The 56,030-nt window shown below is 36.2% G+C and overlaps 3 protein-coding genes across 4 annotated transcripts; all 3 read left to right on the top strand.

The window, feature by feature from the left end:
- The first annotated feature begins 6,506 nt into the window (after positions 1 to 6,506).
- pik3r6b (phosphoinositide-3-kinase, regulatory subunit 6b) lies at positions 6,507 to 22,975 on the top strand. 2 transcript variants are annotated; one of them, XM_058415848.1, is made up of 20 exons: positions 6,507 to 6,730; positions 9,702 to 9,791; positions 11,079 to 11,183; positions 11,358 to 11,449; positions 12,721 to 12,789; positions 12,958 to 13,090; positions 13,314 to 13,383; positions 14,494 to 14,677; positions 14,817 to 14,961; positions 15,054 to 15,140; positions 15,224 to 15,632; positions 15,733 to 15,832; positions 17,212 to 17,331; positions 17,453 to 17,563; positions 18,515 to 18,629; positions 18,838 to 18,905; positions 19,064 to 19,154; positions 19,272 to 19,327; positions 20,792 to 20,895; positions 21,874 to 22,974. In XM_058415848.1, the coding sequence occupies exons 2-20, from the start codon at positions 9,779 to 9,781 to the stop codon at positions 22,019 to 22,021; spliced, it is 2,220 nt and encodes a 739-aa protein (XP_058271831.1). In that variant the 5' UTR covers positions 6,507 to 6,730; positions 9,702 to 9,778; the 3' UTR covers positions 22,022 to 22,974. The 2 variants fall into 2 exon arrangements, with proteins under 2 accessions (XP_058271831.1, XP_058271822.1); XM_058415839.1 differs by lacking the exon at positions 6,507 to 6,730 and adding an exon at positions 6,736 to 6,857 and having other exon boundaries at positions 21,874 to 22,975.
- A 729-nt stretch (positions 22,976 to 23,704) lies between these two features.
- On the top strand, positions 23,705 to 27,939 carry mfsd6l (major facilitator superfamily domain containing 6-like). Its single transcript, XM_058404691.1, has 2 exons — positions 23,705 to 23,857; positions 25,744 to 27,939. Exon 2 carries the CDS (start codon positions 25,782 to 25,784, stop codon positions 27,513 to 27,515), a length of 1,734 nt encoding a protein of 577 aa, XP_058260674.1. The 5' UTR covers positions 23,705 to 23,857; positions 25,744 to 25,781; the 3' UTR covers positions 27,516 to 27,939.
- A 4,961-nt stretch (positions 27,940 to 32,900) lies between these two features.
- Positions 32,901 to 51,797, top strand: zgc:171844 (uncharacterized protein LOC100151763 homolog). Its single transcript, XM_058405497.1, has 6 exons — positions 32,901 to 33,166; positions 39,828 to 39,951; positions 43,487 to 43,560; positions 45,162 to 45,276; positions 49,054 to 49,124; positions 50,551 to 51,797. Exons 1-6 carry the CDS (start codon positions 33,088 to 33,090, stop codon positions 50,667 to 50,669), a joined length of 582 nt encoding a protein of 193 aa, XP_058261480.1. The 5' UTR covers positions 32,901 to 33,087; the 3' UTR covers positions 50,670 to 51,797.
- The last annotated feature ends 4,233 nt before the right edge of the window (positions 51,798 to 56,030 follow it).

Raw genomic sequence — 56,030 nt, 5'->3', positions numbered from 1 at the left:
GTTGAATGTGACAGAATTTTTTCTTTCTTTCGTTGAAATGACTTGCACATGTGAGCATAAGCTTTCAGGGTTGATTATGTGCATGTGTGATTGAGTGTGTGAATGCATGTATGTGTGCATGACTTACATCTAAACTTTTGTCTGAATGAGTGTGGGAATATGTGTATGTGTGCATGGTGCAGTAGATTGGCATCTCATCCAGATGTATTCCCAGGACATTGCACATTGTGACATCATGTCCATAAAATGTGATCACATCTGAAATAGATTCATGTGAGAAAATCATGTCCACATAGAGAACAATGAGTATAAATAATGCAATTAATATATAAATAAATGAATGTGCAAAATGGGCGAAGTTAATTTAAGCATGTGTTTAAGGTGCAAGTTGATGTAAAGGTGTTTCTTGATTATAGATTATAGAAACACACACACACACACACGCACACACACACACACATATATATATATATATATATATATATATATATATATATATATATATATATATATATAATGTGTGTGTGTATATATATATATGTGTGTGTGTGTGTGTGTGTGTATACAGGTGTATATATATACTGTAGGTACGAAAAAACAACCTAAGTTTAGTCTCTTGTACCATTTTTTTTATCTTTCATGTTTTATTTATTCAAGGTTGTCCTCAAAGTCCAATTCTGTAAAACATGCAAGGTCTAAATGTACAAAATATATATACACCCCCAAGACCAGTAACTTTTTTCTTGGTGAAATATGATGAAAATTATAAATCAAATCAAGAGTTCCCTTTAAGTGTTACAAAATATTGTCAATAGTATTACTTTTTAGGAATAGAATTAATATCACTAAATTTCCAAGAACTAAATCTGAAAAGAAACATTATTTCTATGGCTTGTTTTGTCACTGTAATGGCCTCTGAATACATAAATGAATAGCATAATAAAAGTATGACGTCAACAAACTACAGTTTAATTTGAAAGTATTAAAAACAATAAATAAATACAACATTAGCTGAAGTGTTTTTCATTTTTATTGCCAGAACACTTGTTGAGCACCGACTGCCTCAATGATCCTGATCCTCATGTGGTGTAGACGCGCTCAGAGCTCCACACGGAAATGCAACAGCGACATCGTGTGGTGAGACACAGAACAGTCCAAAAGAAGACATGAATGTGTCCACCAACTCATTACACACCAGTTTGAAGCGGAAACATCACAGATCGGAAAAGAGCATGTCAAATAAATGACTAACTAGCACAAGCATGTAGCTGCACTGTTAAATTTAACAGAGGAAATGACCAAATAAAATGAGTAATCACTACCTAAACGTGGTCATATGTACATGCCTGAAATAACTCAGTAATTAAACACCCACTTACTAAATTTGCGTGTGAAAAGATTATTCAGTTACTCAGAGAAAATGAAAATCTCCTTGTCAGTGTGTACTCTCACCGAGGTATTTAACATATCTAAAACTCCTAATGACTGGTGGTGACTGGTGGTTTCGAGTGCACTGACTGGGACATGTTTAGGGAGGCTGCAACCAACGGTGACTCTATTGACTTGGAGGAGTACACGGCATCAGTGACCGGCTACATCGGGAAATGCATCAGTGATGTGGCCATCTCCAAGACCATCACAACACGCTCCAACCAGAAGCCGTGGATGACTGCGAAAGTGCTTGCTCTCCTGAAGTCGAGAGACTCTGCCTTCAGATCAGGGGACTGGGCGGCCTTAAAAATAGCAAGGGCCAAACTGTCCCGAGCCATCAGAGAGGCGAAGTGGTCGTGATGAATCGTGACCAATCGTGATAAAATGCTTCGAGAGGCTCGTCATGAGGCACATCAAGTCACAGCTACCACCCTCGCTGGACCCCTTGCAGTTTGCATATCGTCCTAACCGCTCCACGGACGACGCCATCACCACAACCCTCCATCTTGCCCTCACACACCTGGACTGTAAGGACTTCTACGTTTGAATGCTGTTCATAGATTTCACTTCAGCATTCAACACAATCATCCCTCAGTAGCTGATTGAGAAGCTGAGTCTGCTGGGCCTGAACACCTCTCTCTGCAACTGGATCCTGGATTTCCTGACTGGGAGACCTCAGTCAGTCCGGATCGGGAACAGCATCTCCAGCACCACCACACTGAGCACTGGAGCTCCTCAGGGCTGTGTGCTCAGTCCACTGCTGTTCACTCTGCTGACTCACGACTGTGCAGCAATGCACAGATCCAACCACATTGTCAAGTTCGCCGATGACACGACCGTGGTGGGTCTCATCAGTAAGAACGACGAGTCAGCATATAAAGAGGAGGTGCAACATCTAACAGCCTGGTGCAGAGCCAGCTGCATAACTGCCTGGTTTGGGAACTGCACCGTCTCGGATCGCAAGACCCTTCAGCGGATAGTGAGGACAGCTGAAAAGATCATTGGAGTCTCTCTCCCCTCTATCACGGACATTTACACCGCACGCTGCATCCGCAAAGCTAACAGCATTGTGGATGACCCCACACACCCCTCACACGCACTCTTCACCCTCCTGCCATCTGGAAAGAGGTACTGGAGCATTTGGGCCCTCACAACCAGACTGTGTAACAGTTTCTTTCCTCAAGCCATCAGGCTCCTCAACACCCAGGACTGAACTGTTCTACACTCTCTCTCACACACACACACTCTCACTCAGGACTGAACTGTATACAAATCTCTGTCTCTCTCACACATATACACACACACACTCTCTCTTGACTGTGTGGACGCACACACGCACACATAATTTATATTGTTCATTACTTACTGCACTACCTCTACCTGTCATCCGCTGCTATAGTTATATTTATGTTTATTTCTATTTGCACTACCTCAACCGCTGCTGTTGTATTTTTGCACAATATTTTTGCACAATATTTTTTTTACATCATTTCATTTTATCTTATTTTATTTCACTTACATTCCATTACACATGTTCTTTTCTTTCTTTTTCGGTGCTAAGTGTCCTGTGTTCTTTTGTGTTGTCTTTCTTGTATTTATTGTCTTTTGCGCTGTCTTGTCTATGCCCTGTTTGCACCTAGCTGCACACTGTGCACTTTACGTGGCTAAGACAAACTTCTGTCCTAGCTCTGTGGTGGGGTTTTTTTTGTGTTGAACTCTTTGTTGTTGTATGTTTCTGTAGCACCAGGTCCTGGAGAAACGTTGTTTCATTTCACTATGTACTGTGTCAGCTATATGTGGTTGAAATTACAATAAAGCTTCTTGAATCTTGAATTGAATCTTGAATCTTGACTCCTAATAATAATGGTGTGTCCAGTGTTGATATCTCCCAGCTTCAGGGTCCCAGGTTTGATCCAGGCATCCACGTGTGTGATGTTTGATATGTTTCTGTGTAAGTTTCCTCCTGGTTTTAAACATAACTTAGTGCACAGCCTGGATGGCACCATGCACGAACATTCACATACGCGTTCACACTTAATATTTTTTGGAGAGTTAGTGGGAAATTCTCCATAAAATACAATTCAGATAATCCATAAAATAAAATCTACTTTAAAAGTGAAAAATGAAATAAAAAAAATTGCTTTCCATTTTCCAAGTTATTAAACACAACCTGTCATGGTTCTGCTAAATCTGCACTTGACTACATCACCCATCAGTCCATGCAGGACACATTACCTTGACAGCTACACTTGTTCTGTGTTTCCCCTAATCTTGCTTGTATTTTTTCTGTTTTGGTTTGTAATCAACATTTTGTTGTTCTTTTGCACAGTAAAAAGTCTGCACTTGCACCTGCTGCCTCAATTGTGGGGAACCACAGTAATTACTGCTAAAAAATCCTCCCCCTGTAATTCAGAGGGCAGAAACTCAAAGGGTAGGTGGAAGTCCTCCTTTCCTCTTTTTCATTATGATTGGTGTTTACTTTTTTCCTCTGCTGATATGCAATGGAAATTTCTTACCCCTACACCCACCAAGAGCATTTATCAAGTTACTGGAATAGTTGTAAAAGATGTGTGGACAGAGGTTCCACTTTTACATCATGACCATGGTTTTGTGTGTGTGTATGTGTGTGTGTGTGTGTGTTTTTCCCCATAATGCATAAAAATGTATAATAATTGGGCTTATTGTTGGTCTGATTACTGGCCAACTTCCTTTCTGGACATGAAGTAGTAGGCTTTATTTAAATGCAATGCCTGAAACTCCAAAGTAGCTTTAAATGAGGAACCTCCTGAACAACAGGTGAACCACAAAAAATATGACATCATCACATCCTATGTGTCAGTTAGACACTTTCTGTTCTAGTCTTTCTATTTAAATAGCTAACATATGAAAAGAGGATGTCATATGAGAAGAGGATGCCATATATCATATATACATTGGTGTGTTTAACACCCAAATGAAACACACAACTGTTTTGTATTTCAAAGAATCTTCAGTCTATCACACTGTGACATTCATTTCTCAAACTTTTCTTTCTTGCGTCGTCTAGTTAACAGAGAACTACACTTTCAAGAGGATAGGAAGTTGAAGTTATCAGTACACATCAAGATAGCACTGATGAAGGGGAAGTCCACAACAAGCCATTCGAAACTGCACAAAACTCTGAAGGATATGATAAAAATATTAGGTTATTAGGTTAAATAGAAGCATTTTGTATTTAAATCTCCTAGTGTAAACCCTAGGTGGTAAACTTGAAGTCAGCAAATGTAATTTTTACAGTGGTGATAAGTTGACTTGATCAGCTTTTCAGGACATTGACATAATTTTTAATTAGGGTTAAATTGTAATGGGTATGTAATTAATACTTGATAATATCTAAAGAACACTGAAAGATTGCAGTCATTCCTTCCTATTAGTGGATTTATATGTGATTATGTGTAGCAGCTTTCATGTTTTTTAATGTATATATATATATATTATTTGAACACCAAAACATATGTATAGACAATATATGCATTGCACAAAACATAGTTATATAGGTTGCCATGGGAAAATAATAGAGTATATATCTGATTTATTTTATTTATGTATGAATGGGATAAACTTCATATTTCTGATTTGAAGAATTTTACAAATGATTATTCCAGCAATCCTTTAGAACAAATTATGCTAATCCTACCAGAATGAAAAATGCAAACATCATGCTCCTGGGCAGGTTTATTCTTTCCCATCCATATTGCAAATGCTATATTTTATGAATCTAATTTATTATTTTTAATCTTGCCGGTTGTGTTTTTCTATACAGTGTTTTTTTTCCCATACTCTGAAGACATTTGGATTTGAGGATATGAATATGAAACAATAGATCAGAACTTCAGCTTTCATTTCCTATATATATATATATATATATATATATATATATATATATATATATATATATATATATATATATATATATATATATATATGTATGTATAGATAGATAGATAGATAGATAGATAGATAGATAGATCTGCAAAATAACTTCGAACATGTTGCCTTTGGTCTCAGACAACCCCCCCCCTTCTTGGGTAAACAAAAGTATTGGAACAGATCGTCTTAAAGTTGTTGAAGTAAATAGCACTTGATATTTGTTTGCAGTTTCCTTGCTTGCACTAACTACATCACCCATTTACATCACCAAACTTCTGCATTCTTTCAGCTTATTTCAGTTGTTGTTTGTTTTAGTTTGTTTTGTTCTTCCTTCAGTCTCTTCTTCAGTCAGTTCAGGTCCGGTGAATGACTTGGCCAGTCAGTAGCACAGGGCCAGGCTTGGCCTCGTGCTTGCCAGTCTAAAATCTTCCACTGTTTTCCCTGATAATGTCCTTTGTTGTGTTGGCAGTGTGTCTGAGGTCATGGTCTTGCTGCATGGTAAAGTTTCTCCTAATTAGAATGTTTCTGCAAACTTCTCAATTCATTCCGCTGCTACCATCATGACTTATATTCCTCCTCATACTTTTAATGTCTGAATTATGTCTTCTTTTCAACTCATCTTCCCAAATTAGATGTTAAACAATATACAGTAATCTGATGCCAATTTTAATAATATCTCTGAGAGAAATGGATCCTAGGTCTCGTGACTGGGTCTGGCTTGAAAAAGTGGAAATGGTGATTAAAGGCATTGTAAAGTCTTTATCCACATCCTCAAACTATATAAGCAGAAGATATCCTCAGTTCAGCTAATATAGTTACCATTACTTACTCAACAGAACTGAAAAACCCCAGGTGTAACTTCCTCCTACCTGCGTTACTGAATAACCCAAAGTAGATTTACTACAGCTTTGACCATCAGCAATTTTCTAATTTGCCTGTCCTTAGAGTTTGAATTCTTCTTAATATTTCTACTTCTTATCTGGGCATGAGAATCAGCTCAGTGAAGCTTTGAGCTGGCAGAGTTGTCTCACAGTATTATAAAGACTTAAGTTAAGACTAAAAATATGTCATGTCAGACCATGTACACCCACACATTTAGAAGACAGGAAACCCAATCTTGCAAGTCTATAAGAGAATAGGAAGTGAGGACATGCGTGTATGGGTTTTGTTTCTGTGTGTATGGCCTTTGACAGCCATCAGCTACTTGTCCTCCTCCCCTTTTGGCCCCATCTCTAGCAATACTCACGCAAGCTTCTAACATGCTAATATTAAGAGGAAGAGAAACTTACTGACAATGGGGACAACGTAAAGTTGTGATTGCTGGCAGATGTACTGAGGAAGAGATCTAAAACCTGTTGGATTTGGATTAGACATTGCTGTTTCATTCACGGTATGTGACACTTCACTTCTCATTTCTTTCACCTCACGCTTGCACAACTTTTCACACTTTTTGAAACTTTAAAACGTTCAGCCTCGGCGTAGCAGCTTTTGTCAGATGAATGGCTCTGAATCGGAATGTAAATAAGTGAAGTATATACATTTGATCTGTTTCAGTATTTTTAAAAATGCTACTGCTAATTAGGTTATATTCGTATAGTCTGCTGGTGTAATATTTGATACAGCAGCATTGGTATTTTGGTGTACAGCTCTGTTTGTGTTATTTCCTGTCTGTGTTTTATTTGTTTTGTATTAATGATTGTGTGCCTTATATATATATATATATATATATATATATATATATATATATATATATATATATATATATATATTGCAGAGACAAAGACATGTCCTGTATTTCATAATCTCTGATCAGGAACTGTGTTTACTATTTGACTTTGAAATTGTAAGATAAAAAATGTTAAAAATTTGTTAAAATAAAAACAAAAATAAGTGGGAAGATAATGAATTACAAACCTCTTGCTGTATGTCTGGACGATACACTGTGCTGGAATTGGTCTGGACTGAATTCAAATGACATTTCTATTTGATTACAATTATTAGTGTCAATAATGACGTATCACACGGCAGTCCCAAATAGTCAAATATTAGCTTTTCAATATAAAGGAAGGCAATAGAATATTGTTACGGTGGCTATTTAATCAGTGTACAATGCATATATTGATCATTCTGGTTTTTTTTTTTATTTAGTTTAGAATTCTACCTACATAATAGAATTCTATGTTAGTTCTTGTCCATGCCTGTCCTGTCCATTAGATATAACTAAACATAAACACATTATTTGGATTAATAATACAAGTACACATACGGATAGTAGGCTAAATATTTTGTTTGTTTGTTTGTACCTTCTTTGTATATCTTGTAATGTCAATATGTCATTTAATTAATTTTATTGTTTACTATATGACATTACAAATGGGAACGATCTGATATAAATTTCTCACAAAAACGTTCTACTGTGTAAGTGGTGAAATGGCTATGATGTAGGTTTGCTAAAGAATGAGGTCACTCTTAGCTGTGAGGCTGTGGAAGCTTAAAGCTGTTAAATTTGGAAGACGACGTGAAGAGATGGACGCAGCAGTGCTCATTTCTTCATTAATTATTTTGTCTTTCGATGTTCACTAATGAATGCAATTGCTACCAGATATTTGAGAACCGCACAATTTCACAATGGAAGTGCGTCATAGCCGTGAGCACAACTGCCCCATTTAAACTAGCAGCAGCATTGTGACCCAGCATTTAAGGACAGTCTGTTAGCATGTGCAGTGAATTTTTATATTTTTCTGAAACGTACCAAACTCAGAAATAAGTAAACCTGATAAATTATTAATAGATTGTTATAACTATTTTTGTCAACATACTTTAATCACACAGTCCCACTAGATAAAAGATCGAAAGCTTTTCCGAGGGTTCCACGGGGCTTCTGGTTCAGAATAATACAGCTTTTATTCCACATATTGATCTTAATTCTTATAAGTTATGTTTCCAGTATATAATGGTTATTAAAAACCTCACAGTATAGACTACACCCCCATTTTTGTTTGAAGTAGGAACAGGAATACAGATATGAAGATTTGGAGCACTGAGTAATTTCAGAAACAGATACAGTGGCATTGTGTTAAACCCTTATAGCATGTTTAGTATGTACAGTATGTTATATAATTATACACTCAGTAATACAGTGCATGTATCTGTGGCATAGTGGGCAAATGAAACTGAGAAAATCTCTTTTTCTCCAAGCCGTTATCAATAAATATATCTATACTGCTTGACTAGATCAGAGACTAATTATAGATAGATAGATAGATAGATAGATAGATAGATAGATAGATAGATAGATAGATAGATAGATAGATATTTATAAGATAGATATTTTCTCAGTTTCCTTTGTCAAGTATATGTATAATAGGAACATGTGTACACCTGCACTTTTATGCAGTTATCCAAACAGCCAATCACGTGGCAGCAGCACAATGCATAAAATCATGCAGATAAAGATCAGATCTAGCGCTTCAGTTGTTGTTCTCATCATGCATCACCCTGGTGAAAGGGTGTGATCTCTGTGACTCCGATCATGGCATAGCTGTCTGTTGCCAGAAGGCTTGGTTTTAGTATGTCAAATTGAGAAACTGAGATTATTTGAGAATTTCAAATTGAGAAACTGCTGATCACCTGGGACTTTCACATACAACAATCTCTAGAGTTGACACCGAATGGTGTGTAAACCAAAACTGCCTTGTTGAAGTCAGAGAAAGATGGCCAGAATGGCTCATGCAGTTAAGGAAGTATATAGTAGCTTGTATAAGTAGTCTTGAGTAGAAAAGTCTCCCAGCATGCACATTAGGTGGCTGTGCTACAATAGAAGAAGGACATGTCAGGTTTCAGGCTATCAGGGATACAAACTTCCAGTTAATATTGATAACATTGTCATCTTAGTACATAGTTAAAGATATATGCAGCTATTGTGCATGGAATGAATACACTCCTTCCACTGTGAACATGACTAATAGTGATCTAGGAGAACCCCAGCTGCAAATCTGAACACATTAACACCTGCAACACTAACATCATGCTTTACTGGTAAAGAAACCACCTTATTAAAATGCTGTAAATGAACATATTTACACAATGTGTCACCATCTCCTAGTATTCGCAACACTCGCGAGTGTTTTCCGTGTCAAGTTACTTTTGGTTTCTCTTTTTGTGTTCTCATACCCTTTTCTTCAGCAGATGTGTAAACCCTTCCCTCTAGCATATATGGTGACTTTATTTTTGACTTTACCATTACTCAATTATAAATGTTTTCAATTATAAATGACACTCACTTCTTTATTGTGTTAAACAGTCCTGTAAGTGTGTATGAAACCGAAAGTCTCATATATATATATTTTTTCTGGTTGTAGGTTGGAAGCCTTTTGAGTTGCAGTATGACTCATTTCTTTCATGTTATGTGGAGCTACGTCTAAGTGTTAGAACTCTGATGGAGAAAACAGGTGCTTGCTCTTAATGATCTAGTGCAGAAAACTTAAAGTATGCTTATATATACTTATAAATGTATATCACAATAGTTATATTAATATTACTATATTACAATGGATATTAAAAAGTCTACACGCACTGTTGAAATGGCAAGTTTTTGTGATGAAGGCACGATAAATCAACTTTTTCTACCTTTAATGTGAAATTACAACATATAATGTAATAAGTTGAACGATCCAAAATATTTTAAGGTAAAATAGGAAAAAAAAAAAAAAAAAAAAGGTTACTATAACCTGGTTGCCTAAGTGTACACAGCCTTTTATAATTATTGTTTGGAATAAACCAATCGTATTCAGTCTCGTGTTCAAAAGTAATTATCATGTTTTCTTCATGTCTTCTTGGTTTCATTTGATTGCTGGAGACATGGTCCACAAAAAGAGCTTATAAAACATGCATGGTATTTCACTTGTTGAAAGGGATTCATCCCGGTTGAAAGAAAAAATTCCCAAAACATTAGAAAACACTGTAAAGGCCGTCAACAACAAATAGAGAAAAGGATACCCTCAAACATTTACAAAAGGGCAAAAAGACAAAAACTTCTCTAGGATACAGTGATATCAAAGGAGCTGTAGGAATATCTGACAAGCACTGATTACTCTCTGCAGGTCACAACAATCTGTTATATTCTACATATATCTGAGCTACCGGATATGGTGACTAGATAGAAGCATTTTCTCACAAAAACATCCGTGCTTGACATGATCGGTCTGGTGTGAAAAAATGAACAAAAGAACACCATACTCACAGTGCAGCATGGGCATCATGCTTTCGGGCTCTGGATGGTCAGAAAAACAGAATGGTCAAAAGAAGATAAGTGATTTTGAATGATTTAGCCACAGCGTGACCTGAATCTAACTAAAAATTTGTTAAGTGGGCTGTGCACAGAAAATGCCATTAAAATCTCATGGATGTTTTTGCAAAAATAGAGTGGGAAAATATTGCTAATTCAAGATGTACCATGCTTATAGACAATTATAATAAAATTAAATTAAAAAGTCCGTCAGCAAAGTACTAGTTTAGGGGAGTTAGATAACCATAAGTTTTTTCATTTGTCCTATTTTCCATTAAACATTTCTGATTAAGTTTCACTGGATTTTTATGCGCTGTAATTTCACATTTAGGTTGGAAACATTTCTGACATGATTTATCATAATTTCCTTTTGCTTCCATCACAAAACCACTGCCATTTTAACAAGGGTGTGTTATATGTGCTGAAAAGACTGTCCCAACTCACTGTGTAGCAGGTAAAGTGTCTTCAGATGTAGAGTCGAGCCTCTATCAGCGTGTTCATGCCATGCTCAGAGAACTGGACACACACGCTCAAGCTGTCTCAACTTGCAATAAAGGTACCTAAGTACTCTTTTAGTTTATTTCAAATTTCAAAATGTCATTTTTATTTAGACTAAGTGCAATAATCATTTGACTGATTATTGAAACAGAAACATCAGGCTTCATTGTTAGCACTGAATTCCAACATAAACACATTAAAACAATAATGTTTTCAACTGTTGCCTCTCAAGGGATGCTAAGATGGACACTGCATAAAAAAGTGGAGAATAATCCATCCATAAGCATCTCTTTACTGAGGGTTCTTATTAAGGAGCTTGAGAAGGTTGGTCTTTTCAATATGTTTTAATATATACAACATTAAATGATTTCATCACTTACTATTTACTTTCTTAGGGTACCACGGAGAGTCACTACTAATAACTAGCAAGGAACACTTATTACTCAAGACATAATGATTGGAGTAATACATTATTAATCAATAATTATTTATATTTCTTCTAAACACAGCTACTAGCTATCTATGTGTAGTAACTATTGATTACTTATTACTGATTATATCAATGTTATGTTGCCTTGTACCCACATGTGCAGTGACAATAAAGTTGAATCTAATCAAATCTAATCTAAATTCTGAGCTTTACCTTTGTTCCTGATGAAAGACACATTACAAATGGCAGACGTTACTGTTCTTCTCGAATGAGCGTTGGCGTGGGTCGGTGCTGTGATGTGAATCAGAAGTAAGACTGAGGTGTAACTTGCGGCTTAAAAAATTTCCAAATCAAATCGCAAAAACGAGCTGGTACAGTGTGGGAAGTTTTACACCAAAATATTGTTTTATCTGCCTTGCTCTCACTGTTGGTCAGCATTTTGTAGCAATTTTAGTCTTTTTAGTCTTTATGACATCTTTGCTTAGATAAAACGTTTTGCTTTTTTAGGTTACGTTTTAGACACTGAACTGAAATTGGACACATTACATCAGTGCAGCTCTTCAGTCAACTCTGTACATGGGATTTAATGTTAATGTAATCATTAATTAATAAATAGGCATCATAGGAAAAAACGGGAAATATTATTAGTAAAGACTGAGAATTTATTTATTTCTTTATTTGTTTGATACTGACATATAAAATATGTATAATTGTAAATTACTCCAATCAGTCTTCTCTCTCTTGCAGTACTGATGCAATATACAGTATTTAAAGTTCTGTTTTTGTGAACTACACTACTCTTTTATTATTATTGTTTATTTATTTATTTATTTATTTATTTATTTATTTATTCTTTCTTTCTTTCTTTCTTTCTTTCTTTCTTTCTTTCTTTCTTTCTTTCTTTCAGATGTGAAAGATGCAGTATTTAAAGTAAATTATAGTGAACTGCTCCATTTATTTATTTATTTATTTATTTATTTATTTATTTATTTATTTATTTGCTTTGTTTCTTTGTTATTTTAACAATGATGTTACAATGACTTTTACATTGGTCATGATTACATAAATCTTTGTTCTAATTGCATCAGGAAAACAAAGAGCACTGTATATTAATGTAAATTTACAGATAAAAGGAGACTAAGTGTATTAATGTATTTTTCCCCAGGCAGAGAGGACTGACTGCAAAATTCGTATTATTCCTTTGCTGCACACTCTGGCCTATGCAGTAATACAGGTCTGTTTTCTAGCTTTGGGCTTATCAAAATGTCATTTCCCAATTAACCACATTACAGTTTTATTTAGGTCGTATAAATCCTATTTTTTACAAGTTAACTCTCAACTTGTTCACAAGAAGAAATGTCAAATTCTTCTAAGCATTCAGTTTATCTGTTCTGTCCTGCAGTCTGCTTATATTCCAGACGAGTTGTGTGAAAGGATATATGCATGTCTGAAACGTCTGGTTACACTACCCGAGCCTTACTGCAGCGTGGGCCTTAACTATGCTAAACAGATGAGAATAGAACATAACATCCCAGGTAATCATTTCTGAAATTTGCTTATTGCCTAACTGCAGGTTTTTCTTTGTAATATTAGTGAAATATTCCTTCAAAACTGCTTCCTGCTTGTTAGTGACGCTGTTCGACTTCAGCTGAGCAGCCCTTCGATTCTTCTGTGTTTAAAGTGTTTTCATGAAATGTGTTCCCTTTTTCTTGAGAAAATAAATCGCAATCCAGATCACTGGTCTCTGATTGGTTGCAGGTGCTCTGTATCAAAGAAGAGTCATTGCTGAGCACAGCCTTAAAAATGATCATTATCCTCTTCATGAAAGGTAGCATTTAAACTACTTACTAACTTTATTGTTCTATCATTTTCTGTACCCTTAATTCCCCTAAATGTGAAAGATTGCCCATTCTATTTGAGGAAAAATACATATGAATAATAATAAAAATAATAACATCTATCTATCTATTCAGACGATATTCTGCTGCTTCTCAGCGGCTCATACGCCACAAATAAAGTAGTTTTGTTGATGGAAATTAAAGTTAGCAAACTCTTTTGGAGATGCATGGTTTATTCATCTAAGTAAAGTGTTTACTGGAAAGCACAAAAGAGCAATAAAAATCTGATGGTTTATCTGATGATTGATGATGCATAACAGAAGTGTGATTGCATAACACTGTAATCTCACAATAGATATTCATTGGTGATAAAAATCAAAGAGAATTGTTTTCCGTCCTCATTTTCGAGTTTGATCTGCTCCTGTGGTAGGCATTGTGAGCAGATATGCAAGAAGAAGCGAGCTTAACACTTTGCCACTTAAAATAAATGCTTCCTAACGTAACGTTATACATTTCATCCGACATAATCATCCAACATCTTGAACCTGATCAGCATTTTATGTTATATTTAAATCATTAAATGCTTCAGCTTTCTATCTCTCTGTCCCTTGATGTCACTAGCAACTAACCTTTCTGGGAAACAAGTTTGTGTCAAATGAATGGCTTCAAAACTTCAAATGTTATTAAATATTATATGGCCAGGATGATTTCTTAAATCTAATTGCTCCAGTGGTGTTTATTAATTTCCTACAACAGCAGCTCTAACAGTAGCTCCGCCTATGAGACAAATGACAGGTTTATATTAACCCTCTTATTCAAATACATTTTCGTTTCCATGGTAACAGATTATTCACAGGGACTTCTATGGAGGATGCTCCACATGAAGTCTAATAACAATTGGATTAAAAGCGTTCTTTTACTGAACAAAGCTTTCTGTAAAGAAAGTCTTATTTTTTCAAGAGAAAGTGAAGGAATGGTTATTTACACTGTAGGGGAAATAAATGATAGCTGCTTTAACCAACATTAAATGTAACTATAAATGAATAAAAAAAATACTTCTTCATTCCTTCCATATCCTTCTTTGCTTGTGTGCTATACAGAGTGTTTGTGTTTGCGGATCCAGCCATGTTTCCTGAGACAACGTTAAACGCATTGAGGGCCGATGTGGAGTGTGGGGCTTTAGACTGGGCCACACTGACCCCTCAGCGCCGGGTTCTACTGCACACACTACAAGCCGGACTGGGGAGAGAGTGCCACGGGAGACAACTCACACAAGCCCTGGAGGTCTGGATCTGTGTGTTTGTGTTGTGGGAACACAGCTGTCGGTTTTGATGAAACATTGTGCTGTGACGTTTGTTTTTCAAAGCACTTAAATGGGTTGAGGATACTGTATTTACTCACTTATTAAATATAATTGTTCCAGGATTTAGGTGAAGACATTGAAAAATACTTCCAGGATGTTGTGTCCATTGTAGAGGAGAGAATAGTGGATGGAGGTTCAGAATGTGACCTGTACAGTGAAAGATTACAGCAACTCTATGATGAAATCATTTGTTCTTCTAGCACAGGTAGAAACCGCTACTTTGCTATATGTAGCATTTCAGTACGTTTTTGGACATGGTCTTACATTCTAAGCATGTTGTGTTATTTTTCCCTTCAGAGCAGTCATGTCCTGCCAGTCTGGTTGGAACCCCACTGCCCAGTCCTGAGGTTAGCTTCCATGTCTGGACAAAAGAAGATGAGATATGTGAGCATTGAGATGTGTGACCTAACTTTATGGTGTTTCTGTTGGCTGAATTCTTTTCACACATGTAATATTCTAATAAACAGGGAACGAGGTGATAAACTTCACTCTAATGCTGGGCTCTACGAATCAGACATCTGCATTTCTTGAAGACGATCAAGACTCCAGACGTGCTTCTGTCATCTCTACTATATCGAGAGACAGTGGCATAGAGGGAGATTTGCCTTTAAATGAGTTCTCCTTTCTGATGGTTGAGCCCTCTGGTGGGCCGGAGGTCCAAGAGCAGCAAAAGAGTTTTTCCAGGAGACCATGTGTGAGGTGGCCAAAGGCTGCGAACAGAATGACTTTAATGATGGAGGCCATTAAGGAAAGTGGAGGAACAGGCGGAAGTGGAAGCTATATTGTTAAAGAGGAGAAGAACTTTACCGCTCGTGCTGTGGTCATGGGCGATGACAGCACTTTGGGAAGACTGGCCAAGGCTTACCACAATATACGGTATGAAGACTTGTAAATATCTACATCTGCTTTCTTCTTGATGGAAAACGTCCTCAATATTCAAAAGATTTACACTCGTCACTTTTGATCATGTGTGCAGAAAAAAGGAGATGCGGAATTTATTTCTGACAAAGAGAGTCAACTTGGAAATATACTATATTCCCGTCACTACCCAGTCCAACACAGCTTCTCCAGTTCAGGTGACTATTATTTATCTCCTCATGGAAAAAAATAGTTTACTTGTCTCCTAACACATTCATTAGTGGTGCATAACAGTTTATGAAGGATGATGTGAAATATTATTTTAATGTAATTTGATGTTGTCTTTTTATGTAAAAAAAAAAAACAAAAACAAAAAGAAAAAAAACAGAAGACTGGGAATTCCAGGATTGGGAAATTCCAAATTATTACCAAAACCTTTTGATTTGTATTAATTAACATTAAATTGAGACTTTTCTATGAAGTACTCATTTCTAAGGTATTAATAACTGAAATTTTTAAAACTTCAGGATTGGTTCATCACAGTGTTATAAATGCAACTTAATTTATTACTTTTGGATGAATACATGAACATAAATTGTTCCTCTTACATGGTACTCTAAAATATATAAGATATTGTTTATTTCCATGTTTCTGTTTGAAGCAGATGCAGTATGTACATACATACAGTGAATTATATAAAAATGTTTTTTTTAGGTAACAAAAAAAGTAAACCAAGATATGACATGTCATATCTTGATATATATAATATTAAAAATATAATCAAAACTACACCATAACCATGGTGAAGCATGATCGCAGCAGCATTATTATATGTGTCTGTTTCTGTTCAGCTGGAAATCATGGATAGCTCCAAATAGTAATCAGTTTTGGTAGAAAACCTGCAGGCCTATGATGAAAAAATTCCAGCATGTTAATAAGTGAAAGTACAAATCCAAGTCAACAAATGAATGGCTTCAGGCTTCAGATCTAAATCCTACTGAAAACCTGTGGAATGACTGTGAAGAGGGTTGTGTACAGGAAATCCCCTCACAACTTAATAGAGCACTTTTAAGGAAAATGTGCTAAGCTAGAAGCCTTTTACCCTGATTGCTGAATTATAAACAAATGGTGCTTTAACAAAGTATTATTTAAAGACTGCACACATTTTTGTGATCAGCTTATTCCTTTCTCTCTTCCCACTAAAACATTTCATTTTACTTATGCTGGCTGCTATATCACAATGATGTGGTTAAAAATCTGACATGATTTATCTTGGTCTCATTTTTTAGCAGAAAAAAACAGGAGTGTGTAGCATTTTTAGATTCACTAAATTCTAAAATGTAAGATAACGGATCCTCTAAAGGCTTCATTAAACTAATAAGCTAGGGCAGAGCTCAGGATTAAAATGAGAGATTGTAGATAATCCAGCCTTAAGAATAAATGAGTTATATACTGTATACGTACGTGTACATACACACACGTGTGTGTGTGTGTGTGTTTTAATGTTATGAAGGCCCAGTGCAGGTTCCCTTCATATGATTACGTAATGGCAAAATATGCCAGTTGGCAAATATAAACAGTTGAGGTTTCCTTTCAGGAAAATGCTACAGCAAATGTAGACAGGCTTACACTTGCAGCGTCCTTGGGCAGTGTGGATCCATGGTATGACTCCAACATAAACAGTCTGGGAGCCATGATGCTGAAACTAGCTGAAACGGTAACATTTTTCAGCTTGATTGCACATAATGTATTTGGTTCTGCTGCCCACTAATGTTATAGTAGACTTACAGTAAACTTTCTTTATATTGTACTGTATGTATGTGTGCTTTGGATTACAGCACACCAGTGTCGTCGGGTCTTCAGAGCCTAACTCCTTTCTTTTGGACATCATCTCATACTACACACGGACAGCACAGCAGCCTGTCCACATCCCCATCTACTCTGTGAAGGTCTGACTGCTCATTCAGGCATTTCACAAGCTGTAGTGCTTTCGTTAAATAAATTCCCAGTAGTAGTAGATGCATGCTCATGGGTACAGAGGGAAAAACAATTAGATATCTATTTCATTAAATGTGCCAAAGCTCTGTTATATATATATATATATATATATATATATATATATATATATATATATATATATATATATATATCTAACCATGCAGATTCAGGTCAAGAGCCTCACACAATGTTCACATCGAACATCAGAATGAGCAAAAAAATTTTACCGTCGGTGCTTGTCGGTGCCAGCTGGGCTAACAGTTATGGCTAGTGAGAATTTCAGAAACTGATGATCCTTTCAGACTATCACTCAAACCAGTCTTAAGGGTTTACAGAGAATTTTGAAATCCTTTGTTAATGACTGAAGTCAGATGAAAATGGTCACACTGGTTAGAAGACAGGAAGGATAGAGTCACTAAAAATAGGCTTCATAACCACTGTGAGCAGAAAGGTTTTTCAGAAGACACAACAAGCTGAACGTAGACACAGATGCCAGAGTACAAAAGCAGAAGACTACACTACTTGCAAGAAAGTGAAAGAAAAGGACAAAATTGACAAATTGTTAACCTGAAGCGCTTGACCTGTATCTGCATGATAATATGCACTGCACTGCTGCCACATGACTGGCTGTTTGGATAATTGCAAGAATGTGCAGGGGTTTAGGTATAATATAGCTTTCTAATAAAAGAACAGTAAGTGTATATCAAGTGGTGTCTGTTTCTCCACATTTTATTTCCTTTAAACCACTTATGTTTTCAGATTTAGCATTTACGTTTACTAAGTATGTTTTCCATATTAGGAAAATGTCTCAATGTCAATAACCAGCTATCTAATCAACTGAATATGTATACAGACCATCAACACATGTATCTGAAAGGTCATTTCACTCTTCCTGTATCTAGCTTTCCTTCTCTGGATTGGAATCTAAAGTTGTGGAGGATTTGTTTGTGTGTCAGCTTGACATGGACTTTCCTGGGTTCAAGCCAGTGAGACTTACTTTTAAAGACACAATCCGGGGTGAGCATACAGTACAGCCTTAAACAAAAAGATTTATAAAAATAAAAAAAGAAAAAAGAAAAAAAAATTGTTTTATTTGAATAACACTAATGATTAATCTGTTTTTTTATTTGTTTTTATTTGTTTGTTTGTTTTTATTTGTTTTTATCTGTTTATTTATTTGTTTATTTATTTATTTATTATTATTATTATTATTATTTTTTTACAGGATCAGTACGGTATAAGAAAACCATGCAGGAAGAGTGTGGTGTAGTTGTTGCTGTCAACTATAGGAAGGTGTAGATTTTTTCATTGCTACTTTAAAAATACTCTAGTATTAGTAATACTAAAGCTGACCATTTTTTAGCTTAACTGCCACGTAAAGGAATTAACATGTGAGTGAATTCTGGAGGCGTGTGCTGACATGGATGCTTTTCTGCTACTTAACCTTTCAGGCCTCCATAAGCAATCGAGAAGTGGACAAACGAATGCCTTTAACAATATCTGGCGTGTCGATCCGTGCAGCTCCGCCCAGTGGAACCAAAAGTAGGTCATTTAAGAAAAACATTGAGAGTATTTTGTCCCCGTGGTAACCATTTGTTTGGTCTGTACAATTTTCATCACTATTTATGTATAAGCATAGCATTTTTTTCTTCTTCACAGGTCTTGAAAGTCTCAGTGTCTATTTTCGTGATCCAAATCCTACCAGACCTCCAGTGGTAAGAATAAGGAGTGTTTTATATGAATATGGGATTATACATAATTTCTTCAGGTTAAACCTTTCTGGATTAACACCCCTTTATTATTCCTGGAGCAATATTGCTGCAACTCAGTTACTGTTATCAGTGTGTGTCTTCTTCTTTTGCAAACCCCAGAGACACACCAGATGATAGTGTTGCCTGGCTCAAGGTTTTTCAGTGTCAATGACATTCATGTGATGAGCTGGAGCAAGATAGCTTTGTTTTGTCTTAATGTTGGTTGTTGGATGTTGTGCACACATTAGATACATTAGACAAAATTCAAACGAAACATTTTATATTTTAGCTACAGAATTCTTTACCTCCATAGGAAAAAAAGTTAAATTAAAAACTGAAAACATTTAGCTAAATAAGCAAGGCTAGCTTTCCTATCTGGCAGTACTACATACAAGCTTTCTTATCTGGCAAGGACTCTGCATAAAAAAGCACCCCAAGGGCCATTTAAAACTTGCAAAATGCTGATTTTTTAATACATTCTGTAGCCATGATTAAAAATGATGCAAAAGTTTGTTTTTCAGCATTTAAAAGAAAGTAAAGTTATTTAATTAGATATTTTGCTGATTTTTGTTGACTTTGTGTTTCTTTCTTTCTTTGAATTTCTTTGAATACTATTTTCTTTGAATACACACACACACACACACACACACACTATGCCGCAAGTACACTTCCATTTAGAGACCCTACTTGTGGTCAAAGATGCATGTAGTAGACTAGTGAATGATAGAAAATAGAATCCAGATGCAGGAATATGTTAAAAAATAATGATAAAAATTCTTTCATTTAGTAATTTCTTCTGATCTACTAATTCGATTGGACAAGCAAGATTGCTGATATGTAGTATAACAGCAGTGGTATATTTCACTCTTTGTTTCATGCTGCCTGTCTGTTTCTGCTTCATAAATGTTCAATTCTAGCTACAGATTCAGTGTCGGGATACTTACATGCAACAATCTATCCAGGTTCTTTCTGTTGTTGGTGTAAAAGTAAACAAAATATTTGGCCATATTGTGTCTATATTGTCAGTTTAAGAGCTGTGTTAAAGCGATATCACACTTGCAGTCATGTACTGAATATCAGCATGGCTGTGTAGTGCGGCTATTCAGTACAACAGCAGTCTAGCTAATGCCGTAATGCTTAATTATATCAGCCTTTATTTGTTGGAGCTGGTCCTAAAGTTGAAATCCTTATACTTGTTTGCAGCTAATTATGGTTGATATGTAAATATTGACAAGAAATAAATTAGTTTGCAGAATTTTTATCAACTGAGCTGCACAAAAGTTGTCCTGTCTACAAATGGACTGGTGCATCTGTAGAGAAAATGGCAGCAAATTGTTAAAATGAAGTTTGTTCCAACTTGTCCAGTTTGTTCTACTTTATGAAATCACATCTGTAATATGACATTACTCATGGTGTATTTTCTAATAGCCTACCCTTAGAGTGACCAACATTTGCATCAGAGCTCTGGAGCAGAAGACATTTACTGTACGTCTGGACAAGGACTCGTGTAGGACCTTCAAAAATGTCCAGAGGTAAATAAAGATGGTTCCAACTTGTATCAAAGATGTAATAAATCTAGATGCTGCATTAGCTGCTGTTGATTACTATCCTGCATCAGTGATGCTTACTTAATACAGCAACACCCTACCACATTAGGAGGGGTAAGAATCCCCTGTAAGCCAATTGAAATGTAAGGAGGGATGCAGCTCGACTCTGATATCAGCTGGAAAAAATCAGCTGTAATTTGCTTTATCAATTTTACAAAAATAGCTTTTTAGTGACATTCTACATATTGCATTACACTGCTATAGATAACATTAAAATCTACTAACACCCATTAAAGCAACTATAAGAGATTAATCATAATAGCAATAATAAATCATACCAAGAAATACAGGATTTATTCAGCAGTAATTACATGACTACATAATGTAAATTCCTGAACTATAACCATTATATAGAAATACACAGATCAATCAAAACCACTGACACATGAAATGAATAACATTTATTATTTCATTATAGTGACACATGGGATATATTAGGCAGCAAACGAACAGTCAGTTGTCAAAGTTGATGCATTAGATGCCGGGAAAAAAGGCAGGTGTAAAGATCTGAGCAACTTTAACAAGGGCCAAATTTTGAGGGCTGGATGACTGGATCAGAGCTTCTCTAAAACAGCAGATGCGCATATGGAGCTAGCTGTAGCTCATCTGGTCTGATCACAGAGAAGAGCTAGCACAAATTGCTAAAAGAGTTAGTGCTGGCTCTGATTGCAGTGTATGGGGCTATGTAGCAACCACTTCATGCACTCATGGATTTCATGTTTTCATGATTTCTTTTCAAGTCAGTGGTGACATCTGGAAAGTTGTCAATCTTAGCTTAAAGCAGCATCTACGTTTCTTATATTTGTGTATTGTCTATATCAGAACCGTGATGTAGTATTTTTAATCATGTAATTATTTGTTTAATTTAATTTAATTAATTTAATTATTATCTCTGTGATGTAGCATAGAGGTGTCTCCGTGCACAGACCCAGGATACTCTCTTCAAAAGAGCAAGTCGAAACACAGCCTGACGGAGGATGACTCGGGACTGAGCAAATTTCTGAGCAAGACTTTCTCTTTACCCATCAACACCTTCTCTGGAGCTGTTTAGTGACAATGCAACAATTGTGCACACTCTCATGACTGATCGTTAACTCTACAGATTAAAATCACACTCCTATGCATTTGTCTGTGTCCATGCATGTGGCATCTCACCTTAACATTACACATCAACAGTTTATCGTTATTGCTATTTTGTGTCTATTGCGAATACCTCTGTATGTTGTCAGAGAGCTCATTTACATAAAATATTTCCTTTTCATAACCAAAGATGAAAAAGAAATACACACCTACATCTCACTGTCAGTGTGTGAAGTATAATGTTTTACACTTAAAAGTTCAAGAATGTTGCTCCTGTTGTCAATAAAACACTCCAGTAGTGGAGAGATCTAAAGATATCTGCACCATATTATGCTATTACAAGCACAGTGTTCAGTAAAAGAATGTTTTATTATGCATGTCAGCATTATGTATAATGCAGTTACCAGAAGTGCAAAGAGTAGCACTGTGCAAACTAACTAAGGATATAGATTATAGGTTAGGGTATCTTCTATTTAGGGATCTATATATACACATACAAGATATACACTGTGAACTTACAGTTATACTGAGATAATATATAATATAATGCCAGGATTATGGTAAATTTAGAGCCTGTTGCTGTAACAGTGGGCACAGTGTGGAAGAATTCATCCCAAATGGGAAAGCAGGCCATTGCAGTGCAACATTTATACACAGATACACACACCCTTAAATATACTAACATCTGGGGGAATAGACTGTTGGATGAAACTGAAGAACCCAGAGAAAACCCAGGCAAACATGTGTGGTAGCTTAATCATTAGGATGTTGGACTCCTGTTCAGAAGGTTGTGCGTTTGAATCCCAGGTTCTTAATCCTCAGTTGTATAAAATGTAAGGTGCTCTGAATAAGAGCAAATGCTGTGAATGATATCAAATTGGTGGAAAATGCTATATGGTTCTAATATATTAAATTAAATTACTATTGTACACAAATTAAATAATGTGTTTAAGTTTTTTATGTCCATAAAATTGTGTTGAAGTGTCAGTGTACATGGAATCCAGATCCAAACTTTTCAGCCCACGACCCTCCCAAAAAAACGGTGCCAGTGACTTGCGATCCTCGGAGGTGGTTAAAATACACGAACATTGCGTGCAACGGCACGAATGCACCAATAGTCCTATCTAAACACGAGCATAATGACAATACAAAAGAACACAACAGTCTAACAACCATATAATTTTAGAGTAAGGCTGATCTGACTGCTTATGGATGTCCTCTTTATGCACACGTCAGTCTCTTTCCGTACCTGGGTTCAATGGCCTTTCTGATGGTAGTCCTGCGCTTTTCTCCGCTGGCCTCTCCACTTGGCCTTCCCTGTGTTGTCTTTGGTCGATATTAACCAATTAATTATCTGTTGTAATCACCTCAGGGGTCACGATCGAACGGAAAGAAAATCTGATGGCTTTTTTATTTTTTTTAATGTTTTTTTTGAATGTAACTACTATTTTTTATCTTTTGTTAGTGATGGATAAAATATGCTATTTTTGATAGTTTAAAAGTTTGTTCTGGAAATCATCTCGCGACCCCTCCTCAATGGGGCCCCTACTTTGGGAACCACTGTTTTAGATGATTCTCCTTTCTGCCATGTTGAGCTGTGATATTAAAGATGGCAGACAGGGGGCGCTAATGAGTAAAAACGCCCAGAAAGGTAAGCAGTTCTCCCCGGATACATTACCGTCTCTCACTCGCTCCCAGACGGATTGAGATTTAACTTTCATACAGAACGGATAGAGGATATTTTTCTACTATTTTCCACTCAGAAACAGCATGACTCCACTGCGCTGTTAGAAAACAGTCGGTTAAGGTAAATAATTGCTTTTTATTTTGTTAATGTTTTTCAGCATGACGTGTACAAACACTGAAACAGGTGTACAGGTAACAACGCCACACACTAATGCGGATTTTTCCTACTTTTGAATCAGTCTAGATAAAGTTCCGGTTTTGTAAGAGGTTGTGTATAATGAACATTTTCCCATATTTTCGCTTTGGCCACTTCGTGGTCAAACTTATTCACCAAGTAATCGCACGCCAGCATGGTCACACCATTGTAAAAGCAGTGTTTGTTATTTAAAACAGTTGAACCGGTGTGTAAACACAGTTCCTGAAACAGTTCCGTAAACTGAACTCAAGTACTTTTCTTCCAGATGGTGTGAACTCAATACTCTCCTTTTGGAAGTAGTAATATTGTAAAGATCTCAAAATATCCTTTATATATATTTATATATATATATATATATATATATATATATATATATATATATATATATATATATATATATATATGTGTATATATATATAAATATATAAATATAAATATATGTATATGTATATATATGTATATATATATATATATATATATATATATATATGTGTATATATATATATATATATATATATATATATATATATATATATATATATATATATATATATTTATATATATAATGTGTGTGTGTATGTGTGTGTGTCTGCATAGTGAAGATGTAAATATAACTAGATCAAAATTTAAAAAAGTAAAACACCAAATCACGTACAGTACTATATTAACCAATACTCATACACATCATATTTTATTTCTAAATTACACCATATTGGATTATTTGTTGTCATTTATAATTAGTTATAATTATTTAGATTACATTTTACAATTCTTTGGGGCTGTAAGTAGACATGAATGCATGCTTTACCAGTCCAAAGTCCAGACGCTCCTGCTTCTTAACTCTTATGGCTTCCATAATTAAAAAAAAAAAAAAAAAAAAAATATATATATATATTTATATATATATATATATATATATATATATATATATAAATATATTTTTTATAATTTTTTAATATTAACACGTAGTTATGCAAAGACCAAGAAAAGTGTTGAATCCTGAACAGTGTTCCTGACAGAGAAGCTCTTTGCATTTTCTTTTCCAGCTTCATTTACGAGAGTCTTTTTCCCTCAAAGATTCTCCTAAGTTTTCAGTGAAAGCAAATTGCCTATAAAAGCCTATAAACTGTTTTATTCATAAATGCATTTTATCTATAGGCACTATTAACTTTTTTAAAAAAAAAAAAAAAAGAGTAGTCATTAGTCTTTACCACTGTGTGTTCAAGGGCATTAAATATTTTATTTAATCCAGCTTGTTCAGTGTTTTTGATTAGTGGTGTACAAAAAACAGTTTTGTTCACAGGGCATTCTGACCCTAAATTAAAGATTGTGTGTGCTTGGGTAAGGTCTGGGTAAAGCGATCCGTATAACAATGCAAATACCAAACGTATTTTAGCTGCAGGTTATTGTCTCTAAACCTACACTACACAACAATTAAACTATTTTGGTATGAAACTAAGCAATGGCATGGAATGTTAAACCTGCACACAAATACACATGCACATTAGCAGACAGATGAAGACTGATGTGTTTACTCAGCTCTAACTTAGACTGCTTAGTCTACGGCTCTGTTTCATCATTTGCTAATGAAGTGTAGGACTGTAAATGTAATTTTAAAAATTTTATAAATAAATGAATAAATACGTTATGGGCAATGCAGATATCAAGGGTCAGAAATCCTTGAATGTGTGACTTGCTTTAATTTTTTATGTAACTGATTCTTTCTTTCTTCTAGTCTTTCGGTCTTTCTTTCTTGTTTGTTTAGTTACTCACCCGCTTACTTACTCATTTCTTTATTGATTCATCCACAGAGTTCTTATGACTGTTTGCTGTAACAGAGGGAGCAGCCATGAAGAGGAGCAAGCAGTGGGATGTCAGAGGAGCCGTAGGCTTTGCAGCTCTTTTCCATTTCCTTTATGCCTCTGCCATAGGCTGCCTTTTGCCCTTCCTCACCCTTTACTTACGGCACCTCGGCCTCACTGCCATCATGACGGGCACCATCATGGCTGTCAAACACCTAGTTGCTCTGGTGTGGAGGCCTCTCTCTTGCATCCTGGCCAGGCGCCATAACAAACGCCGCACGGTCATAATAGGATCTCTCATTTTTTCAGCAGCAGTTGCGTTAATACTTTTGCTCTTCCCACCCACAGGAAAGAGCACAGAGAACAGAAGTTGTAATATTAGTCAGCTGAATACAGTACATGAGCTTAGCTCAACTACTCTGAAACCCAGGACAACTCTACAAAAATTCTCGGGATCTGTTGCGTACTCAACAGAACATAAGATGAGACCTGCCCAAGAGCACAATAACACTGAACATATATCTGCAATGCCAGTCAACATCTCAGCATTATATTACACCCAGAGTACCACTGAGGCTACCACAAGCAGCCAAAGTGACAGGCAAGAATCTTCAGAAATTCAGATGCCTTCACCAGGTAAGAAGAGCAGATCTTTAAGGAAGCGTGAACAAAAGCAGCAGGAGATTAACATGATTCAGTATGAGTTCCTTGGGAGCTTGAAAGTCATGGACACACAGCATCAGATGTTTTTCTTGATCATGATCATCATAATCCTCTGGGAGTTTCTGGCTGCTCCTTTGACATGGGCAGCTGATGATGGGCTGCATGAGTACCTTGATTTTGTCGATGCCACAGAACGTCACCGGGCCATTAAACCATGGACACTGTTAGGGATTGCTGGTGGTATGGGATGCTCTGGTATTCTAGTCAGCTTCCTTTACTGTTTAATTGGAACAGTGTTGCATTTTTACACATACGGCCTGTTAATGGTTCTCGCCATGCCTCTTGCTGCTTTGTTACCTCTTTACAGACACAAACGTGAACATGTTCCTGGGGCTGGTTTGAAGGCATTACACCTAGTGCGAGGAGACTCGCAGGCACTGCTCTGTGCAATTACTGCTGTTCTTACTGGCATAGCAGGATCTGTTGTTTCTGACTTCCTCCTATGGCAGATGCAAGATCTCAATGCTACAGAGCTTCAAATGGGTATCACTTTAGCTTTTGTGCCTCTTTGCCAGGCTGCCTTTGCTCCACTGAACGGATGTTTAACTCGTCTTCTGAAATTCCATGGCCGACTACTGCCTCTTGGTATCCTGGGCCTGTCTCTGCAATGCCTTTCCTATTCTTTCTTACAGATTCCATGGACTATACTTCCTTCTCAGGTGCTGGCTGGAATCAGCATTGGTGCCCTCTGGTGGTCGTTAGAGGCTCAAGCTGCAGACATAGCCTCTCCTGGGACCGAGTTGGCAGTGAAGCGAGTGTTTGAAGCCCTTTATCTAGATCTTGGTGCTGGACTAGGCAGTGTAGCAGCTGGGTTTGTGGTACAGAAGTTTGGGATCAAAGTCCTCTTCCAGGGTACAGCAGCGATGCTCGGACTGTGGTGCATTACTTTAGCTGTGCTGCAGTGGAGAATCCCTCGCCAACGCAGGATTAATTACTCACGCCTCCTGGCGGCTGATGCCAGTGAGATGAGCGAGTCCGAGTCTGAGCAGGACAATGACTGGTTAGAGAAAGCCATTGAAGAGGACAAGGGGAACAATAATTGGAGGAGACTGAATTAATAAGATAAACATTTATCCACAGAAAATACGATGCCAGAAAACCTGAGTGACTGTCGGAATGAAGGACATTATAATATGAAGGACTCGGAGCAAGTCAGTTTGTTGAAATGTAATAATTCCAGATAGTCTTAAACAGCTTTAAGAACCGCAGAACGTCGTTCAGTCACGGTTCCTTTGCTTCTTTTGCTCAACCTGTCAGCTGAATGCTGTAAGAAATGCAGTTTGTCTGGAAAGTATGCTGTCCATGTGCTTATAAAGAAATGTAAGGCTTACCTAACCGTTTATTGTTTATTGTCTCTTAAAGCTCAAAAACTCTTAGATCCATATTACATTTAAAAAGCAATGAAATGAAGTATATGTTGTTCTTGTTATCTTAAAATAATTCTATAATCAAAATATATAATTATACCACTCTGCTGTTGAATTCTGTCTGGTCTCTGCTGTTTTTGTTTTAAATTAATTCACTCATTTAATGTTTTTTTTTTTTGTAATTATTTAATTTAATGCACTTCTGTAGTAATAATATACACAGTTTTTCTTGATAGAGAAAAAAAATTAGAGGCTGGTAAGGAAACAACTGTTTATAACTGTTAGAATCTAAAGTGCCAAGACATGCAGAACAATCCACAAAATAAAATGTTGCTATAAATGTATACAATTATGATGTCATCTGTCAAAATTAGATCAGGAAATTGCTGTACTATAAGAGGAATAAATAATTTGGGGACATGCTGTTATAGGAAAATAATGAGCATGGGTTGGTATGATGCTTTGAGTAAACCTTTGTGTTTTCTTTGATACTTGACTGAGTTTAGTCACAGAATATAGACAATTTAATAGTTTCCTTACTGAGATTTTTTATTAGTGGACTTTTACCTGGTTTGTTCTCCTTTTTTTCCCCTCTTCTCTATACGCCTCCACAGGAATTGTTGCAGCTCTACATTTGCTTTCACAGTACAAACACTGCTCCTTACAGAGCAAACAGAAACTATAGTATAACATCATTGTATCTTCTCTTATTTACAGAAGTGGTATTGCCATAAAGCACCCTTTGTCTGAGTTGGTAATAGTTTACTTAAGATACTCAGCAGAGTTTAGTAACTCATTTGCACTATTCTATTTTAACGTTATTGCCAATAAAGTAATAGTGAGTGTTAAGTGTGGTAGTATACTATATGTTGCCCTAATATCTGCAAGCTTTTTAAAATCTGGTTAGCCAGCAAATGTGAAACAGGATAAAACATGCATTTAAAGAATTTGTTCCAATTTCAATCAGAAGCCTTATCCTGGGGGACTTGGTGTTTAGCATGTTTGCATCACACCTCCAGGGTTGGGGTTTAATTCCTGCCTTCACCCTATGTGCATGGAGTTGTTTCTCCCTGTGCTTCAGGGGTTTCCTCTGGGGACTCTGGTTTTCTCCCCAAAACTCTGTGTAGGATAAGTGCTACAGAAAATGGATGGCTGTTAATTTATTTAGGGAAAATATATTTGACAAATGTGGCCTATATGGCTAAAGGTTTGTGACCTTTTTGATCTTAGTCCTCCTTTGCTGTCATAATAACCTTCACTTTTCTAAGAAGGCTTCCCACTAGATTTTCTAGCATGGCTGTGGGATTTGTGCTCATTCAGCCACAAGAGCATTACTGAGATCAGACACTGATATTAGGCAAGGAGGCTTGGCTCAAGAAAATAAGAGTAGGCCACTAAATTTCTTCCATATCAAACCTTTTGTCTTCATGGTGTTTGCATTGGAGCTCGCATTGTGTTATGCTGGAACAGGTTTGAGCCTCGTAGTTCCAGTGAAGGGATATTATAATGCTACACAATACAAAGACATTCTGTACATTTGTGTGTTTCTGTCTTCATGGCATCATGGTGTCCACAAACTTTTGGCCATAGAGTTTCTGCTGTGTGTGTAAACACTCTTCCCTGATTTGATGTAACAACACAGGGGCATCACATTTTGAAAGATAGTATGTGATTACAAACTATGTATTTCAGTTTAAAATCTTGATCAAATCACAAACCATGAAACCGTTGTGTGGGGAAAAAAATAGTCAGCTAGCAAGGTTTTAGACATCTTTGGGCAAACTGACTGTTTATACCACTGCATTTGTTAAACATTGGTAAAAGTAGACATGACACCATATATTACTGGCACACACAATTTTGTGCAAAATGTTTTTCTCATATTTTTTGGCTGTTTTCCAGAATGTAGCTTTTAACAGGTTGTCTCGACCCACCACACAATTGTATTCTGAAATGATTTAACAATGTTTTTCTCAGAAATCAGAAATTCAGTATAATTTAAAGGATTATCTAGCATTCACTGTTTTCATCTATCACTTTAACTATTTCTCCACACTACTTTTAGCAGTTTTATCTGAACAAACCTAGCTTTCACCCAGGGCTTATCCTAAACAACTATGCTACATTGGTTCTAAAATTGACACAGAAGCACAAATTGACATGGAGAATTTTTGTTTCTCACTTCCAGTGGTTTAAAAACATGTTTTCTTATTGCTATATACTTACAAAATGACATAAAATTAGCACAGCAAAAACAAGTGATCCATATATTCTTCAATCTTAATATATTCAAACCCATCATTGTTAGTCTTATCAGTGAGCAGCACATCTGTTTCAAGCCATTTGGATAGATTATATCCCTCATTTCCAGCTTCTTCATCTTATCTTTTGCAATGCATGCTGTTCTGGCACACAGGTTAGGGGTTCTACACCCAGGAAATGGTAAATCGATGATAATACATGTTATACCAGAGCAGGCCTGCGTCTTCCTGTTGATCTTTGGCAGCAATGTTGGAGCAGACTGGCACTGCCACTTTAGTTAAAGATAAGAGCACTATCAGCAGGCAGAGACACTGTAATAATATTTGCTCACAGGGTACTGAAGCATGGCAAACATCCATGAGCCATATTTACACATTCTGTGCTTTCCCAAGTACTAAATTGCCATTCTAGTATACTAACTTACTTTCAATGAACTTTATTACATTATATTTCCAGGTAACAAATCATATCCATGAAGAGTGATGTGTATATGTAATTGGTGAGGCCATGCTGATATAGTGAATAAACATTATAACAAGTCATTTATTCTTCCAGTTTCTGTAGTGACAAGGAAGGAAATATGTGATTTCAAGAAAAGCTTGGACAGACATTCAAGAAATCAATTTAGTACCCAGCTGCAGACTTATGATAAAATTGACATTATAATTAGCCTTTTTATAGACTAATGTTGCTGGCAATCTCTGCATTATGCTGTCACCTCTGCAATGCCTTGAAACAAGTCATTGTTTGGGAAAAAAAAATCACTGTTTCTTTGCTTTCTATGCTCAGCTATTTGTATTATTCTCAGTGGACATGAGGACAGATGACTAACAGAAACCCAGAAAGAGGATAAAGAATGTATTTATTTTACATTTGGACACAGTGCAATCCATTATTTCCACACTGATGTGTGCTTCATTTCTTTCATATCTTGGCCACTCTTCATTCTTGACCCAAAGAAGAAGAAGAATACAGATGGTCTGCTTTATCGAAGCATATCTTGAGGCCAAATGCTGCTAGGTGTGTGTATTTATTCCTTCATTTCTGGTTAGAAATGAACAGAAGAAATTTGACTTGGTTGCTTGCATTAAACTTGCATGATTAAACTTGGATGATTCACAGCACAAGCCAGACTAAGACAGACAGCTGTTCTTAAATCTTGATTCCATTTAAGCTGCCCATGTGCCCTTGACCTGCTCACTGAGGCACTGATATCTGTGTTGGAAATGGGCTATAAATATACAGCTTTGTTTTTAGTTTCACACTGAGTTTTCAGTCAGACTGTGATTTGATAGACCATCTCTAGATACAACATTAGACAAAAATATTTTAATTTGAACACTCTCTGATTAGGAAACACTGCCATAGGGTTCAACCTAATGACATTCTGTGACTCCCTGATTGGAACAAGCCCAATAACTCTTACTCTATTTGAGAAGAGAATGCATAGAGAGAAGTATACAGTAGCACTGGAGGGGGTCACATTGCCTAATTTAGTGTGTTAAGTGTATGCCATGCTCTAACACACCTGATAACAATGTACAATGCTGAGCCAGTTCTAAAATCAATCTGATATACATTTACCTAACACCAGTTAGGGTTTAGAATGACTCGAAAACATTTACAGTTGGATGAGTGCAAATGTTTGTTTCTCACTTGGTTCCTAGGCACCAAAAGAAAAAAAATACCAAAAATAACAAAACTACGTTTTTTTTTACTTCATCTAAATATTATAGCAAGTTTGCAGGCTCAAAAGATTTAATCTCTGAATTTAGTTGTATGCCAAACACTAATGATTTAAATCAGTTAAAACAGTTGTTTGAGAATTTGTTAATGCACAAAATGTCCAAACAAGTATGCAAATAGCCAACAAGATCCAAAAAAGCACATATTTTCACTGTTAAATTTAGTTACTTTTGAACTATATAGTGCTTTCAAATTACATTTGTAATCCAGTGCAATTTACTTCATTTTATACACCTAAGCAATTGAAGGTTAAGAGCTTTGATCCAAGGCCATGGCAGCTTGTTGGACCTGGGATTTGAACCCCATCAGTAGTCCAGCACCTTAACCACTTAGCTACTGTATTTTCTTTTCAGCCATGCATGCTATCACAAAGCAGTATTAACAGAAACCCACATGTAGCTTTATATTATATGTATATCCTTATAAGGCCCTGTGAAAGACTAGCGACCTGTCCAGGGTGTACCCCTGCCTTTCGCCCAATGTGTGCTGGGATAGGCTCCAGCAGATCCCTGTGACCCTAATTAGGAATAAAGCAGGTATAGAAAATGGATGGATGGATAGATATCCTTATGAGCAAATCAGAGGTGATAATGTCAGAGAAAAGCTTCTTAACATAATCCATACTCAAACTGGAACCCATCATCTTCTTGATGACACCAAATAGTGCGATTATAGAGCATTACTCTTCCACAGTTGTATACTGTAAAGTGAGTATTGTGCTGAAAAGATGCTCAGTATGAGCATCACAGTCTTTATGATTACAGCAGCAGGTTCTATACAGTATCCAGGTCAGATTATACTGAAACTTGGACAAAGACTGTTTCTTGGAGGTGATATATTAACTTTCACAGCAACACAAAGGGAGGTGGGGGTGTTTCACGTAATATTATACCATCATAGAAACATCTTCAAAACTCGTAAATGAAACGGTTTCATGGTTTTAAACTTATGCTCAGCTGTATAACAATTCAGCCGGTGGTCTCTGTTTGCTCACAAGGTGGCGTTTTTCAGTATTTGGAGTCCATTCAGGAGTTGTATTTTACGCACGCTCTCTCTCTCTCACTCCCTCTGTAAGGCACACACACACACACACACACATGCCCACTCACATTCATGCAAGCGAGTGTGAAGCGCGTATCACAGTCATCATTTAATGACTTAACGCTGATTTCTGTCCACGTTTCGGTTTTAATGAGAAACATTTGGACACAGAACGCTGGTGAATTCGTGCTTTAAGCGGAAGCGCTCTGGTAGAATGCAGAAAGAGCGCAGATGTGGGAAGCTGTACGGCTCTGTGGAGCGAGCGGAGCCGCGTGAGGACGCGCGCAGAACAGGTGAGCAACTACAACTGTGTATTGTGATGTGCGTGTGGAGGATAACTGATGACATCCCAGTATAAACTGTACAGGGCACTGTGGTCAGTTACAGCCTAATGTTAAAGTCGTAGTCAGTTGATTGCAATCTGAATGCAAATAGGCTTTATACACTGTGTAAAAAGTATAGTGGAAAATTTTGTCCTTGTTGCTGTAGCCTAAATTATTATTATTATTATTATTATTATTATTATTATTATTATTATTATTATATCAAACCAAGCCATTAAAACATTTACACATTTTGTATTCTATATAGTTTAGGATTTTAGGGTCCATTGGGGCTAGTGGTTAAGCTTCAGTGCTCTCACCACAACAGCCAGGGTTTGATTCCTGGGCAAATGAACCACAATGCATCCCAGGTCCGGCTCCAAGCCCAGATAAATTGGAGAGGGTTTCATCAGAAAGTGTTTATATAAGAGACAGTAAGAGATCATAAGTGCAATGATAAAGAAAAATGCAGAGGAGATGGGAAAAAATAGTTTGGAAGTCAGTAAATCTTTGACATTGCTTGTGTATTTTTTTTTTCTTATCATATAGATCCATAGTAGAAACACACTGTAATCAATGCTCATCCTTTTCCCTAAGCCATGAAAATCAAAAGCTGACCACAAATATTTCATATTTAATCTGACTCATTTTGTAAATATGAAAATAGCTTGTAGTGTCATGGTTTCAAATTTTCATTTTATTTACTCTCTCAGACATCATGGCTCTTTTTTTTTAAAAAAAGGAAAGCTAACAAAAAGAAACAAAGGAAATGTTTAAAGATGAAATAAGGTAATATTATTCTGCCTGTGTCAGATTCATGTCTCATTAGAACATGCATGAAACTAGTCAAAAGTGGTCAGAGGTTACAATATGACCGAACGTATAACCACTTTACACTGATTTATTGCCATAAACTAATCAGTAATGCTAAAGCATTAAAAGGTAACTGTTGTCACCATTTGGTCATGTTAGTTGCTTTTCCAGTGCTGTATAAGAAAAGAATTTTATGTCACTGGATCTTCCCAAATTTCAAACTTCACTTCACACTTCATTAGGGTTTCAATAAAAATGAGATTAAATAAGGCTGAAGAAATATTTATTACATTTCTTTTAGGTGTTGCTAATTTGAGCAGAAGACATTTAGTAAGTTCATGTTCTGAGTGATCACTGGAATCAGCAATTAGCTTAACAGTTATTTCTAATACACACAATGTCCAAATGTGTCCTCACACCTTAGACTTCAGTACCGGTCAACCTTTTTATGAATATGAGCGAAGACAGAGACTATAAATTAAATTTTATAACATTGAACCATTTGCAACTGTATGTAAGCCAATTTGCTGTAGTGTTAATCTGCAAATGGCTCAAATCAAATGTTTTACTGACGTCATTATTGTACATATACACAGATCAGCCATAACATTAAAACCACCTGTCTAATGTAGTGTAGGTTCCTCTTGTGCTTTCTGAAGGTGTGCTGTGGTATCGGGCATGAAGGTATTAGCTGAAGATTGTTTTTACAGAAAAGTTCTGTAAGTGAAAGTGTGTGTAAAATATATATTGATCAATCCCCAGTGCAACATTAGCTCGCATTTGCAGATACTCAAGAATTTCTATGATAAATGATTTGGAGTTAACGTTAAGGTTAGGGTCAGGTGTGGGGTGAGGAGTCAGAGCTTTCCTGATGTCATTTGGGTCGACTGACAGAATTCCAAGGGAAATAGTCAACAATTTAAAAGTGGGGTCAGTGCATTTAAATTAGCACAGTTTTTGATATTTGTTTTTCTTCCATGCAAACAGCTGGCAATAAAATATCTGCTCAGAGATAAAATGTCAGGGTTCCCTTTAGGCTCTCTGAACAGGCATCAGAACCACCACATGCCTTGGAAAACCAACCTCGAGCTAAACAGAACAAGAAGATGTGTCTAGTTCTCTGTCAGTCAGGGTTCCTGTAAATTCAGTAGTGTTTAGGTGTTCCAGCTAACAGCAGGTGCTTTGATGAGCTGGATTTAGGGGGCACACTGATGGAAAGGGTTGTTAATAATAAACACATAAAAACACAGGTGCAATTAAAGGACACAAACAAGCGCAAATAAACCCCACAGTGAGTAATGAACGGTGAAATTTGAAGGGAACAGGCTGGTCTCAGATGCCAGATTCCTCATGTCCTGTTGTGGTTGGTTAACAAGGCAGCATGCAAGCATGAAGCAGTTTGTTTTCTTTGATAGGCTCGGCGCAACAGGACGTGTGCGCTTTAACTGTAAATTATCTCTGAAAGCTGGAGGTGGTGAGCAAAAGGGCACAAACAAGGCACAAAATGTCAGCTGAGAATTCACAAGTGCAAAATAAACAGGCTTTGATGACTATTATGAAGAAGAAAACATAACCTTAAAATCAGGTTACATGTTAAGGTGGGATATTCACTCTTTGTGTTAACTTTTCGGGAGAACCTTCATGACAACTGCATCAGTTTATCCTCTTTTTTTACATTCTCTTCATCACATTTTGTGCCACAATCCTTTAGTAAGTTATGAGAAAGGATGGACCAGAGTAAATAAAATGGATCATCACAGTCCACACTGTTTGCAAATTGTCTAAACATTGTCCTCTACTCTTCCTACTGCATACTGTATATATTTTAATCCTAATTTTAGTCTTTTGGAATTTATCCATGAACAAACCTTCCTATTTCAAAAGACACCATGCTGGCTTTAGCCTTTTTGTACAGGAAGTCTCACTAAATACAATAATAAATACTTAAAATTGCTGATGTGTAAGTTAAAGAACAATCAAGATCTTTCCCGTGTTTAGACACTCTTAAGACCAGAGAGGTCGTGCTTTTCAGCGTGGGTGTGCGTGTTTGAAGTGAATGCTACTCTGATGAACAGCCCGCTGTGCAAGTGTCTCTCAGGTACTATGACTCAGACTGCATCGACTCTGCAGCTGGTTATCTGTACACACACGTGTCTGTGTGTGTGTTTGTGTGTGAGGAAGACTTCAGCTTGTTTGGTGTTCATGTTATATGCATCTCATTTAAGTGTATAGCTAGAAACTTTTCCTCTTTTGTGCTTGTTTACCACATATGCTTCTTATGAAATCAAATTAATTAAGAGATTATGGTATTTCACCCCAGACTGTGAGTGAATGTCAGAAAAAGGGCATACTGTAACCAAGGGAACAGCTTCTAAGTGTAAGACCAGATGTAATACACTGTTCAGATAAGGATAAAAACCAAGCCTAGACGGTTTTTTTTTTCTTGCAGTTCTAAGTGTTATTCACACATTTCATCAGGCTGCTATTTCTAAGGGTGTTTATTCACTCTATAACACTTTAGCAAATCATGGACTATTTTTACTCCACAAGTCATACTCCTCTGTAATAGAGAGGGACATTATAACTGACAGAGGTGATGACTTGAGGCGAAGTGGCGTGTGGAGTGAGCAGCATGGAGGATGTTTTACTCTGATAAGCAGAAAGACAGTAAGAAATCAGCTTGAGGTACACAAGAGCAATGAGGCCATGGAAAATTAGACACACACACACTTAGTATATATAACACACTTAGTATATATAACACACTCATGGAATTATGAATAATTGTTGTGTTCATAATTTTTCCACAGTCATTGCTATAAATAAAAAAAACTTAAATACACAGAGAGAGATAAGGTAAAGTGAGAGAGGAAGAGAGAGAGAGAGAGAGAGAGAGAGCAGCTTTGTCATGCAGTAGGTGTAGGAGGATTTGAAGGTCTCCAGGAGAGAAGAGGCAAAAAGCAAAGAGATTGCTGCATATCTGACTATATGACTTATTACTTTCTTTTTCCTCATCTTCTTTAGAGATCAGAAAAGTATTGGAACCTCAAGACAATTCTTTTGTTTTTGTTATACTCTGGAGGCATCAGGGTTGAGATCAAAAAATGACTAAAAGACAAGAGAACATTTTCAAATATTTACATCTAGATGACTTAAACAACTTAGAAAATGGCACCATTTGTTTGAACCCATCCATTTTTAAAGTGATCAAGAATATATTGGAAAATGTTGCCCAGGTGTGTATTGTGATATTGATTGTTTAAACAATTAATAGCTCTCAATGTCTACTCTTGGAGACTGCATGTGCTAGTATGTTTCATTTAAACATGAAGACATTGATGGAACAAATGAAAGCCATTTTGAAGCTGAGGAAAGAGGGAACGTTGATCAGAACCAATGCAAACGTATTGTGCATAGCCAGTACAATAATTTGGAATGTGCTGAAAAAGAAAACTACCACTGGTGTGCTAACAACCGCACACTGAACAACTCAGCCAAAGAAAATAACGGCAGTTGATTACAGAAACATTGTGAGAGCTGTGAAGAACAAGCCCAAAAAGACAATCAGTGACATAACCTTGCATTAAACAGTGCATCAATCTTTATTGATGATGTAACTCAAAATAGTTGCAGCAAAATGAATTCAGAAGTATTTTCTCTGACAATTTACAGAGAAATGCATCCAATCCTTGGCGGAAAGTCATCATGCAGGAAGCCAGTGACCCACAACACACTGTCAACACAGCAAACGACTTTGTCAGGGAGAAAAGTGTAAGGTTTTAGACTGGCCAAGTACATCACTAAGCCTTAACTCAACTGAGCAGCATTTTACCTCCTGAAGGGAAAAACCACCCAAAACAAACAAGAATTGAAAGTAGTTGTGGTACAGGCCTGGAAATGCATTATATCAGAAGAACAGTTGGATGAAGGCTTTGGCTCACCAGCTTGATCCAGTAATGGCAAGCAAAGGATATGCAACCAAATATTGAGTGCTCTTACCACAGTATGTAATGTTATGATGATCTGTTCCAGTACTTTTGCTCAACAAAAGACTGGGTGGTCTGACACCAAAGGCACCATGTTCAAGTTGTTTAACACATTTAGATATAAATATTAAGAAATGAAAGCTGAAATTCTGTATATGCAGGAAACTAGAAAAAAAGAAAGTAGACAAAAGTGCAACAGTTTTTTTTTTTTACCAGTTTGTTCATGTTGTCCTGGGGACTAAAAAGATTTGTAGCAAAAATGTAATATGAAACCAATTACAAAAGAGGAATCACACCTGTTTTAATGATGTGTCCTCTTGCTTCCCACCACAGCTCGAAAGATCTGTATGCTGTTAGCTACTCATTAACGGCTTGAATCACACATAAATAAGCATGCATACAACACACACACACACACCACATGGGTCTGTATCATAGATCAATGCGGAGTCTAGTGCTTGATGTCTTTTCCTCCCTCAACTCTGGGTACAATTATTGAGTGATAGCGTATGCTAGAACCAGTGCTAATTTCCTGCTTGTTTCCGTGGAGATGGATTAAGGAGAAATGTCAGTCTGTTGGTGGAATGTCCCTGGTCTACGCCATAGGACTCATTCATAGAGCACACAGAACTAGCAACTGCAAATCGTGATTTATTGACTGGGATTTCTTTGTAGTCTTTTGTTCTATAGCAGCCAAAAAGCACATTGGCCATCAAAGCTTTACCTTTTAACTTCATTAAATGGTGTCAGTTAGCTTCTGTTTTAGAGAATTGTCAATCAAGTAGGTTTTTAGACCTGGCTTGTGCACACATTCTCTTTAATTGCTGATACATTTCTGCTGCTCTTTATCGTAGTGAAGATAGTGTAGTGTAGATACCTACATGCCACCAGGGTATACCAGTTTACACCCTTGCAGAAGAGGCAAGATTAGATGTTCTCCCTGCATGCTCTCCATGTCCTTCAGGGGTTTCCTCAGGGTTCTCCAGTTTCCTCCCCAGTCAAAAGACAAGTGTTGTAGGCTGATTGGCATCTTTAAATTGTCTGTGGTGGGTGAATGTGTGTGATTCTTGCTTTGCGATGGCCTGGCATCCTGTCCAGGGTGTACCCCAGCTTGTGTGCAGGGTCGCCTTTGATAGTCTCTAGGTTTCTCTGTGACCTTGTGTAGGATAAGCAGCACAGAAATGGATGGATGGATGTTTTAAATTTACTTGATCTGTTCAGTAAACCTCATAAACAGACTGAATTTAACCAACTTTTTGAGGATCTAATAATTCATAGTTGACAGTGTATTACAAAGTGGATTGATTTGATTTGAGAGTCTGATTAACCGAGCAACCTGTCAAATCCTTCTCACACTCGTCACTGCATCAGACTAATTCTGAATTCTGTATTAATGTACAAGGTTCTAAATAAATAGATAAAAAACCCTTATACTATAAGCCATTATTCTTTCCATAGAATGCCATAGCCAGTACTTGCCATAGCAACCTGCTCACTGTTCACAGGCTACATTGTGTGGTGGAAAAATTGTTTTACAGCAATCATAAATGAATATCGGATTAGATTTTATATTATTTACATTCTTTTTGTTGACGTTTCGTAAAAGCAATTAGCCAGAGCACTCTGACTCATGATAAAATCACTGTAACACATGCACAATCCTGTCATGGCTTATTGTATTGTTGTGTTGTATTGTAAGTTTAATACTACTAAGAAATATTAATTAGTTTATGAAGAATTGTTGTATAAAACAATATCATTATTGTATGGTTTTCTTCTACTGTGAGGCACTTTTGCTTCCTTTCTTATTTCTCATCAATTCTCTCTCCCAGATGAAGACGGCATTGTGTCCATGGCGGACTCCACCATTACTGTGGATGACATCGAGGGCGAGCTGTTTAAAATCGAGAGGATACGAGATGTGCTGGTGCGGAGAGAGTCTGAGCTGAGATACATGTGAGTTCATTTTTATTCCTCTCCACAAGCAAATCCACCAAATACTTGACTGAGAGGCTGATTTGATACTGCCTCTAGTTAAAGCATTTTCTTAAATATAGTCGATGTTGTATTTCGGTTGTGTACTCAGAAGGCTCTTTGGTGACGATATGCTGCTGAATTTGGAAAAATCCACTAGTCTCCATCTATACCTCCCAGCGTGTACGCATTCACAGAGATGAGTCATATCTGACTTTTGAAAATGACGGGTGCTTCGAGGAGCACAGAGAGAGAGAGAGAGAGAGAGAGAGAGAGGGGAGGGGTGGCAGAGAGGGGAAGAACATTATCTATTGAGACAAGGTGCAGAGCCACTTGAGTACATTTAGCAGCTCCGTTATCTAGCAAGGTAACACTGTTAGTTTACCTCCATTTGCGTAAACAAACCTCTCATCCTGTGCACGTCACATCAAAGTTACATCATATTTTACATGCACTGAATTACATGATTTAGTTTCTCTGTGTCTGGAGTAGAATGTTGGATTGAAGTAAACACGCTAAATAATTAACTTAAACAGAGTAACCACTATGATGTACGTTTAAGATGGTTGAATGTAAGAATTATTCAGGCCTAGTTTTATCCCTGTTTATCAGTGACAAAGAGCTAGTGCAAGGACTGGAGCATCAGGTGGTGGACACATGCTGATAATTATACAGCTGAAAACCTGTAATTCCACTTGTGCTATTTGGGTATTTGCATATGTGGTATACACACACACACACACACCACACACACACACAATATATATATATAATATATATATATAATATATATATAAATTTCCCATTTGGATGAATAAAGTATCTATCTATCTATCTATCTATCTATCTATCTATCTATCTATCTATCTATCTATCTATCTATCTATCTATGGAGAGCTGTAACATACTAAATTCTAAAGTACTAAATTAACTTTTCTTGGAAATGTAATTAAGTATGCAAATATATTTAATTTCAATCATACTCAAGCAAAATACAAATATGCCAAAATATTTTTCCACCCCTGGAGTAGGATTAAAGGTACAGTCCTGTGGACAGCTCATTCATCAAGGAATTTAAAAATGGATGAAACCATATGTCACATGTAATTAACCACTGGAGTGAGAAAGCTGTTGCTTCCATCTGTGTCAACACTTGTCTGTACATTGCGAATACACAACTTGAACAAGTCAAATCAAGGCAAGTGAAGTGTTTTTATTGTCATTCCTCTAGAGAGCTGATATACAGCCCATATATTTACTCAAGATGTGCTTGATTCCAGGTTGAAAGGGTGACACTATCATATTATATTGTTCAATATACATGATATTGTTGCCATGGACACCACTGGTTTCATTCTAGCAGGCAACATTTTCTTGATGGCATGTGCACCTGAGGTCTGTCAAATTCACAAGACAGCTTAAGGACAGATGTCTTCTAACATTTCTTATTCGGTTTGATTCCAAGACACATGTCTTCCTTGAAAGAAGCAACGATCACAGCTAAAAAATTTATATTCCCATGTTTTGCTTCCTCCCTGTCCCTGAAATACTAAAACGTTCCCTGATTATTCTCACCTGTCAGTGATTTAGCCATCATTAGTAATAATTTCTGTTCATCTTTAGACTAAATTTTGTCTTTGGTGTAAGACTATGTCTGTTTGTTCTTTGAAACTTTTCGTTGTTGTTGTTGTTGTTGCTGGTTTCATGTTCTTGCATTTCATGAATCTTCCATCTCAACAAGAAAATGCAGAGAGGAAAAATGTTTCATTTGCCCAGTTCAGCAAACCTCCCATGAGATCGTCTTCTTTTCTAACCCATGTCTGCTTTTTTTTTAGCAGCATTTCTTTCTGTAGCACCCTTGAGATGTCTTGCCCCTTTCATGAGATATGATATATTTCTAATGAAGCTTCAGACTAAAATGGCTATGGTCCAGTGAAATATTAAATATTAAATTTAGTAGTCCAGTTTCTTACAGATTCTGAAGCAGCACTTGCATCATATATGCATGTGTGTGTGTGTGTGTGTTTGTGTGTGTGTGTGTGTGTGTGAAATACACATAACATTATAAACCTAAACAGTGATAATTATCTGAAATCATGTCCTTAACAATAGCCCACAGTTTTTCTGTTCATTTATTTATTTATTTCTACCCCAGATAACATCAGTTTATGTGAAATTTGGCAGAAGCATAAAAGTGAAAGTGTATGGAGGATCTTATTTTAAGTATTTTTAGCAAGAGTCAATATATCTGATTCTCATTACCAACTGACCATCCTGGCTAAAAATAGGAATACAGTGTTTTGTTGATGCTGTTGATGTTGGACACTGCCAAGGAAATCTAAACTATATACAATTACAAATTGTGTGTATGTGTGTATGTCTGTTTTGCGTGTGTGTGCATGTTTTGTGTCTGTCTCATCCCTGACCCCCGAACTCAAACGACAGGCTGAATATTAGAGCTGATATGAGAGCGGAAAGATGCTCAGACTTGCATTGAGTCATCATCAAAATGAGGCCACAGAAGGTTAGAGTAATTTTCACAAATAAACCACGAGCCTCTGATCAGATCAGCTCATAGAATAATCTCTAACACCCATAATACCTGTCATTTACACCAAAGCTATTGAAATGAAAAGTTTTCTGCTGTTTTCTTGTTTGTTTCTGATAGAATGGACCACAGTTGGACTAGAGTTGAGCAAAACAAGGCACATAATGGAAGATAAGATAGTAAAAATTAAGGCATTTTTGGAAGGCTAATATAATGAGTGGCACAGTGGGGCAGTAAGGGGTGGTTATAGCCGTATGGAGATGTGGTAAAGCTTAGTGGTGAAGGTGTTGGACTGCTGATTAGAAGGTTGTCAGTTTGAATCCTAGGTCCACCATGCTGCCACTGCTGGGCCCCTGAACAAGGCCCTTAATCCCTCATTGCTCACTTGTAGAAAAATATAGAAATGTAAGTTGCTCTGGAAAAGGGTGTCTGCCAAATGCTGTAAATGTAGAGTAGTTGCCTTACAATATCAGCGTAGCTGGGTTTGGTATTAAGCTTGGGTTACTGTCTGTGTAGAGATTTGCATGTTCTCCCTTTGTCCATATTAGTTCTCTTCAGGTTCTCTGGTTTCCTCCCACCTCCCAAACACACAGTAGGTGGACTGGCTTCTCTAAATATGTGTGAATGAGTGTGTGGTGCTCTGTGATGCATCAGATTTCTGTCCAGGCTGTATTCCTGCCTCCTGTTCCAGGAACAGGATAAAGCTGAATTTAATGAAATTTTATTTAACGTGTGTTAAAATAAGTATTTCTAAACAAAGTGAATTCAGTTCAATTTATTCAATCGAATCTGAATGAAGGACATTTATATGATGTGTATATTTCTTTTTTGTTTTTTAACTGCTTTTATGCCTTAATGATCTGTGTAACAACTCTGTATAACAGAAATTGAAAGAGATTTTAATTCGGTATGATTTCTAACAGTAAGTCTCCCAATTTATCTTGTGTGCTTTGTATCATGTTTCCCCAGGATGGATGATATTCAGCTATGTAAAGAGATCACAAGGCTTAAAAAAGAGCTACAGAAATTGGTATCGATCCCAGGTAGGCCCACAAAAAGAAACAATATCATTACATTAATGTGAGCGTTCTGTAGCTGCTGTTTTTCGCTGCTGTGATTAGGTGTTGCAACTCACAGAGATTTGTTCAGTTGTTTTACTATAACTACATAATAATCTCTGGAATATATTTTTAAAAAATTGAGAATTTATATACAATAATGTATTACTCATTATTGTTGCGAAATAAATTTGTCTCTTTCTGTAATGTCTAACCAGGTAAAGACTCTTCTAGAGAACAATTCTTGATCCTCATTCTAAACAAAACATCTAAATTTATTACTTTGTCATCTTATGCTAGTGCATGTGAACGTCCCTCTTCACTTCATAGCACAGGTTTGTAGTGTGGTTCAAGTCTGTAGGCTGGGAAGATCGTCGCAAAACATTTCTTTTCTTGTCCTGCAGCCATTTCCATGTTTATTTGAATGACCATCTGGTATTGTTATCTTGTATCTTACTGAATGATTTCACTACAGCCAAGTCTCAAGCTGAGGCAATCAGGTTTTGGGTTAAAATATCCTGTTTTTACCTTTTCATGTATCTTATCAAGAGCACTTCAGTAGACAAAGTGGCTTAAAACATCCCTGGAGCATCAGTGGATACTGTGAGCATTAGGCGCTTCAGTATTTGTGGTGTTCATGACCTCAGTATCTCGTTTGACTGCAAAACACCATTCAAATTTAATTCCAGTAAAATCAAGACACTGCATTTTGCAGGTTTCTCTCCAGAAGCTTCTTCATGCAATCCTTTCAAACAGCTTGTTGTTATGTAAGCTGTGTCAAACAGTTGAATCTTGACAACCACAGAAGTTTACTTATTAGTTCTTCAAATTCCTGGCAAGTTTCCAGATTGTTCCAGACATGTGAAATGTTTTATTTATGGACCTTAATTTTATTTCAATTTTTCCATATGACTTCTACAAGTCAACTACAATTTATTTGATTTGCACCAGTCTGAGCTGCAACTGTTCAGATGAAGGTTCAAATCCAGATGTATTTCAGATTTAGGCTTCAAATAAAAATTAAAATTCTGAATCGAAAGGTTCCAAACTGCAAGAAATAAACAAAAACAAAAAACTCTAGCCAATTTCTGTTATTCCACTAAGAGGCAAAATAGAGCAATAAACTCAGCTACAGACGAAATATGCTAATTACAGGCAAAGCCTTCATTAGCAAGCTAAAAAAATTGACATATAATCCTAATTAAGTTGTTTTTCATAATCCATAGTGCTAAAAATATTCAAAGATTAATTACTTACACAAAACTGTAGGGTAAAACTATATTTTCTGGTAGTGAAGTGATGTCAGTTTATCTGTTTTGTAGATATTATATATGTTTAAAAAATATATTTAAAAAATCATTAAATAGACCATCTGAATTCCATGACCAATAGATTCAGAAATATTTGAGCATATTCCTGTATGGAAACATTTATTTAATGTCATTACAATCATTACAAACAGGCTCCTCAATACTACTACTAATAAAAAATCCAAATAGTTGAGGTTAGGAATGTGAAAATAGCTTTGGTAATTGCAAAATCCAAAAATATTCAAAGTTTATTTATGGTAATTTATGGTTTCCTAGATAAAGACAAGTCCAGTGAAGACCGGCAACGTGAGGAGGAGCTGTTGCAGCAAATCCATAAGCTGGTAGAGACTCGAGACTTTCTGGTGGATGATGTGGAGTTTGAGAGACTGAGGTTGGTGTTTTTTGTATCAGCACAAAGAAACTGTTGAGGCTGAGCCAGTGCCTGACTTTAAGCTTAAGACTAATTGGACAGCAACTTGCTTGCAGTGGCACAGAGGGCACAGATGTGCCCTCTGTGCCACAGCAAGCAAGTTGCTGTCCAATCAGTCTTAATAACACACTCATTTACTTTTAGTTCCCACTCACATGCACATTCCTTTCTCATATCTTCACTTCGAAGGCTGACAGCTTTACTATGACTCCGGGTCACGTCATGATTAGTATCATTATATATACAGATGAAAAAGGATGAAGGAGCGGTACATGAGGTGAGGCAGATTAGGAGAAACAGAATGAAAAGAATAGAGGTTTGCTGCGAACCATCAGTAAGAACAAATGAATGATATTTTATTATATATTATATTATGAGCAACTGACTACCAAAATGCCTGACTGTTTTATGGTCAGCAAAAAGCCCCATGATATAATGAAACATTATATAATATTTTCAGTCCACTAATCTGATTGGTTGACTGGCGTTCCAAGGGTGCTTATATTTAGTATAACCTCACTGGGTCAGTTCACTGTTGTATCACTCCTCTTCTCTGTGTTCATTAAATAAAAAGCCACTTCATGACTCCTCATCAGACAAAGGGAAGCCAATTTTACTGTAAATCTCTTTAACAGTAATGTACATATCAGTGTAAGCTAGATAACTGAATGGCTATAAAGTGAATGTAGCTTCTTTGGTATCTATTTACACTAACGGAGCATAAATAAATAAAACATGGCCTTAATGTGTGCCAGTAATTGATAATAAATTCTTGTTTATAGAAATACCTTGTTAGAATTAATCACTTTCTAGTGCATTATTTGCCTGTTCAGAAGTCATGCTTTGATGAAAAATACACTATTTCTACAGACATTTGAGTTATCAAGGTTTGGATTAAACAGAAGTTAATAATAAATACATAAGTATATAAAAATAGCTAGTTGGGATTTCATGGTTCTTTTGAGAGACCCCAAATCCCACTTTAATAGCCATGGACATTTTCCGATAAGGTTTGAACCTGCAACATATTTTTGCTCAAAAGTCAAATCTATAGACCATGTAGACTTATGTGTTATAATATAGCCAACACAGCTAATAAGAGCAGCATCTGACAATTTCATTTATAGCTTCTGTGAACTGAATGCTGAAGAAAAGAAAAAGAACAGTATGAGGTCATTTCCAGTATGAAGAGTTTGATTATTTTTGAAATGTCAAAGATTTATATCATAAAGAAGAAATAAAAATGCAGCAGACTGACTGAAAGTGAGCCTCCAGGAAAAAAGAGCAACAGCTCAAGGTGAGTTAAAATTAGCAATGTCAGTTCAGCAAATCTTTGTTTAAACCATGACTGGAAATTGACGGTCAAGGAATTTATGCATCTGGAGAATTTATGCATTACCCACAAATTAAACTTCTACTGGAATTCTTGGTAATGTTTCCATATGTCTTAAACAAATTGAAAGAAATAACCAGGACAAAGGGAACTTATGACCAGATGTCAGTTGGCTATATTAACAAAGCAAATGATTTTGCTTTCCAGCAATTAATATTCCACTTAACTGATTTACAGTTTCTGCTTTATATATATATATATATATATATATATATATATATATATATATATATATATATATATATATATATATATATATATACACACTGAATATATACAGTGCAGCAGTGCATAGTATGGTAAGTTTACTGCAGGTGTCAAGGCCAGCATCGTTCAAACACAAGAGAAATCCAAGAACAGGACTAGCCAAGATTGTGTTTTAATGGGGTTAAGGCCAAATAAAAAATATGTCCAAATGAAAGTGAGACCAAAAACCATCAACTCCTTTTCAAGGTCAAGCTTTTCCTTTGACTAGTTGGCCGCATGTGTGTATTGCACTAGTAATTAGCCAATGTTTTCTAGAAGAAGGAATTGCTTCTTGTCAAACTTTGTGCAAAGAAAAACAACACAAACTTCATTTTTTGCAAAATCTCAGTTGAGTCCATGACTATATTTAGCAAGAACAAAGCCCAAGACCGAGACAAGTCCAAGTACAAATGCCAGTTACTCTGAAACAAATCCAAGTCAATACAGAAAACTCCTTGAGTCCTACATCCCTATTAATGTTATAACCGGTTTTCTCTATCTCATCTGATGAATAATATTTGTCTTAAACTTCTTATTATAATTCGTTAATAATATAATAATTATAATTGTTACTCACCCAGCAGAGATATGTGTTGGAACAATTATATCCAATCATACAAAGGAAATGTTTTATCTAAAACTGTAGACATGTTTCCTATCAGAAAATAGTTTTCCATTTTTTTTTAAACGTTCTGCATAACCTGGTATAATAAGCACCTGATGCTGAGGTTTTGTTGAAGGGAAGGCCCTTAAGGATAAGTTACAAAGAACAAATAATCTACATCCTGACCAGTAACAGTTAATAATAAGGTAATTAGGTAATAATGTAATCATGGCTAAAAATTCTGCCTAAATCTATCATTAACTTGATGTAACTATAAGGGCTCAAAAGGTATAAAAATGAAGCACCTACACAGTGGAGCTCACTCATGGAAAGACTGATATGCAGTTCTATTTGTGATTGCTGAGGATATGTTTCAGATCTGTAATCATGTCATGTCTGTTCTGCATAGCAAGTGTGTTAAATATAGTAAACACAAAACAACAGGCTTGGCTTTAGACAGCTCTTTTGTTCAAACTAGACAAAATTTGCATGTTTTGTTCGAAACATGTGAAAAGGATGTTGGAGAAAATAATCCACCTTGTTTGTGTTCATTACACCTGCAACTGTATTTCACACGAGTCCTTCTCCGTCACTGCTGAGGAAGTGTTATGGATGTGTTGGAGTAGTTTATTCTTCTCTGCCATTTTTTTCTCACATTTTCTTCCATCAGTCACCAGTTAGCTTTTGCATATCATACGTCATCTACCAACCGAGGAGGGTGAAGACTAATACTTGCTGCCATCAAGTGTGTGACACCAACTGCTGTATCTTTTCAAACAGCTGCTCCTGCTGCATCACAGGGCAATGTAACACATTTAGAGGAAAGCTCTATCTATCTTGTTCCAAATATCTGGGCTCACAGATGCCTACGATTGGGTAGTGTCATTATGATTGACAGAGGAGAGAATAATGCCATCACATTTCACACAGAGAGCACTGCCTATGTTGCTCTCTAGGATCACTGATGTCTTGAGATCTCCCCAAAAGCAGTGCCCAGCTGACCAGCTAACACAGTGTGACATGTGATGGTAGGCTTCTCTATATCCATCCCCTGATGTTCACAGTACTAGCTGTCAAAAATTTTACACTGCAAAACAGAAGTTATTTAATTCTTTTTTCTTTTGAAATTCAAAACCCACAAATTAAAATGGAAAGCAAATTTGCACTTTTTCTCCTGTCAGTAAAAGCCAGTGAGTGGCATGACTGTCAGTGAGTAAAGTGCTGGGTGGCACAAAGGAGCTGATAGATATGTCACAGTTTTTCAATCATTTAAACCTCTCCTGTCAGCTGGAAGGGCAGCACTAATTGCCTGGCTTTGGACTCGAGTGTAATTTACATATGTGGATATATGCAGGAGATAATGGTGTCTGCAGCATCCAAATGATTTGTATTTGTTTACCTCCTCCTTCTGCCCGCTTGTTAAGTCGTGCACATTTGTGCATTTATTATCAAGACAGCTTGCTTTATTCATACACACAATTCTGCCTCCGCACAGGGAGCAAGAAGAGGACAAAGAGATGGCCGAGTTCCTACGGGCAAAATTTCCTGTGAGCGCTACTAAGAAAAGTATGTATATGAGTGTAATGAAAATGATTCGTGCTCACAATGCAGTACTGAAAACATGTATTTTAATGTTGTTAAGCCTAAACTACTTAAGCAGCATTTATTAAACAAAGGACTTCAAAACACTTTGAACCTTATTTAACATTTAATATCACAGAAATGGCACATTTCTCCATTTAAACTAGCTTATAAGGAGATATTAAAATATTAAGTGTCATTGTTTAAAGCAAGGCACTGAAACTAGATTAAATAATACTATTTATACAAATAGGTGGCAAAACGCCTCTTAATTTTAGTCTTTAGAGTGGAACGGTACTGAAAAGATTCCAACTGATATTTCCTCCTAATGATGGTGGTACAGAACGCTATCTAACACTGTGGTCCAAAATCTCCCATAGCGTTCAATTAGGTTGAAATCTGGTGACAGTGAGAGCCAAAGCATATGATTTACATCACTTTCATCATCATCAAACCATTTAATGAGCTCTCATGCCCTGTTGATGGGGGTATTGTCATCCAGGAAGAGAGCAATCCCAGCAGCATAGAAATGTTTCTAGATCCAAATTGATCAGTCAGAATAACTTTGGGGTGATTTGCAGTGATATTTCCTTCCTGTCTTTAATTTCTTACCTTGTTTATAACCTTGTTTATTACAGTAGATACATGCCACGTGCTTATTAATATTATTTTTTTGAAAGAGACTTTAAAGCTAGACCTTTATTGTGGCACATTTTGTTTATGGGGTCACTAATGTGCTGATCAGAGAAGGCTGAGCCAAACTTACATCAGATTCTGTTAATAAATACATTTTCTCAGACAAAACTGTGGTTTAGACAATGCTTTGCCTTTTACTCATTTAAGATGAAGGCTTTTTGAGGAATGAAGGCATGCATGTGAATCAAAAAAATGTGAAAAGAAATATGAACTTATATTTCCATTCACATGTCAATATAATAGACTTCTTATGAACTTACCATGTAGCAGTATAATCACAATATTTCTCGTTTATACTCTTTTTTTCCACACAAGTTTAGCCTATGTGTTAATTAACACATTAACTAACAATCGTGTAATAACATGTACTCAAGGTGGTCATTAATCACGCATAAATTAATAAGACCCACACTGTAGTTAAGGTTGGCTCTTTGTCATTAGTTGACTCATTCATTAGTTCATATTTAGTTCAATTATATTATATTTACTGATTAGTTATTAAAGTCATCATTAGTTCATGTTTAAGTAAGTTTTGATTCAGGTATTTTTGCATGAGCTATTATTGTAATGTGTTATGAAAGCTTCTTTTAAAGGAAAATTGGAATTAAGGTTTTTATCCCAAACACAAAGAAAAATCTTTATTCACTGTTCTTTTACCGAGCATACAATACTTTCTCTCTCTCTCTCTCTCTCTCTCTCTCTCTCTCTCTCTCAGGTTCCACTCAGAAAAGAAGAATGACCTCTAGGGCCCAGCAGGTCTCCTCTCCAAAAGTGACCAAGGCTGGTCTTACCCTGCTTAAAGAATGCTGCGGTTTTACTTGCTCTGTCATGTAGTAAGAGTAATTGAGTATGAGAGTGACTACAAGAATGAGAAAAGAAGTGTTATTAAAAAGCCCAGTAAAAGTATGGAAAGAAAAGATCATATATGTAGGCAAAAGGCTTTTTTTTCCCACAAAGGTATATTTTATGAGGTACTGAGGACTTGTCTCATTACTGATGTGCAAATTGTGGAAATTATTTTTGAAATCAACAATGAGATAAAGATTATGCAAGTGAACTGATTGTAATTATGCAGTAGTGTGTGTCTGTCTTTCAGCTGTTAAGAAGTGTAAGAAGGTAAATTTAAACCCTTCGGTAATCAGTAGTTTAAATGAACAGTATTTACTCTTGTCTGTCTTTGTGAAAATGAAGAAAAAAAGGCAGCTATATGAGTTGCATCAGCTATTAACTTCACTATATTACTTTTGTCAGTGTGAGCCTGGTGTCCTTGCGATGTTCTGCCACTGAATACAGCTATATTTAACCTTAGCTTCAACCACTGACATGTCCATGTGCTTGAGAAACAGAGAGAGAGAGAGAGAGAGAGAGAAGATGGGGGGTGTAAGGATGAGTAACAAGAAAGAGATTATATTACAAACTAGCCAAGCAGAATCAAAAAGAATGGATGCATGAACTAGACATTGCTGAGATCTAAGCAGAATCAAGAAACACGGTTAAAAGGGACTTGAACATATTTGTGTGCTATAATGTGCTACGTGACTGAAGTTCAATTTGATCTGAAGCGTCACTATGCTAAAAACTGGAGGTAAAGTATTAAATTTGCTGAAAAAACTAATTATTAGTTAGTTAATAAACTATGAGTTATTTGACTCAAGAAGGCTGAAGAATGTATATTTTGAATAAAATATTCTGTACAGGCATAAGAAAATGCTGAATTAAATATATTAAAACCCTTGCTTATGTATTTCTACCTATTTTCGTCACTTTTTTTAAGTGTATCGTTCTCAATTTCGGCTGCAACATCTTTAACTTTGTTAAATACTGAATATAAAGAGAGAGCTAGTGTTTGGTTTGTCTCAAGAGAAGATTTGCCTGGCTTTACCTCAGCGAATTGTAAAGTTTGATGTTTTTGGTGGTCATGTGTCACTAAATGAAATTTTTCAGTAAAGAAAATGAACATTCCTTTTAGTGTCCTGTAGTTTTGTACCATAACTAGTGCCATAAGTTATAGGCTCTCTTTTGAATTCATCTCAGGCTGTCCAGCAGTTTGTGGAGTTTCTCTGCGATTGTTGCATCCAAAAATGTTTGATTTTGCTGCAGCTTTTTTTTTATTATTATCCCATTATTATTAAAATTTTTTGGTGGAAAACTACTTGAATTGGTGAAATTGCAAGCACAGAATTCTTCTTTCAAGCTAATACCAGTGAAGACGTAAACGTAATTACTTTCTACAATAGCTGTACTCTTGTTTGACCCATGGAAATCTGTGTTCATTCTGAATAATGTTAAGGGCTTAAGTTTGTTTGATTTTATTTTTATTTCTGTGATCACAAAACCACGAAATCCTGGAGCGACTGATAATGTCCACAGAACGACGAGGCCTTGACAATAATTAAGGTAATAAAAAAGGAATAAAACATGACAGTGTAGGAAAAAAACTATGAGGTGCTCCTCTTATACTATAGCCATCAAATGCGTTTTCTGACATCGTAATTTTTCTTGATGAGTTTATAGTTATTTTTAAAGTTTTATTTTCATCACGTTATAACAGCTATAAACAGTCATTCCCTCAGCAGCCTTGCTCTTTTTGTTTGTAATAAAACAAAAATGTGACTTGTCATGTCAGGACAAAGCGCAAAGTACTCTGTCTTGAAGACTTTATAATGTCTACATATTAGACCATATTAGAACAAACACATTAATAATCAATTTTCTTTACTGTGATTTAGTTTCTACTGGCAGCGCTCTGCTGTTATAGAAAATGAAAGAAATAGAAAATTAAAGTCAGAAGCAAGAATTCAAACATTATGATGTAATTAGTCACATTTAATGCAATGTAGTGTAATAATGCCTAATTTGTTATAAATAATAGAAAGATTACTACATTAAATCATTCAATCTCAATGAAATCAAGCTAAAACAATAGTTGATTGGCATCACATATTGTGAATGAACAGCATACGTCCTGTTCCCGAAGAAAAGATGAAGTACACAGCAACTGATAGAGCATGGCCTCATGAACTGCTGTGGATGAACGGGTAAACCTGCTGTTTCTTGGACCTTTCCACGTTCTGCTCTGAGCCACTGCACTGCGTAGCAGGATGACTCATACACCGAGTGCGGAGGTTCATTGAGATGCATGAAGGAAAGTCTGCAATGTCTTAAAAAGGTAAATGTTGGTTAAATTCCATTTAATTATTTGTTGTTGTTTGAAAGTTTTACCCTGTGTAACATCTTATTTATGAAAATGTAAAAAAAAACAACCCACTCAATGAAATATATATATATATATATATATATATATATATATATATATATATATATATTTGAAATATATATATTTAATTTCACATAAGTTCCATTATTTCTTGGTATGTACAAAAAATAAAAGAAAATAAAAAGAAAGAAAAAAAATAATCCAGATTGCTTGAAGGTTTTGTTGTTGTTGTTGTTTGTCCTATCTGATAAAAAATTAAATATTCTATATAGAAACCTGCAAAAGATTTTCCTATCAGTGAACTGCTTTAGGAAGATAGATTCCATAACTATCCATTCATTCATTCATTCATTCATTCATTCATTCATTCTATGGTGCTGATCCCAGTGGAAGCTTAATGGTTAGGTCTCTGAGTTACTGATCAGAATGTCAGGTTCAAGCCCTATAGCACCACCTTGAGCAAGGCCCTGAACTCTCGCTGCTCCAGGGGCACTGTATCATGGCTTTCTACTGTGCTCTGACCCCAGCTTCTTAACAAGCTGGGATATGCATTTATCATTTTAATAGCTGTTTTAATTTGGTTAGGATCGCTGTGGATGAGCTAATTTATGAGTTGCTCAGGTTACACAACTTCAGTTGACTGTATATGACTGTAGAAAGGACATTATTCATAATCACACTCACCGGTGTTTGTGGTAATTTACAAAATGAGGATGAATATGGGTTTTCTTTTCGAGTCTGGTTCCTTTCAAGGTTCCTTTCAAGGGAGTTTTTCCTTGCCACAGTCACCTAAGGCTTGCTTATTACTGAATACTACAAATACATTTTAATTTAAGTCTAATATTAATCTTAAACATTTTGTCTAATATTAAACTTGAACCTTATGTTCTATATTTCTTATGTTCTATATAGCTGCTTTGAGACAATGTCCATTGTTAAAAGCACTATAGAAATAAAACTGAATTGAATTGATATAGATCCCAGGAACACTGAGCACCTTAAATACACACTTTCACCCCAAAGAAAAATTTAACATAGCCAAATCACCTACCAGCATATTTTTGGGATGAAGGTTAACATCTTAACACTGTGAAATGTAATAATATAATATAATAATCATCTCTGTTGACATTGCAACTACCATGCATTAAGAATTTAAGAGCATCTTATTTTCAGTTACTTTGTGTAGACCGTATGTCTCATAACCCTAGAATTACAGATTATGTATGTCCACGATATTAATGACCATACAGTAAAATCATTTAGTAATGTCAAATTTCTTCTGTAAAGAGTTACAATAAATTGCACATACTTTTATGTGTTCATTTGCAATGCCATAGATAATCAGACTCATGGACTGTAGTAACATGGAATTATCAGCACGCATTTTCTCAATTGATTAAACAGCATCTTCTTCAAATATGACTACGCCCCAAGAAATTTATTTGACCTAAAATGTGTAATGAATCTTTTACAGATTGTGTCGTTATTTTGCAAAATAGAGGCAACATAAAGTCACATTGCAGATAAACAGCTTATCTGTATGGTTGGTTGAGGATCTAACAGCTGAGGGATTTGTGCAGGCAATCTAGAAAGTGTCCATGGAGACATGGACCAAGGACACGCATGGTGGACTGCCTGACACGTGTCATGCTTTTGAGTACGTTCCCTAGCAACGTGTCACACAAAGATGACTTCAGATGTAAGACTAAGTCAGAAAGATAGTAAGAAAACACTTGTTCCAGTGAGTGAGCACTCGTTTTTTCAATGCTTAGGTGAAAGCTGCTTGTATAAGTAGCTTTGTGTATTTGTGCAAAAATGTGGGATGGCTAAACACTTCGTACTATTACAGGTCACGTCATCTAAACAAACGTATTCAGTGCAAGGACAAGTTGTCTTGTGATTTGTATGTAGATTGATTGCCTATAGAGGCTTGCCTATAGATACTATCAACCTTTCACATTTACGACATTGAAACCCCTTTTCATTGGTGTTCAGTTCCACCAGCGGAATAGAAATATGAGCTATCAGAGGCATTTGCAGTCAGTATAAATAATTTACTTATTTTATCACTGCAGATCTGACATAAAATTAGTGAGTACACTGTTTGCTTTCAGAATATGTTTTTACCTTTTAGGTTTTAACCTTTTTGTGGTAGAATATAACATTCATATTTTAGATTTTTTATTACCAAGCACTTGGGGTATCTCAGAGTGCAGAAATAGGTATGGTAGCACCATTTATTTCAAAGATTTGTACTCAAAAATACCTTGTTTTGTTTTTTACAACTTTTCTATGAATATATTGCCCTTAGTAGGCTAAAAGAATACTGAAATACTTATGAAAAACTACAAATTCTAAAATCCTAAAATTCTACAATTTGATCAAATTGAAATCTGGTAAAAAAAAAAAAAAAAATAGTTAACTTGCACCAGATTGTACACTTTAATTGGAACAAATGTGCTCCTGCATGCAGTTATCTAATCAGTCCATCATGTGGCAGCAGCGCAATGCATAACATCATGCAGATACAGATCTGTAAACCTGTCATCAAACATCTGGTCTTAGCGATTTTGAACATGGCATGCATGTTGAATTGATTATTTCAGCATTGCTTTTATCTATTTGGAATTGCATGCCCACAGGCTACAGTATGATGCTACAGTGAGCACAGGAACACAAAAACCTCCCAGTCACTCCCATTTTGCTAGGCCTGCATTTACTGCAACCTCAGTTTCCTGTTCATGGCTGACTTTTAGTGCAACATGATGTGGTTGCCTGCTGTTTTAGCCGAATCCACCTCATGTGCTGTGTATATTGGGATGCTTTTCATCAGTGTAGAAGTAAAGAGCAGTTGTCTGTGTTACCATTGCCTTCTTATCAGCTCAAACGAATTTAGCCCTCTGCTGACCTGTCTCATTAACGAGGGGTTACTGCTCACAGAGTGGCTGCTCACTAGATATTTGTTTGTTTTTGCA

Source organism: Hemibagrus wyckioides, linkage group LG02, assembly GCF_019097595.1.
Source record: "Hemibagrus wyckioides isolate EC202008001 linkage group LG02, SWU_Hwy_1.0, whole genome shotgun sequence".
In the NCBI taxonomy this organism is placed as follows: Eukaryota; Metazoa; Chordata; class Actinopteri; order Siluriformes; family Bagridae; genus Hemibagrus; species Hemibagrus wyckioides.
This window is presented reverse-complemented; position numbering and strand designations above follow the sequence as displayed.

Excerpts from the sequence above, each read along its gene's own strand:
- zgc:171844 (XM_058405497.1), top strand. The coding sequence starts at position 33,088 with ATGCAGAAAGAGCGCAGATGTGGGAAGCTGTACGGCTCTGTGGAGCGA. Across the intron at positions 43,561-45,161 it reads GAAATTGGTATCGATCCCAG|ATAAAGACAAGTCCAGTGAA; the intron begins GTAGGCCCACAA and ends ATGGTTTCCTAG. Across the intron at positions 45,277-49,053 it reads GTGGAGTTTGAGAGACTGAG|GGAGCAAGAAGAGGACAAAG; the intron begins GTTGGTGTTTTT and ends GCCTCCGCACAG.
- mfsd6l (XM_058404691.1), top strand. The coding sequence starts at position 25,782 with ATGAAGAGGAGCAAGCAGTGGGATGTCAGAGGAGCCGTAGGCTTTGCA.
- pik3r6b (XM_058415839.1), top strand. The coding sequence starts at position 6,836 with ATGAATGGCTCTGAATCGGAAT. Across the intron at positions 15,141-15,223 it reads GACAAAAGAAGATGAGATAT|GGAACGAGGTGATAAACTTC; the intron begins GTGAGCATTGAG and ends TCTAATAAACAG. Across the intron at positions 17,564-18,514 it reads TCCCCATCTACTCTGTGAAG|CTTTCCTTCTCTGGATTGGA; the intron begins GTCTGACTGCTC and ends TCCTGTATCTAG.